General features: G+C 29.8%; 6 protein-coding genes across 10 annotated transcripts in view; 5 read left to right on the top strand and 1 right to left on the bottom strand.

The window, feature by feature from the left end:
- The window catches only part of LOC114396314 (rab3 GTPase-activating protein catalytic subunit-like), a 13,851-nt gene extending 4,473 nt beyond the window's left edge, over positions 1–9,378 (top strand). For 2 of the 3 annotated variants that reach the window (XM_028358222.1, XM_028358221.1), the window contains exons 11-22: positions 1–8; positions 1,905–2,033; positions 2,193–2,326; positions 3,563–3,652; positions 3,774–3,847; positions 5,011–5,140; positions 5,241–5,312; positions 6,418–6,457; positions 7,106–7,392; positions 8,262–8,439; positions 8,510–8,721; positions 8,825–9,121. The exon at positions 1–8 is cut by the window's left edge. In XM_028358222.1, coding sequence (XP_028214023.1) covers positions 1–8; positions 1,905–2,033; positions 2,193–2,326; positions 3,563–3,652; positions 3,774–3,847; positions 5,011–5,140; positions 5,241–5,312; positions 6,418–6,457; positions 7,106–7,392; positions 8,262–8,439; positions 8,510–8,721; positions 8,825–9,121 — 1,651 coding nt within the window. Of the gene's footprint in view, positions 9–1,904; positions 2,034–2,192; positions 2,327–3,562; positions 3,653–3,773; positions 3,848–5,010; positions 5,141–5,240; positions 5,313–6,417; positions 6,458–7,105; positions 7,393–8,261; positions 8,440–8,509; positions 8,722–8,824 lie in introns of all 3 variants that reach the window. The other variant, XM_028358219.1, reaches the window with a different exon arrangement.
- Positions 9,379–30,445: 21,067 nt separating this feature from the next.
- Positions 30,446–31,689, top strand: LOC114394779 (protein G1-like7). Its single transcript, XM_028356452.1, has one exon. The coding sequence runs from the start codon at positions 30,810–30,812 to the stop codon at positions 31,497–31,499; it is 690 nt and encodes a 229-aa protein (XP_028212253.1). The 5' UTR covers positions 30,446–30,809; the 3' UTR covers positions 31,500–31,689.
- Positions 31,690–52,659: 20,970 nt separating this feature from the next.
- On the bottom strand, positions 52,660–55,513 carry LOC114394952 (lipid phosphate phosphatase 2-like). The gene is made up of 7 exons (XM_028356629.1): positions 55,252–55,513; positions 55,127–55,216; positions 54,938–55,047; positions 54,486–54,579; positions 54,151–54,339; positions 53,981–54,040; positions 52,660–52,987 (listed from the first exon to the last, which is right to left on the bottom strand). The coding sequence occupies exons 1-7, from the start codon at positions 55,511–55,513 to the stop codon at positions 52,845–52,847; spliced, it is 948 nt and encodes a 315-aa protein (XP_028212430.1). The 3' UTR covers positions 52,660–52,844.
- Positions 55,514–58,525: 3,012 nt separating this feature from the next.
- Positions 58,526–62,094, top strand: LOC114395730 (glucan endo-1,3-beta-glucosidase 9-like). Its single transcript, XM_028357569.1, has 2 exons — positions 58,526–59,273; positions 60,853–62,094. Exons 1-2 carry the CDS (start codon positions 58,924–58,926, stop codon positions 61,955–61,957), a joined length of 1,455 nt encoding a protein of 484 aa, XP_028213370.1. The 5' UTR covers positions 58,526–58,923; the 3' UTR covers positions 61,958–62,094.
- A 1,257-nt stretch (positions 62,095–63,351) lies between these two features.
- Positions 63,352–68,084, top strand: LOC114395481 (transcription initiation factor TFIID subunit 15b-like). 3 transcript variants are annotated; one of them, XR_003663027.1, is made up of 8 exons: positions 63,352–63,784; positions 63,875–63,980; positions 64,111–64,834; positions 65,082–65,232; positions 65,323–65,404; positions 66,145–66,352; positions 66,467–66,523; positions 67,801–68,002. XR_003663027.1 is itself a non-coding variant. In XM_028357275.1 (6 exons), the coding sequence occupies exons 1-6, from the start codon at positions 63,433–63,435 to the stop codon at positions 66,257–66,259; spliced, it is 1,530 nt and encodes a 509-aa protein (XP_028213076.1). In that variant the 5' UTR covers positions 63,352–63,432; the 3' UTR covers positions 66,260–68,084. The 3 variants fall into 3 exon arrangements, 1 of the variants encoding a protein (XP_028213076.1); XR_003663026.1 differs by having other exon boundaries at positions 66,467–67,907; XM_028357275.1 differs by having other exon boundaries at positions 66,145–68,084.
- Positions 68,085–70,984: 2,900 nt separating this feature from the next.
- LOC114396289 overlaps positions 70,985–72,089 on the top strand; it is a 2,593-nt gene continuing 1,488 nt past the window's right edge. Inside the window, exons 1-3 of the mRNA XM_028358189.1 lie at positions 70,985–71,043; positions 71,112–71,319; positions 71,536–71,679. Of these exons, the coding sequence (XP_028213990.1) occupies positions 70,985–71,043; positions 71,112–71,319; positions 71,536–71,679 (411 nt within the window). The remainder of the gene's footprint in view (positions 71,044–71,111; positions 71,320–71,535; positions 71,680–72,089) is intronic.

The following is a 72,089-nucleotide window of genomic DNA, read 5'->3' as shown; positions in this document are numbered from 1 at the left end:
TATTGAGGGTATGTAGCTTTTCCTCCATTATTTGCCTTCCATTTTGGGTGAATACTCAGGTTCTTACACTGTTGTTATTTTATTAATTGTTAAGATGTCCCACATTGGTTAAAAGTATAAACGGCCTACTTCATATAAGACTTGGTCAATCTTCTCTCTTGAGCTAGCTTTTGGGGTTGACATAGGCATATTCTATTTCTAATATGGTTTCAAAGCTTATCTTGTCATGATGTTGGATCTCTCTCAGATGTCTAATTTGGCAAACTTCTCAATACAATTGTCCTATCTTCGGCATGAAGGGGTATATTAAGATGTCCCACATTATTAGGAAAATGATCAGAATCGTATTGTTAATCGCATATTATCACAGGGACATGGAGCGGAGCAGCAACCCCTGCTCTTGAAGACCTCGCTGCGTCGCGCCTCGGTGTAGCAGCTGTTGCGCCATGAGTAGTGGCTGAAATTGTGGACAAAGGCAAATTTCTCGTCCGATTTTTTTAGTTGAAAGGCAAAAATACTCCTGAAACAGCGGTGTCATTTTAGGGTTTTTAAGGGGCAAAAATGTAGAATTTAATGTGGGTCTTTAATCTGACACCTCAAACCCACGATTTTCACACTCTTCGTGAATCACTTCCGCTCTTTTTCCCCAAGAGCACTAAACCTTTCTTGGTGAATCCCTTGCTTCCTTTTCCAATTTCTACAACAAATTCTTATCTCTCTGCCTCTTTTCAGCCAACCTTATCTGTTCTTCAATTTCTGGCGAGGTCTGCAATTTCTGGCATGTTCTATTTTTGCATCTCTTTCTTTTTTTTTCCCTGTTCAGGGGGTGTTTTTCCCTTTTTCTATTTTGATTTGCTGAGCCTCAATTTGAGTCCAATTTAGCCTTTTTTTTTAATGCAAAACATAACATATAATAAATAAACTAAAGAGTAATAATAAAAAAGTATAAGAGTACATATATTGTTATTATATAATACAAACTATATATATGTAAAAATCTAGAAAAACAATACACACATACACAAAATAAAATAATTCAGAATATACGGAAAAAAATCAGAATAACGGTCATCCCACAATTGCTATCCTGATATGGCTCTTTTGGGGGGAGGCCACTCCTGGCCACTATCCACTGTTGAGTGTTGACTACTATGATCAGAGTACTCCTTACTATAACTGCTCAATCCTCCCCCCTCCTAAGCTAGTTGTTGGGATTAAGTTAGGCTTAGTCCATTAGATTGTGCATCTACGTCCAATCTATGGTCAATCTGCTAAAAGCAAGCTACTGGTGCCTTGGGACACCAGGTGAACAAAGAAATGGCCTCCAATGTAGTGTTATCTATATTTTCCAATTTGAAAAAACTTATTCTTGGATGGTGAAAAATTGCTTGAAGATCACTATCAAATGATAGAATATTTGATAGTTGCGATCCATTGAATGCTTGATTATTTCTTTAAAGTAAAAGGATGCCAAAGTAATTTAAGTGGTGGGTAGAACAATGATGAACAGTAGAAACAAGTTCTTGAAAAGAAAATTTGCCCTTGTCTCATGCAAATGATTATAAATTGGGGAACATTTCCATCCATTTAAAGACTTTTTCTTTTTCTTTTTTATTTATCACTTCTAAAACTTAAGGTTTATTTTATACTCCCTCCGGTCTCAAATATAAGAAAAAGAAACTGATTCACCTTAATTAAGAAAGTTAGTTAACCACATTTAATTGCATCAATCTCAATTAAAAACTAATTTTTTTCTCTTATATTTGAAACCGGAGGGAGTACCTTACTTAATAATCAAATTTCAAGTATCCTTGGGATTCCTAGCACAGCATGTTGGTTAGTTGCTTGTTAAAATTTGATGTTGATACTTCACATTATTTTGCTATAATATGTAATGTCTGCAGGCATACAATTCTCAGATTTTGCCAACAGTGGACATAAGATTTCTCGAGCTATAAAAGGCGCACCTCTTGGATCTCTCTTTGCACAATTTTGTTTACATTCTCTTTGGTTTGGCAACTGCAATATACGTGGTATTTACCAAAAGTAATTATGGTTTGTTTATTGTATAACCATAGCCTAAAGTAAGAGAGTAGGAACAAATTGTTCACCTATGAGGAGTTGAATTTCTGAGATATCTCATTTGTACTGTATAATTTTCATTTTTATTACTCAATTTTGGTCTCTTTCAGCTATTGCTGTGCTATGGATAGAGTTTGTTCGCGAGGTTAGGTGGTGTTGGGAAGAGTCACAACTATTGCCCAGGATGCCAGCTAATGGATCAATTGACCTATCCACTTGTTTGATTAACCAGAAACTTCAGATGGTAAATTATTTTTATCTTTAAAGGATCTTTGCTGAAATCTACTCATTGTGTCTTGTTTTCTTTGTATATTTTATATGAAATTTTATGTTAAACATTTTTTGGTTTTCTAGTACATTCTTAGCTCACTTTTTATTGAAAATAAAAAATTCTTGTCTCAATATTTCTTTCAATTTGGAATGACTTTTCACTTACATTTGTTAGTGAATTGGTTACAGAAATACACTTGATAATTTGAAATGTACTTTGTTACATAACAGAAACAAAAATTCAAAATAAAAGGCAATAAAAACAAGCCACTGGTATTAATTATCACAAAAACACCACTGCCACTGCAGGGCAGTGAAAATATAACTCCAGGATCTCTCAAAGAGATTGACCTCTCAATTCCTATTCACAGGATATGAAAATAAGTGCCTCCTCTCTTATACGTCTGCCATTTTTCTTAAAATACACATTCCACAAAACTTGCCCACGTAATAATGATAACTACTCGTCTACCCCCAAAATATGGATCACCCTTTTCTCCTCCTCCTCTCACACAAGCTCAACCCTTAGTCCTATTTGGACCTGCCTGGCTGCCACTACATCAGAAGATCAATCTAGTTAAGGCCCAACAACTGCCTCTAATTCTTTGGGCTAAGATACTTCCTCTAACTTAATCGCACACCAGGCTTGTGGCTGAATAAGTTATTCTTTTGGGCAAAAGATACCACCCCTGGATAAGTTATTGTTTGGCTAATCTATGGTAGTTAATGTTGGACTTTAAGGGGGCAACAAGAGAAAAAAATGGAAGTAGCAGAAATAAGAATGTTAAGATGGATGTGTGGCCGCACAACGGCACAAGATAGGATAGGATACGAAATAATTGTGTACGAGGAGATATTGGTGTGGCACTGTTTGAGGAAAATATGATAAAAAAGCCGGTTAAGGTGGTTTAGACACATGCAAAGAAGCCCACTGGAATAGCCAGTGAGGAGAGCAGATTGCATGATTTTTAGCCCCGTGAAAAGGAGGATAGGGAGACTGAGAAGAACATTGGAGGAAGTTGGTGTTGTGCAATTCATGTAACTGATCTTACTTGGTGGGATAAAACTTTTGTTGTTGTTATTGTTGTACCCTTAGACAAGTTATTATAAGGAGAACTATAAATATTTCAGTGAGCTTGGGTGTTTTGGTCTTTATATGTTATAAAGTACATAGTGATAAAATTGATGCATTTTCTGCTCTGTTATTCAGCTTGCCATATGCATTGAGAGAAAGTGTCAGCTGAGTGAAGACTATCAAGATTGTATTGGAAGCTTGGATCAAATAGATTCCATGAGTGAGGTCACAAACCATTTTTTCCCTCGTGGTTTTTGTTGTTAAGTTGATTGTTGTATTACTTTAGTTATTTTTTTATAATTATGTTTTTCATTGTGAGTGTTAATTGGTCTTGATTGAATTGCAGGAAGAAAGTGTAGTTGGGGATGACTCTTTCAGTCTACAGACACCCAGTGAGGAATTTTCTGGGAAAGTTGACAGGTGAACTTAGCAAGTGAGAGCCTGCTCGGTTGTTATCATTTGTATCTATCTTCTTACTGCTTATATAACAACTCACTCTCTTATGGAAATTTCTTCCATTTTTATGTCACCACTTATGGTCTTGGTTAAATTAAATTCTTAAAGTTTCTATATGTGCATATCCATATTTATTTCTGGTTAAATAAGGGGGATCCTTTGTTCCTTTTCTTGTTTTCTTTTAGTGGTTGATTTCCTGAGTTGTATTTTAATAGGGGGATAGAGAGGGGTTTAGTTTCGATTTATTTGGTATTAAAATGTTCTCCGATCTAGTCAGATGATAGGGAAACATGGCTAGCTGTAAATAATGTAGATCCTTGTGCATTCTCTATTTTGCCAGCATAGCTATAATAGTTGAAAAATCAGCAACCTTGATGTGGTTCACTGTCCAAAAAGGAGGGAGGATCTCTTTGCCTTAAAAGAAGCCAGTGATTTTACAAATATCTTTATTTTCTCAAGTAGTATGTGTATGTTCTGTAATCCGTGCTTGTTTAGGACTCCAATTGGTGTAGGGTGACTGATAGTAGACAAACAACTCAGCAATTTCCTTTTATTTTGATTTTTGTCATGGTAACAAAACTAATTTACTAATTTAGTTAGTTCAAATTTAATTTTGTCTGCCTAATGTGATATTTGGGCTTTGGAATTGTTCACTACTCCAAGATTACTGGTTCCGCCTTGACCTGGGGGGATCAGCTGGTCTTCTATCCTTAGTTCTTGTACAGAGCTATCTCTTTGCTGGGCTCTTCTCTTCGTGTGTGCATGCATGCACCTGCATGTGTGTTTATACTGCCACTGCCCCACTGCAGGGTAGTGAAAATACAACTCCAGGACTGCTTTTTATTCTCTTCTCTCTGTGTGTGTGTATATTGCCACCACTGCAGGGTAGTGAAAATACAACTCCAGGACTATTTTTGATGCCATATAGCTTTTGCATAACATATATCTGCTATTAAAAATAGTAATGGATTTGTACAATTGTGCCTCAAGTCACAATTTTGTACTAAATATCCTTGAAAATGTTTCAAGTATTTTCTAGCACAAATGGTGTTTAGTTCTATGTTAATGCTGCATGTTTTCAACTACTAATAATTTACACTGCTCTGGAATAAAATTAATGTTAACAGAAAGCCTGAAGATGTGGACCTGTTCAATGAAAAAAAATCTTCAGACTTGACCAGGAGAGGTTCTGCTGGTATTGTTGATTCTATGATGCTTCTCAAGTCACATCAAAGCATGCATGCCCCATATACACAGGTTGTTCCTGCATCCAGGCACCATTTGGCATTGTCATTATGCAGTATTACTTCAATTTTTGAAGAAAATAACCCCTTTAATCTTGTTCGCTATGCTACAGGAAGCACCACTTATGACAGAAGACATGCATGAGGAGCGGCTAAAGGCTGTTGAAGCCTTTGGTGATTCATTTGTAAGCTCAAACTCATGCAATGCATACAACAATAACAATCATTGACTATAAAAGCTTAGGACCTTGGACTGCATTAAACTCGTTTACATTTCACATAGGGGTAAATGACTGAAAACTAGATACATAGAACAATTAATTGAGGTTAGATGTAAGGATTTGAATGGTGTTGTAGCAGTGTAGGTTCAGGAATATAGCCTGAGTTGTCAACCAACTTGAGCCAGTCTAGTGCCACAGGCACTGGTATATAGAGGTATGAATTATCTTGCCTGTGATGCAGTAGCCTCTCCAGTGATTAGTTTATTGCTTTATAGTCTTGAGTAGTCTATCTAACATGACCATGAGACGTGAGTAAATATCTTGTAATTGGTAAAGCTATAATTATAAGTTTACAGCATTTTTGCTAAAAAAATAGTATTGTTTTTCTTGAAGAAAGTTGATATCTTTCACTCCCTATCTTGACCCTGATATGACCTTTTGATCATGGATTATAATTGTCCCATATACTATGTGTGACGTGAGAAGTGGATAAATTCTTTAGTAAAAAGTTGAATCCTCTATTCCTCTTACAGGTGGTTGACAAAGTAAAGTGAAGAGACTAAGCTGTTGAATTTCTTATGCACAGTTATAAATACTATTATTTTATTTTTTTGTATTAGGTCCCTTTATTTCTCTTTAATATTAAGCTATCAATGCTATGAGTAGAGTCAGCCCTGAAGTTGATGACAGCACAAGGTTTTTAGGAAACAAAGACGGATGAATATAAATTACAGAAATAATATTGTAAAATATGATGACTGATTGGGATTATTTATGGGGGCTTTTCTTTTTCTTTTTCTTTTTCTTTTCAAAGGTGATTCAGAAAGATGCACCAACATAAATAAATAAATAAAAATTCAAAGACACTAAATATTCACTCCTTCCTTGAACTGTGTGAAGCTTAATTGTCATTTGATTAATTCATGTATATTTCTGCTTGCAAATCTAGAACTCAAAAAATAAAAATAAAAATGAAAATGACACAGTAGGATTGATACGTGTTCTATTTCATATATTGCATGTTACTTAGCAATGCCTTTTATATACTTATTTTTGTTTCTTTTTATAGGATTTCTCTGCTCAGCTGGAAAGGGATATCTTAACTTCAGGTAAAAACATTTTTTTTTGGTAATTGATTGATAATAACATATATGCTTTTGTAATAACACTGGATAGTTATTAATAATGTCTCAAGTTCCTTTTTGTTTTCTAGTAAAATATCATCAATTCTGATTTCTGAAGCAGTCACTTGTGATGTTAAAAAATAATTTAAATGTATAATCACACATTTACTAATCATATTCATAATGCTTTCTAATTGGTGTAACATTTGATATACCTGCACCATTAATATGATGGAATGATGTTTTCATCTATCTAATTTTCAATCATGAGTGTTATGTTTACCATACCCACCAAATTAGAAAAAATAGACTTTTGATAATTGTTTCTATTTTCAACGGTACATTGTATATTAATTTTTTTAAGATAAACTGATGAACTTGTTTTAAATAAAATTTTATCAGCATGGTGTGCATAATCAAACTTAAAATCCGAAGTGATTTTTTTTAAGGAGTTCTATAAAAGCTTGTTGAATGGTGTGATATTAAATTTGTTTTATGCTAGTTTCAGTTATTCATCCAAATGAAATTATATATATAATGAACCTTTTTTCCTTTTCACTTTGTAGTTAATTGTGCATGCAAAGTTTCTTCAATATATAAAGACTAACAGACCTATAATGGCTTTGTTACTAGATATGTCAGCATTTAAGGCAGCAAATCCAGGTGCTATCTTTGAAGATTTTATTCGGTGGCATTCACCTGGGGATTGGGAAGAGGATGATGGCCCTGAGGGAAGTAAATCATCATCATCCAGTTCTCATGACATTAAGAAGTCAAAAGATAGTTGGCCTCCACAAGGGCGGCTTTCTAAGAGAATGTCTGAGCATGGAAATCTATGGAGAAAGCTTTGGAATAGTGCACCTGCTCTTCCTGCTTCTGAACAGAAGCCTCTTCTTGATCCAAATAGGGAAGGAGAAAAAGTAAGTATTTTTCTAGAAGTTTAAATTTACTTTGCTTTTGCTATTGTTAAACTGATTGTTGGCCCCCAGGAAATTTATACTAGAATAACATTATTTTTGTTACTTGGTTTCTCATGTTGACTGGACGGCAGAACCATTAAAACATGGCAGCCATTTCTTCACTTTCCGTTGTAGATGGATCCAAGAGGTGGATCTTAATGATAAATAGGAGGTCATTCCCCAAGGATCTTATAGATTTTATCTTGATTTACAAAATTTCTTGTTTTTGTTAGTTGAAAGACTGCCCAAGGAGTAAGTCTTACAGGTTACAGCAGTATCTGTAAAGATACCATAGTTAAAGACGAAAAATGTATATACTGCATGCACTTTATCTGATTTAGTGGGGCATTGCAATCAAAGTTGATGAGTTTCATCCTTATTTATACAAGAGGATTTGCTTTGGAATGCAGGTCCCACTGGGTTAACTGGTGGCCGTTGTGCATAGATAAGTGATTAGAAGTGTATCAAGAAATGCAAAGCAAATGGGTGCTTTTATGAGAAAAGTGCTCACGTAGGCTATGCCTTGAAGGCCATGCATGAAAGTTTAAATTGAGGGCCATGCATGAAAAGTGCTCACGTAAGCAAATGGGTTATTTGGTGAATTGAGGGCCATGCATGAAAGACAGATGAAAGTTTAAATTATTATGGTTCACGTGTAGCATGTTCTTGTGATCAAATCCTCAAATTAGTATTTATCAAATGAAATTGCTACTGCATATTTGTGTAAAGAGGAAAAAGATTACTACATAGTACATACATGGATTGCTTGAGATATGCTGTTCTTTCTGTGTATCTCATCTGCTATGATTTTTATATTCTCAATTTTCCAGGTTCTTCATTATCTTGAAACTCTACAACCACATGAATTGCTTGAGCAAATGGTGTGTGCTGCCTTCAGAGCTGCAGCCGACACACTTTGTCAGACTAGTTTTGGAGAACTAAAACAGGTGGAGACTGAGATGCAACAACTTTATCTTACCATGGCATCTGCTTTGAGAGCTTTGCAAGGTAGCTATTCGTTAGTTTTTCTTTTCTGTGGAAAATAATGATGTTTAACCTATTTCCATTTTTGTTGCAGTTAATCACTTGTCTGGAGACAGTGAGACTATTGAAGACTTGAGACGACTAACTGTTGCTTTTGAACAAGTCGAGAAGTTATTGACTCTTGCAGCATCCCTCCATCGCAAGCTTATACAAGCACCGCGCCTCTCCAGAGAAATTTTCAACGATTACCACAATTTTTATATTCAAACAAAGGGAAAGGGTTTGACAGAGGACATTGATGAAAAGGTGAAATGCTTATATTATATGCCTTGGAATACCTTCTTGTTCTTGAGTCTTTTTTAGCATTGAACTCATGTATTTCTACTATCTTTCTTGCGTTCTTGCGTAGGAGTTTAACAAGAAACAAGAAGTAAGGGACCATGAGAGGGAGGTGTTGTCAAATATGTTTGTTCCTCCTACTGCTAACCAATCTTGGAGAAAGGTTTTGAGCATGGGAAATCTTCTCAATGGCCATGAACCAATCCTGAGGGAGATTATTTTTTCGCTGCGTGATAGAGTGAGTGGTAATCACTATGCAGCTCGTAGTGGTAGTATTTCTCAACAAGAAATTGAAACTTACAGAATGTACATATGTGGGACGTCTAACGACCTACGTGTAGCACTTTCAGTTGTCTCGTGTGATTAATTTTTTGGTGTTTATTTATTAAAATTATGATTTTTAGGAATCAGTCACATATTGCATCTGCTCCTATAATTAAATTGTTAGCTAAACCTCCTCCCAAAAAAGTGAATCCGGCCCTATATTGGAAAGAGGATGGTTGAATTCTAAGAAAGAGGGATCGAAATGTAATTGAAAATTTATTCACACTTTGTAGTGATTTTTGTACCTAAACTGGAAGTTTTTTTCTTTTACTAAAGATTGCATAGGTTTTTACCGTACCATTATTTGTGCAAAAGATGTTTTAGGGACATTAAAGATATTTAGTTTTTTTTTTTCCTTTTGTTGTTTTAAGAGAATTGGTTAAATGGATTTAGAACTGCTTTTGAATGAATTAACTGAAAAAATTGAAGCATCTCAAGTGTCAATTTTAATTATGGCTTTGGTTTAAATAGTTTTTACGTAGTATTTTTGTTTTTTGTGCTTGTAATTTTTTAAGTCTTTTGTAAATTATGTTTATTTTATTTTTCATTCTTATAGTGTTTTAGATAATATTTTTATTATTAAAAATATTATCTAAAATGTTATAAGGATAAAAAAATAAAAAAAAATATAATTTGTTGATGACTCACGAAATTAATTAATTTGTGATTAATAAATAAAATTTGAAGTCCTGAAACAATGAAACATTTTTATTTTTAAAAAAATCTTGATGTCATGCAAACGACGAAAAAGACGGCACAACAATGGACGAACATCAATAGACTGTGATTGAAATTGAATAACAATTGTGTCACATTATCAGTAAGAGTGGGATTGACATTCAATGTATCTGTATCTGTATCTGAGAAAGTGAGAAACGCATAAAATAAACGCACAAATAATGATTGGTTTAATTCGGATTACGTAATATTTTAGCTCACTCAACAATCTTTACAATTGCTTAGGGTGTTGTATTAAATAAGATATTTTTTTAGTTAACTTAAAAATTTTATTTGATTAAAATAAAAAAAAGTAATAAAATAACATTCTGAGACATTGATAATTAATTTTGATAGGTCACAATTAAGGTGAACTAGAACTACCTAGGCACCTTTCCAACACTATGTTCTTATTATCCTGCTCTTTGTGGAAGAGTAAAATATGACTAAATTTTAATTTAGTTTTCAAAATATTTTTAGTTTTAGTTTTAGTCCTCATACAGTAATTTTTTCTTTAAAAAAAGATATAAGTTTCGTAATTATCATAAGAACTATTTTTAAAATTTATGAAAACAAAAAATATTACAAAAAAAAACTAAATTACTTTTATATTGATTAAAAAGATATTTAACCATTTATAAAATATATTACTATCTTTTTTCTTTCCCTTTTTGTTGCTTTTGAAATGTATCTTGGAAGAAAAACTTTTGCACTTGGTTGGTGTTGAGTCAAGATTTTCTTTTAAAGTATCCAGCAAATTAGTTACACAAAAACGAGATTAATTAGCCATGGATATGGATATTATCATGTTTAGCCTAGATAGCTAGAATATTTCTGGCTTTTCCCTCATTAGTCTATCTTAAGTTTTCCAAATCTCTTACTGGAATATATGATAACCAGATTGATTTTATTCTCAACAATGTTTGACGAGATGAGAATCAGAGACCCACTGCTAGAGATAAATATTAAAATATTTGTGCAATAGAACAAATTTGCCATTTAAATTAATTCTTGTCATTGATGCAAGCAGAAAAATTAGATTTGAAGAATAATATTAGTCAGGCATGGAGGCACCGTCAAAGTTCAACCAACAGAGTAAGTTTTTGTTTATTTTAAAGTTGGAAAATTAATTTTTATATTTTTTCAATAAAATATACATATTTCAATGTAAACATGTGATTCACACAAGTTTCAGTACACATTTTAACAGTTTAAAATCAATTTTATCAAATTTTAAATTAAGCGCGAATGAACCGTGTGCCTATTAATTAGGTTAATTAATATAGAATAGACTTAGTTACAAAATCTATCTCCTTTTATTTCATTAAATTAGTGCTCGTATCTTTTAAATTCATTCTATCTCACCAAAGTTGATCCTTAAAGAAGCACACTTCTTTATTATTATATTCAAGAGTTCATTTAAATATTTAGTATAAAATATAATATTAATATTATTATATTTTTATAATTTTATATATTATCTTTTAAAATATAATATATAAAATTAAATTTTATTTTCACATAAATTAGAATACGTATATATATATAAGTTTTATTTTTATTTTATATATTATATTTATTTTTTAAAATAATGTTTGTAATTTAGTGATAACATTTTTTTTATTTATATTAAGATATTTATGTTATTTATTGTAATATAGATAAAAAATAATGTCAGTAAATCACATATATAAATATTTTTAAAAAAATAAAAAAATACTGTCATTTTATTTAATTATGTATCTTTATTATATTATTTAATTTTTTTTAAAAAAAATTACATCTCTGATTAAATAAAGTTAAATATAAATATAAAAAATACTATTATAATAAATAACAAGAATATCTTAATATATAGTTAAAAAATACAGTCACTAAATCACATATATAAATATTTTAAAAAATAATAAAATATTGTCATTTTATGAAATTATAATTTATATAAAAATATATTAAAGATAAAATTTATATTATATATTTACAGTATAAAATAATTTTTGAATAATATGATAAAAAAACATAAAATTATAAAATATAATATATAAAATAAAAATAAAACTTATATAAGTATACATATTTTAATTTATGTGAAAATAGAATTTAATCTTATATATTATATTTTAAAAGACAATATATAAAATTATAAAAATAAAATAAATTAAAAAAAATAAAGATTAAATTTTGAACTATTTTCACATAAAATTTATATTAATACTATATTTTGCATAAAATATCTAAATAGTCTTGTGGGTATATAGTGATAAAGGAATATGACATTCATTTTAAGAGATTCAACAGTGAATTAAAAAAATAAGAAAATTTATTTAGTGAATCAGATAAAATAAAAAGACGAATTTTACCATTAAAGCTATAAAATATGATATGTTTTTTTAGTACAGATTTAGGATGTTATCTAATAAACCACAGAAACATATCTCCAAGGAATCGTTGAACGCCTAATTAAATAGAAGTTAAGTAATAATTCCCTCAAAAAAGAAGAAGTAACAAGCTCTGATTTAGATAATCTGATTTTACAGCGTACGAAACTAAGATAAAGTTTTTTATGCGTGTGTAATAAAGTTTTATAACAAAAAGATTATCACACATAATTTTTTTATATTTTAATTTTAGCAAGTTTGAAAATGAGGATGATTGGATTAAGAAAAATACACATATCTATACCCATACAAACAATCAAGAAGGGTTAGGTTTGTCGAAGAGACTAATATCCTCCTATAATATCATAAATCAAGATTCAAATCTTTGTTAAAAAGAAATATTTATATTTAATTAATGTCTAATAGTATCTTAATAGGATTAGATCCAAAGAAGAAGAAAAAATGTTTCAAACCATTAGTGTATGGACAAAAAAAAGAGAGAAAGATATGTATCGAAAGAAATATATGAGATGTGAATGAAAATTTAATGTAAAGATTAAAGAAAACCAACTGAGCCAACTATCAATAGTTGATTTACTTTCTAAAAATTTAAGTGTTTAATTTACATTTTGCCATTAATTAATATATGGAAGAGGAACTGTCAGCAACATATTCTTTTTGAAATATACTTTTTTATTAATTTGATTTATTAAAAAATACAAAATCAGTAAAGCTTACAAAATCATAAGTGAAGTTACAAAAATTACAAATTCATTAAATAAAAAATGAAAAACACAAAATTTTGTCAATAATGAGAGGGTGTTAAAAAATATATATTAAAAAAATTGTCATTAATTCTCTTCTTAAACTTAAATTTTATCTTTTTAAATCACATTCTCAATCACAGAGTTGAAGTTTCTTATGAAATTTGAGTATTTTTATTTTTTCAATTTACAACTGTACTGAGTTTGATTTAGTTAAATTACAATTTGATTTACATATATAAGAGGCTAAATCCAAAATCAATGCCTGGAATACAAGTAATCAAATTGCATCAAACAATTTGTTTGCATAATAAGATCGATCTTAATCAAAATATTGAATTAAGATTTCAATTCAACTGCATATTATTCGACTAAAAACTCATAAGTGATTTTTTTTATCTTAGGCCCCAAAATAAACATAATCATTTAGAATTAAATAGTGAAAAATTATCCAAAGAATCTGTGTTACATTCAATTTGGAACAAACATAAAAATTGAAACAAATTCTACCATTAACACTCCAAAATTCTAATGACTGATCAGTTGCTACAACTTTTTTGTATAAGATGATTTAATTTATAGTTTTCATGAGACTTAAAAGCTATATGCCTAATCTGTTATTAATAAGAACCAGAGTTCTTTAGTGGGACTTGCTTTAGTATACAATCTCATAGAATTCACTAAGGTGTATTTATTCATAGAATTCGTTTATTCCCTTTCAATTTATTTAAGTTTTTCTTTATATTTTTTTTTATAAACCATAAATTAACTTGAATTAGACTTAACTCATATATGTAGGAACGATTTATTTGGTGAAAGAATTTGTGTTCTATTCTTATCATATATAAAATTTTATTAGACCGATAATAGTCACACACCACAAAAGAAATTAGTCTCTAGCTCTATGTAAGAAGACCCATAATCTTTGATTCAAGAAAAAAAATTGACTTAGGTTGGAAGGAAGAAAATTTCCTTCAGCAGGTTGCTTTCCTAAAAATATATGGCATCATCTAAAATTTGATATAAATTAGTACACACCACAAAAAGATTTTTATGAAACATTTGATGATTAATTTAATTTATTTATTACGTTTAATTTTGTCCTCTAATTTATTTGAGATTTAATTTAGTTTTCTAATTTTTAAAATCAATTCAATTTGTTTTTATCATCTAAATTGAGTCAACAATATTAAAAAATCATATTATGTGACTGTTTAAAACTATTTAATGAAAATTTAAATCGTCACAAAACATATTTAAACGGTAAGATCACTCAAATTAATTTAGACAGTAAAATCAAATTGAATTAATTTTAAAAATTAAAAGATCAAATTGAACAAAATAAATCGAGCACTAAATTGAATAAATTTTAAAAATTAGAAGATGAAATTAAACTTAAAATAAATAAAGGATAAAATTAAACATAAAAAAGGACCAAATCAAATGTAAAAAATAAATTAAAAGAATAAAAAAATTAATTTAACTATATTTGATTAAGAGCATGCTTTTCAATACATATTGAACATACAAATGAAAAAGTAAGGGTGAAGATCCTTTTGGAAACTTATCTTTCAACTCTCGCAACGTTCACTCAAACATGCACTATAAGTGATTAGCTAATTACTTCTTAAACTTCAAGATAAATTCTCTTATATATGATTTATGTAATTAGTTCAATTTCATGGACAGTTAACAGTAAAGAATTTTGATAACTATAGTTCATACACCAAATTTCTATTATGTGGCCATAATATATATGTAATAAAAAAAGATATCATGATAATTTATTCAGATTCTTACAAAACTTAATCGGTTTATTTTTACCATTAATATATATCCTAACACCACAGTTTTCCCCCTGAAATATATAACACATTGTTAAAGATTCAAACCTCCATAGTTGTGAAATAAACCACTTAATTAATTTTACATAACTGATCATACTTTGAAATCAATTAATTTATTTATGAGATCAAGCACTTCTAGTAAAGTAAATTTGACTACTAACCATTTAAGAAGGTGCAGGGAACAATTCTCTTCATGATGCATGCTCTATATATGGCTATGTCTAGATCTGAAACAGTGTGAGCATGAGATATATATATGGTGGTCCAACCTAAAATTGAGTTGAAGGTTAGTGGACTACAGCCTGCTGCATCTCACTGAAATACAGCTATTATTTCTAAAGCATTATCTATAGGTCTTGTCTTGTTTCCAAGTATAGGTTTGTGATTTTTCGTAAGCTCCAAATGAAATTAAAAAATATCTTTGCTTTCACTGAATTGAATCCGACCTACTGATGGAGAAATAGCTTGTTTAAGTTTTATTTGTACAAGTTGCATAGAAAACAAAATTAATTAACAATGTATACATTATCTAATCCATCTAATAACATATACAAATTTATTAACCACTACCCGTAGTTATAAACCCTTCCACTATATGTCACGTGTCAATCTTTTGTCACACTTGTTTTTGTTCAACTCTACTTAAAGAGCATCTTCAATAATCTTTATATAATCAACTCATCTTATGTTATGTCAATTTTAAACTATTCATTCAATTGTTTCTATATTAATAATATCTATTAACAAGTGGCTTAATTCACAAATATTTCTTCTCTTTTCAATATTAATTTAATATAAATGTTAAACAACTCATGAAGAATTTAATTGCTTATATAAATAATTTTATTCAATTTTAAACAACTCAAAATCTTATATAACATACTAAAATAATATTTTTTTTTTATAAGGAATCCATTGAGAAACACTGTAGATGTTAGAAATTTTTCTAACAAGTATATGCACATTTTGCTTACTGGTAAGCAAATTTTTACTCGTGCATGCATCTACACGTATATTTACGTTAGTTTGATATAAATAGTATTTATTGTTGATTCAGTACTCCAGGTAATTCATCTGACAAACTTTATATACAATAAAGAAATATTTCAATGACTTCTGCAAAAAAAAATAAATTATATCCTCACAAATAAATAAAAATATGGTAAGACTTATACCGTTGATCTATTAGATTTTGGGCTGGTCTGTTGAAACTTAAAAAAAATTAAAATAAACATTTAAAAAAAAAATACCTTTTGATAAATAGATAGGATTTGTTTCTCAAAAATAAGGGAAAATAAATTTTTTAAACAGAAACAGTTTAGATAAACACACTAAAAAATAAAAAGTTGTTTATTTTATTAAAATAAATATTTTTTCTCAAAAAATAAATTTAACCAAACTCATCCTTTAACTTAAAGTTGTAAGTATAGATGAAATTATGAATATATGCTAAAATATGATATTAAAGGTTGTGGAAGCCATTTTTTTGGTATAGAGGCTATGGAAACCATTTAATCTATTGTTAAGAATTAAAAGTTGTTAATATGAGTGGAATTGAATTTGACCTCTCAATCTTAAATAAGGTCTTAAGTTTTAGTTTTCTAATAAATAAAATGTGATTAAAGAAGAGATTTAATTAAAAATAACTAATCAAATTATTTGATAAAAATTAATAAATAAAATGTGATTAAAGAAGAGATTTAATTAAAAATAACTAATCAAATTATTTGATAAAAATTAATTATAAATAAAATTGATGAATACTTTACATAATATAATATAATCAATATTATGTTAATAAAAAAAATTAATAAGAGCTCCCATCTCTCTTTCAATATACCAAAGATTCTTTTAGTATTAGACTCATGGCCCATGCAAATAGATCTTTTTAAGAGGTGTGCATTCGGCAGCATAACTCATATATATGGTGTCTTGCATTACATATAATCGTGGACTCTAACACCAAGCAATGACCATATAGCATACACTGTTCGTCCATGCTGCACCAATCCTAATAAAAAATTGTAGTGCAAGAACTTTAAATTTTACCATCATATTTATCACAGATTATATTTGCTCACTTAATTAACCAGAATAATCAATTTCGTCTTGAAAAATGTCGCCAGTGAAAAAGGTTCAGCAAGGTGAAGAATAATTTTGTGACATCGGTATTACCAAACATCTTTCCTCACATATTTGATATTTCATAATTAATCGTCACAATTTTCTTTTTAATTTGATCATCAATCCTCGCAATTTTTATGAGGAACATGCAGAAACTTTCTATAAATTAAGTAGCATTTTCCATTCAAAAAACTCTTCATTCATTCATTTCATTCATATTGGATAGTATTATATTCTGCCTTTCACTTACATGTTTTAGATAAATTAAGAAGGATATAAAATATAAATGATTTAAATTATCATTATTATTTCTACATATAAATGTGAAGGAATATCTTCTCCAATTTTTCTAATAGGAGAGATTGAAAAAGAGTCAAAGGTTAATTTTTGAGTCTTTTATCTTTTCTATTGAAAAATTCTAATACTTGAAAAGGAGTTTGAATTCAATAAAATGTATACATTTAAAACTAAAAATAACATTATTTGTGAAATATCAAACTATTTATACTTTATGCAATATACTTTCTCTTATCTATTTTATTACAACGCATTCTTTCTCTATCTCAATTATAAGAAGAAAAAAAATACTTTTTTTTTTATCTTAAATGTAAGAAAATTATAATTAATTTTATCTTATTTAATGTTATTATTTCTAAAATATCTTTTATTTAATTATGATATTAATTTTAATGACTCTTCTTTATTTATTATATTAAGTTCCAATGAAGGGTAAAATGAAAAAAAAAATATTTTTTTATTGAGATTGATACAATTAAATGTGGTTAACTAACATTTTTAGTTAGCATAAATCAATTTTGTTCCTTACATTTGAAAGCGAAGGGAGTAGTTTAGAAGAAATTGATGATTCTTTTTAGGATAAATATTCATTTTCGTTCTTAAATTTGTTAGGTGTTGATAGTTAGGTCCCTGAAAGATAAAAAATTAAAATTTTGTCTCCAAATTTATAAAAAGTGCGACAAATTGATTTTACTGTTAGTTTTCTCCATTAACGAAAACGATTGTGCTTGTGACACTCTTGATTGCATCATAGTTGATGGTTGTCACGTGTCATAGACATGATTATCATGTGTCATCTATATGACTGTCACGCATAAAAAAATGAGTTTTTATTTTGTCTCTCAACTTAACAACTTGTTGTCATCTTAGTCCCTAAATTTAATCATTTACTAATATTTTGGTCCCTCAACTTAACTATGTACTATCATTTTTGTCCCTAAAAGCCCTTCTGAATTTTTAATGAAGTGTCACACTACATATAATTCACTAGCATAGTGTTAATAAATGGTATTTGTTTATAATGATAATAATTATTTATGGTCATGAAAATTGAATAAAAATAACTATCAAGTATAGAAATAAGAAATTTTATATTTTATATTTAAAGTCACTATTAATTAATTTATTACATTATATTAAGTTAAAATTCTAACAAATAATATTATAACACTGACAAACAATAATATAACTAAATTGAAAATAAATAAACATGAAAATTAAATTAGTTTTTCATAAGAATCAAATTTAAAATGTGTATTATGTAAATATATAGATACTAACAAATAATTTATTTCTAAAAGTTAGTATATTTGTTTAATTAAGGAGGAAATTAAAAAGTAAAGAGATACAAAACAAATCATTTTATTCGACCAAAATTTAAAACAAAATTAAATATTTTTGCTTTCCACCTTTTATTATATTTTATTTTATTTTGTATATTCCAACATGACTAATATAATGGATAAACTATATTTTATAATCAAATTTGTATGTTGTATATTCATGTCCTTTGATACTCAATCATTGAATAATGATGTAAAAACTGCAAAAGACATAACAAGTTCCAACTTAAAAGCAACAAGCATATGTAAAAAAAAAATAGTTCTAATAGTTTTATTTTTCATGTCCTCTTATACTAAATTATTATAATGGGTCTAGTTTTTTTTAACTATCTTCACGCCATTAACATTATTTTATAAAATAGATTGATTAATTAATTAAATAATCTAACATTCAACATATATTAATAGCATATAAGATAATAGCTTAATTTGGGTAAAATATTTGGTTTGGAACCTTATAAAGTCTTGTTATTAATGTCCTACATTTAACACTTATAGATGTGATGTAATTACTCATAAGTTAGTTTCATATTTATAGTATAATTTAAATAAAAATTACAAAAGGAATAATAATAATAATTTTATGTAATATGAAACTTAGAAAATTTAAATGTGTTTTCAGGGATCAAAATGATGGTACATGTTAAGTTTAGGGATAAAAATATTAGTAAATAGTTAAGTTCAAAAATTAAAATGACAACAAGTTAATACGATCAAAGATCAAGATGAAAAATCAACTTTTAAAAAGTGGTTGTCTAGTAAATGACACGTGGTAAAATGTGAATAAAACATGAGTGTTACGTGACTTGAAGTACCACATAGACTCAACCATTTGAGTAAATAGAAATAATTATCCATGAAACTAATTTGTTGTATTTTTTGCAAATTCAATGTCAAAATTTTAAGTTTTCATCTTACAAAAATCTAACTGTTAGTGCATAACAAGTTTAATGATGAAAATGAGTATTTATTCTTTTTTTATAAGATATTTTAGAATTCCTATCAAACATTTAATCTTTTATCCATTAGTTGCTCTTATTAAATATTCTTAGTATTTATGTTTTTTTATTGATAGTGGTACATAATAATCTTGGGCTTTAATATTCTTACATCATCCAAAATAATTTAATGATTATTAATAAGGACATGATTAATACATTAATTATTGAAATTTTTATTTATACAAAAATAAGTTTTAGAATTAATTTAGTTTTATAGTATAATTAAGTAGGAAAGTAAAAAAAAACTATGAAGAAAAGAAAAGAGACGAATACTATAAATCTAATACCCTACGAATAAGAATCAGAGGGTAGTGGAAGTTGTAAATGAGACGGTAGTTGTAACGCAAATGTAACCTTTTGTCAATTATGCTCTATTAATTTTTAGTATTATTTTATTTTGGTATATTAAATCTTAAAAATTTTATTTTTATCTTTTATGTTTTTGAAAGTTTTATTTTTATTTTTTATGTTTTCAAAAATTTTATTTTGATATATTAAATTTTAAAAGTTTTATTTTGATCTTTTATATTTTTGAAAGTTTCATTTTAATCATTTCTTTTAATTTTTGTTAACAAACATTAATGAATCGTTAACTTTAAATTTTGAAATAATTAATTTAAAATAATAATAACTAAAAATTATCACTATCTTTTTAAAATATATTAAATCACCTATTTTTCAAACTTCCATCATCTTGCTGGGCAAATCTTATAACCACCAAAACATAAATAATGTAACCACTATTCACTCATAACTACAATTGTGTCAGCATTATAACTATCATCAAATCAGATATATAACATTCATATATCATCACACCGTGATCTGATATAGATCAGAAACATTAAATTTCAATGGTAATGAGAAACTTTAGATCTAACATCATGAGGGTGATTTTAGATCTTTCTTTAATTTTTAGCCTCATTATTTTAAATTAATCATTTAAAATTAACAAAACACATCTCACGTTTACAAATAGAAATTAAAAAAAATATCAAAATAAAATTTTTATAAACATAAAACACTAAAATAAAACTTTTTTAATTTAATATAAAAAATAAAAAAACATTACAATATAATAAAATAAAGTGACATTTAGCCTAATCATAATTCGCTCAATCTGTCAATCATCAATGAATAGCAAGCACGGCTTCCCTGATTTAGCATGGTACAGTAGACTTAAGTACAGATTATTTTTCAGGGCTGTTCTTTGCAATAACTTGCCGGTTCTTGCTGGTACTTGCATAATTAGGACCAAGAAACATTTCATGCAATGTGACAAATATTGGAGATTTTCTTTGGTTGAAAATATTCTTTAATTCATTTATTAATGGTTGAAAATGAAATACTTGCAATGCAAAAGATTGTATATTATATGCACATTAAAAAAAAACTCATATGTCTTTATTAAGTTTTAACAAGTCAATATAAGATTACACAAATATTTATAATATAAAAGTACATATTATATTTTTTTTCCTTAAACGTTTCACATTAAACATGAGACTAATCTCGCCTAATTAAAAAAAAAATAAGATCAGCATTGCTTATGAAATGACATATAACATTTTACTCCTTCCACAATTTTTTTTAGATAAAATTACTCCTTGCACAAATACTAAACATTTTCTTAAAACTGTATGTCAAGTTGCTTTTGTTCATTTACAAATTGCTTTCCATATCAATAAAAAAATTGTCAATAATAAAAAGTATGTGGCCAACACTACTTAAAAATATATATATAATTCTAATTAAAAATAAATATATTTTCATTTACATAAAAATATCTTTCACATGGAATTCTATAACAATTAGAAACTATATATACTACAGAATTGTTTGGCGGTTTCAATTATATGTAAGTTTCAAAAAAGTGCACTTCTATATTAAAAAAAATGGATGACTTAAGATCATCATTAAGCATGTGGATGAACTAGTACACAATTGTTTTATCTTAATTAATGGTCTCTAGTTAAAGTTCTAGATATGTAATAATGTTAAATGTCATCTAGTTTGGATAAAATTCTCTTGCATGTAGTCTCTATAAAAAAAATTGTCATTAAAAATATGTTGGTTTTTTCGATCCTTATTTAAATTTTTTTTAATTATAATTTTTACATTTACTAAAAGTAATATATTTTTAGTATACCATTAGAAACCAAAAACTAAAAAAGATGGTTTTTGTAATATTTAAGGATTAACGAAAACAAATACAATTTAAATATAACGAATTTCGCTTCAGGGACTCGTGCAATAAATGTTTCATGTCAACAACCTTATAAAAAAACGAGAGAGAGAGAGAGAGGCATTCAATACCCTAGCCCTACTAACACAACCAAAAGAAAAATTAGTAATCCATTCGCAATTTATATACTTCTTTTGACCATGTCACGGACCCAAAATACAAATATATTTATTCATAAACACAAAAGTAGTGCTCAATTTAATTTTATTAATTTGTGAGTCTTGAAGATGAATAAATACAATTTCCAAAAAATGACATGGTATCTTTATGAATACAACACTCGTACCCACAAGTCTTTTTTCAAGGCAGAATCGTTGGCAGCTTCCTTCTTAAGCTGGATATGTTTGAATGGAGAGAATAGAAGATTAAGAAAATGAAATATTAATATTTTAATTTTAAATTGAGAGAGGTATGAAATATTTTTTAAAATGGATAAAGAATAATTAAAAAGTTATATGATAATATACTACTTTTATTTTTAAGTATTTAAATACTGATTCAATTTTTTTAAAAATAATCACTCCCCTATTTTCCCGTCAAAAGGGGAAAAAAATTAAATTTTACTTCTTGATATAAAATATAATTTTAATTGACAAATAACACTAAATAAAATTAGTTAATTAAACCCTTTCAGGAAGAAAAGTGATTAACTTAATTATTAGAACAATTTCATATCAATTTATCTACAGTGCTCGATGGTATACTAGATGTGTTGAAGATACTATACTTAATTTTATCTATATTTATATAAAGTATTACTATCCAGTATTTTATAAAATAAAAGTAAAAAAAGTAATAGAAAATATTTATTGAAAATTATAGTTAGGATGCATTAAAAGTCAGTATATTGATAACATTTTTTCATTTTTCTTTTGATTCAATGACCAGCGTTTTGTTTTTTCCTTACAACGATGTTAATGAGATTAAAACTTAAAATCATTAGCAAACTATACTTAAAATCCTCACCAATAGACTAACTTTAATAGTTATTGACTACTTAAACACTTGTTAAAATTCTCCTTTTTATATTTCTGGTACAATAAATTCGTTTTTTTTTTACAGAATAATGTTCTATTTAATTTCTTCAACCGATGCACTAAATAGCATTTACTATTTTTTAATCTATATCAAATTTTTTTATTAATATTTAACACTACTTAATCTAGACATAAAAAATTGCTCATAATTAAGATTGTGAAGGTATTGATACAAATATAGGTAGTATAATATCTAATCCTATCCTATACTTGTACCATATATTATAATTAATTAGAATCGAAAGATTTTAATTTTGTAAGTAATTAAGCTTGTGGTACTTTTAATGACTATATATCTATTTATCAATTTTAAGTTTTTAACATTAAAGTAATAATTTTCTTTTATTAATTCATAAAAAAAAACACATTAAGAAAATAACATTTAATTAAAGTGTGAATAATAAATTCAGATATATCATATATACATGGACAAATGTGCATTACATACCAAGCAAGAACGTTAAAATTACTAACGACATGAGTACGTAAGAATACAAATATTTTAGTAATGTTGGCTCAGGAAATGACTCCTAAAATGATTATTCTGAGTTTCATTTCATTTTGTTCAAACTTTAAAATTCACTTTCAATTATCATAAATTCTAGATTGAGTTATGTAAGAAGGCAAATCAATCAAGTTACTCGCACTCTAAGTATGATAATTAAGTTACATGCTATCAACTAAATTTTTTTTTATCGTATTCCTCTATCATATCAGGAATGAAATGCACACTATTCTCCTTTACCTGAAAACAAAAAAAAAAGTAATGCTTTATCTATACTTGGCTATGATTCCTTCTCGATTCATTGGGGTTGAATTTGGGTCACGTTGAAAGAAAGAAAGAAAACCCGTGCTATAAAGAACGAATTTGATTCATAAATAGTCCAAGAAAACATAACCTAACCCAACTAAGGACTCTCCCAATTTGAAGTGCTTATTTGTCTCTGAAATTATTGATCATGTATGAAGTAATAGTATAATGAATAGAAAATATTTATAAAAAAAAATAAAAAAAGGACGAAAGTGAGGGTACAAGAGGTATCTATCTTGAAAGCTAACATGGCCATGAAATATTCTACCATGTTAAGACCCTCCATTTATTGCCCCATCAGATCCGCATAATAATAATAATAATATAATAAAATACTCCACGCTAGAATGCCCCCGTGCTGACCACATTTTGGAACAGGCCAATGAGAAGAGCGCGTGGTTGAAAGCACGTTTTGGTGAGAGTGGGTGAGGAGAAGAAGAGTGGAGAACCGCGAGTAGTGAATGGTAAACCTGTCACGTAGAGAATAGAGAGGGACCACCATGTGAAATTGCCAACACTGCAAAATCAAAATGGAAATTCTCTTCCTTTGCCAAAACTCACTCGCTCTTCACTCTCCAAAGAAAAGAAACCCTTCTCACTCCTATTCATTCATTCAGTTCGTTTTTTTACGTCCCATCAACAACAGTCCCTGTATAAAATAGACAAATGATAATGAATGCTATTAGTATATTACTAAAGAATTTAAAAGATGTTTTTTTTTATTAAAATATACAAAATTCTTATAAAAAAATATTTTTCTCTTTTAATTCTTTACTCAGTATCTTGATTATAAAATATTCCTACATTTTTCTATTTTAAATTGAGAAGAGGAGAAAAAAAAAACTTCAACACTTTAAACATAGCTGGAACTAAATAATAATTAATGTAAAGTAGAGTTTGATCTAATTTATTATTAACTTTTATTTCTCTGAGCCAATCATTCTGTATATAAAAGCTTTTAAAATATAAGTAACTTATTTTCAAGAAGAAACCGTAGAAATAAGCTTTTAAAATAGTTGATTGGAGGAACTTTACACAACTTGTGTGGAGTTTTTTTTTTTTAATTACAAGCCTCGATTAGGGGTGAGTACGAATTGGTTATGGTCTCCAAAATATTAAAAATTAAAATAAATCAAAAAACTAATATCATCTGATTTTATTGTCAGTTTAATCAAGTAACGATTTAATAAGTCATGATTAACTTGAGTCTGTACATGCATGTGGGGTAATTTCTGAAACTTCATTGTTGTAGAAACATGGTATGTGTTCTTTTTGAAATGAAACATGTAGATGAGACGCCCAATGAGTAATACACATGTTTACGAAAGGTTGTTGCATATTGAGTGTTTATGAAGCGTTGTTGCCCAACACCCAAGGTGAATGAATGTTTCGCTTGCTGCTATGCTTTGAGTCTCTTAGAATAGGGTACATAGTCACTAATTCTTTGATAAATACGTTTTTAAAAGATAAAAATATAAAATTTAGTTTCCAAAAGTATAAAAAATGTGACAAATATATCCGGCTGTTAACTTTCATTCATCATCGTTAATAAAATAGCCTACATGACACATAAGAATGAATTTGTCATTGAAATGATTATTAACGTAATCATCTCTAATTGTCAACATAGAGACATATTTGTCGCGAGCTCTTTTCGCAAACCCTTATTTTCATGGTTGTCTCCTCTTGTTATCCCTTCTCAAGGATCACCACCAACCCAGCCACCGGCCACCACTGGCGCCGTCTGTCGCACTACCACCACCATCTTCCTCCAACTCTCAAACTCTTAAACCCCACTTCTCTCTCTCTCTGAGACTTGGCCCTCAAACTCACTTGTGTGTTGTAGGTAAAGAGAAAGAAAGGATGAAAACAAAGAGGAGGGGACATATTTGTCATATAATATTTTATTAACTTTTTCATTTTCCCACTCTTTGAGAATATGAATAGGGTAAATAGTCACTTTTTTCCATGAATGTGTAATTCGTTGACAAATACATCCATGAAAGATAAAAATACGAAATTTAATCTCCGAAAATGTAAAAAGTGCGATAAATATATTCGACTGTTAACTTTTGTCCGTCATCGTTAATAAAATAACAAAGATTCGAAGAAGTGAAATATGAGATATATTTATCTTTTATTTATAGTAGATTGTGACTAATTATTATAATTTAAGCAAATTTGTAATAATTGATACACTATTACAATGCTTATTTTGGTAAACCGGTACAATGTTTATTTCGGATAATTTTTATTGTGACAGACAAATTATGGTTAATAATCAATATTATCATTATTATTATGTTTGTTTTAAATCATGTTTGTCAATATTTTTTTAAGTGATTATTGTAATGTTATGCTTGTAATGATAAAAAAATGGTAAAAATTTATCATAAAATTATATTTTATCCTTAAATGAAATGAAATTTTGGGTCTAACAAATTAGTCTAATAAAAACATACTAATATTTAGGTCCAATAAAAAATTATTGATATTTTCATCCAAAAATGGTAACTTATTGACATTTTGGTGCAATGGAATGTACTGACATTTAAGTCCAAAAAAATATAGACATTTTTCTCCAATAAAAAATTATTGACATTTACGTCTGTTGGATCGAGTGGCCTCAGAATAATTAAGAATGGGGGTTGAATTAATTATTCCTAAACCTTTACTAATTAAAAAATTACTCTTTTAAGACTTTTACTAAATTGTTAAGAGAATAAGGAGTAGAAGAGAAACTTAACAGAAAGTAAAAGCGGAAATTAAATGCACAGTGGAAAGTAAAAGAGTAGGGAAGAAGGAAACAAACACACAAGAGTTTTTATACTGGTTCGGCAACAACCCGTGCCTACATCCAGTCCCCAAGCGACCTACGATCCTTGAGATTTCTTTCAACCTTGTAAAAATCCTTTTACAAGCAAAGATCCACAAGGGATGTACCCTCCTTTGTTCTCTTTGAGCCTAGTGGATGTACCCTCTACTAGAACTGATCCACAAGAGATGTACCCTCTCTTGTTCTTAGTCAAACCCAAGTAGATGTACCCTCTACTTGTACCACAAAGGATATACCCTCCAATGTGTTGAGACAAAGATCTCAGGCTGTTAAACCTTTAATACTTTGTGAATGGGGATACAAAAGAATTCTCAGGCGGTTAGTCCTTTGAACACTTTTGTATTAGGAAAAGAGAAGAATCAAAAGAATTCTCAGACTGTGTCGTTTTGAATTCTTTGACAAGAGAGAAGGGAGACACAAAAGAATTCAGGCGGTTAGTCCTTTGTTCTTTTGGAAAAGGGAGAAGAGAGACACAAAAAGAATTCAGGCGGTTAGTCCTTAGCGAATTCTTTTTGGCAAAGGGAGACGAGAATGAAAAGATGAATGGCACAAGTTTTCAAGGTTTGGAAAACCAGAAAACTTCAGAAAGCTTTTGGTACAAAGAAGAAGAAGAAGTTCAAAGAGATTCAAGGATTGTAATGAAACGATTGGAAAAGTATTCAAGATGATTGAAATGCAAAACCAAGCCTTACTTTTATAGACTCTTCATGTCTGGTCAAGAAGACCATTTAGAAGAGTTATAACTTTTAGAAAAACTTAAAACCAATTTGAAAAAGTCAAAAACCTTTTTGAAGAGTTACATCTTTTGATTTATCAGAAACAGTCACTGGTAATCGATTACCAAATTAGTGTAATCGATTACACAAGGCTTTTAAGTGAAAGGATGTGACTCTTCACATTTGAATTTGAATTTCAACGTTCAAGGGCACTTGTAATCGATTACCAAAACATTGTAATCAATTACAACCTTTTGAAAATAATTGGAACGTTGTAAATTCAGTTTGAAAACTTTTTCAAACTCATTTTGCTACTGGTAATCGATTACAACAATATAGTAATCGATTACCAGAGAGTAAAAACTCTTTGGTAAAGGTTTTGTCAAAAACTCATGTGCTATTCAAAGTTTTGAAAAAACTTATTAATACTTATCTTGATTGCATCTTTTCTTCATTCTTGAATCTTGAGTCTTGAATCTCTGATCTTGATTCTTGAAATCTTGAACCTTGAATCTTAATTCTTGATTCTAGGCTTTCTTCTTGAGTCTTGATTCTAGGCTTTCTTCTTGAGTCTTGAATTCTTCTTGATTCTTGAACTCTTGAATTTTTCTTGATTCGCTTGAGTTGTTCTTTGATTGATCTTTGAGCTTTTTGTCATCACCTTTGTCATCATCATTGTTATCATCAAAATACCTTTGAATCACCTTTGATTCACCATGAAGCTTTGCTTCTACAACGTCTAAAAATAATATTTTATTGATATTTTCGTCCAATCTAGTTAGTCAACATGATCACGTTGACAATTATTTCAATGACAAATTTGTCCCTCTATGCCACGTAGGTTATTTTATTAACGGTGACGGACGAAAGTTAACGGTCGAATATATTTGTCGTACTTTTACACTTTCGGAGATTAAATTTTATATTTTCTTCTTTGAGGGACGTATTTGTCAGAGAATTACACATTCGGGGACAAAAGTAACTATTTACCCATTAGAATATCTTTAATGGTAGAACTTATTTGGCTTAATTGTAGAAAGTGATCTCTTATTTTTTTTTTATTTCACTAAATCAATTTTTTTTAATTTATTATCGGAGTCCCCTCATTTTCCAAAATTCATTATCTAAGTCCCCAGAGGAAAAATTGAACGTTGGTTATTAGTTTATAATGTTGGTTGTCACATGTTCTCATATAATTGGTCGTTTAAGAGGTATTGATGTGTTTAGAAAATATCATTATTTATAACTAAAGTGATTTATTGTCGTAAACTTCATTTTTTCTAATTTATCTTCATCAGTAATTATGTAACTAATAATTATCTCAGAAACAATTATCCCAACCATAAAATGTAAACTTCATCCACCCTAATTCCCAAAATCAGCCATACGAACCTAAATTGAACAACGAGAATATGAAATGCGTAAAATAAGTTAACGGTCAACATTCAATTTTTTGGCTGGAGACTTAAATAGTGAGTTTTGAAAAATAAAATGACTCCGCTAATGAATTAAAAAATAAGAAGAACAATTTAGTAAAATAAGAAAAATAGGAAGATTCTTTTTATAATTAAGTCAACTTATTTTCGATTCTTATCTCACTTTTTATGGAATTTCTATCTTCACAGATTTAAGAAAACACATTCTTTATTTATTCAAATAATAAAATTAAATATGAGTTCTTATTTTATTTTTTGTAGACTTTTGTTTTCACATGAAAAAGCACTCACTCCCTCACTTTTTCTTCTTCTCAATTCTTGTATGTTCCTATATAAGAGCCAGTTTTACAGGTGTGTACCATGTCCCTCTCCAATGCAGCATAAAAATAAAAATCAATTTTTATTATAACAACTCAAATAAGCAGCCTGCATTAGAGATCATTCTTAGATCATTCTCATTTCTTGTAAAATTTTGAGTCATTATAGTTTTATTCACAATGAATATTTGAAATTATATCTATTATTAAATCAACGGAGCAATTTGTTTGGTATGATATATGCGGCCTGTGGGCTCTTTTTTGTTTCAACCTACACCCTGCCCAAAAGTAATAAGATAAATTTTGTAGATTACTAATTTTTTTACATTTATAAATTTTAAATACCTAATTGATATTTTTACTTTTTTTTATCTCTTTTTCCCTATCGAATCCTATCACTTATTATAATATTTTTTTTCTCTTTATCTCTCAAAATGTCAACTAGCATTGTGTCTAAAAAAATTTGTTTTCAATTTTCTAATTCTACTAACTTGAAACCCAAATTCACCCTTGATAAACATGTTTCTACTTGATTTAGCCGGGTCAATGGGTTATGGACGGTTTGCATAATTTTGGTTTGCATAAATGTTTTTCCTTGCATCAAACATTCAATTTTAAAATGTACGCGTCAGTTTTTTCCCTTACGATTGACCAAATTTATTTTGTGGACCCAACATTCAACTTAAGTCAAAGTAGAAAAAATTGATTTAGGAGATTTATTTATTTGTTTTATATTACATATTAAATAATTTTACTTTATTTATAAATTTTATTTTTAACTTTAACTTAAAAATAGCTTTTAATGAAAAAAAGACTAAACATAATTTTAAGAAATTGATATATATTATCTTTTTTTATGTACTTTTCAATGAACAAGGATTCCCTCCAATAACTGTACTGTATATAATAAACATAATAATTCATAAACATTAAAAGCTGATATACAGCTAAAAATACAAAGAGAGAAAATCATAAATAAATTAAATAATTGGAAATAAGAAAAGGAGAGGGATAAAAAGATATCATTAAAATAATTATACAAATATTAATATAATAAAAATAATATTATCACTTTATTTTTTCTATAACCATTGTAATTAGAGTATTTAACTCTCAAAATATCTATGAAAGTTTTAATCCTTTGAGCTTGAGCTAACTAACTACATGTAAAACTTCTCAACCTTCTTCATGTAATAAAATATTTATTGTTTACTTTATGTTGGAAAGTCTTCTAGATGAATTTAACAGTGAGAGTTTGAGTAATATGTACAAGTTTAAAAACCTCTAACACAATGCAAATATTGACAAATAAAATCTAAAACTAAAAACTTTTCCTCTCACGGTATACCTGCATGCTACAGGGGATTCCCTTGAGAATACATTTATTATTATTATTTTTCACATTTTCTTTTTTCCTAAAAAGGTATATCCACTCTCTTCTACTAGTATTAGTATTATTTAATTTTGATTTTTTTTTCTACCGTTTTTCTCTGTGACTCTAAAGTGAAGTCCAAACCAAGCAATAAAACGCTCCCTTCCCCCTTTCCCCCCCTCTCTCTCCTTTTCTTTCCTTCTCACGAAAAAGAGAACAAAAACCAGAAACCCTTTCCCCGTGAAAACATCACCCTCAAACCCTCTTCATCACCCTCAAACCATACCCACCTAAACCAAACCCTAGTTCCTTTCACTTTCCTATATACCCCAAAACAAAACCAAAAATCACAGTCCCATAAACCTCACTTCCTCAACCTCAATCCAACAGAAACAAAAAAAAAACCTCACTTAGATCACATAGATCAAACAACAAAACACAGAGTTACCTAAATTGAACCTACCCCAGTAGGTTCTACAAGCTCTTGATCATGGCCTCAGCATCAGGGGAGGCACCACCACCCCAACCCACTTCAACAGAAGCAGCTCCAGCATCAGGCTCTTCAGCTCCAGCCATATCAGCAGCAGCACCACAACCCGGAGGATCATCGCCGGCGCCTCCGAGCCGCTACGAATCGCAAAAGCGTCGAGACTGGAACACGTTTCTGCAGTACCTACAGAACCACAAGCCCCCATTAACGCTGGCGCGGTGCAGTGGCGCACACGTCATTGAGTTCTTGAAGTACTTGGACCAATTCGGGAAAACCAAGGTTCACATCACGGGGTGCCCGTACTACGGGTACCCCAACCCTCCTGCGCCCTGCGCTTGCCCACTGAAACAAGCGTGGGGAAGCCTTGACGCCCTGATCGGGCGACTCAGGGCGGCTTACGAGGAAAACGGAGGCCGCCCTGAGTCTAACCCGTTCGGCGCCAGGGCCGTCAGAATTTACCTCAGGGAGGTAAGAGAAGGTCAGGCTAAAGCAAGAGGGATCCCTTATGAGAAGAAGAAGCGGAAGAGGACCACCGTGGTGACGGTGAGTAGTGGTGGTGGTGGTAGTAGCGGTGCAGTTGCCTCTCCGAGTGGCGGTGGTGATACCGCTATTGGTGGTGGAGCTGGTTCTAGTGCTAGTTTAACTTCTTCAGCAACTGCCACAGCTAATGATACTACAACCACAGTATAATTTTAATAGTTATTTAATTATTTATTTTTCCTTAATTTTTTTTGTTTTTACATTATTACTATCTATTTTTAGTTTTCTAAGGAAATTAATTGTGATTACAAGGCTTATATAATTATCAAGTTGCATATTTTATTATGGCGATTTTCCATCTACGAATTTTAGGTGTAAATATATATTGTTTAATTGTTTATGTCTCATGCGCAATCATTCTGATCTCTATCTGCTATATTGAGCTATAGCATTATTCGTAATGTCATTATTCTCTTGCTAGCTTGATGTAGTTCACATGGCACTTCATCACTAGGTTTCTTCTCGATCATTTGATATATTTTGCTATATATATATTTTTTTAATTTGGTATTGTTTTTGGGAGGTGGTGTTTGATATGCTTATGTTAAGATTTAAGGACTCAATCGTCCGCTATAGTGGAGTTATAGGAATGAACTCGTTGCTAGAATAGACAACTCCAAGAGCATTTCATTTTCATGAACTAAGACTCATAATTCTTTGTTTTCATTCCTGGTTCCTTTGTGGGGTTAACTGTTGGAGAGCGAAGGAGAGAGCTCAAACGCTGTTGTTACATTTTTTTTCTCACTAGGAAGTATATATTCCTATGATGCCATTAAGGAAACTAGCAAGCACATCGTTTCTCTTTGTTTGAAATGACATTTCGTTTTTGTCTTGACTGGTGAAACTCCAATCAGTGGTGTGTGCACACATAACAATTTGGCCAAATTTTGAACAATGGGAAAGAATAAATAAATAAATAATCACAATGATGTCTTAATCCATGATAGTCATCCTGCAAAGTTAGATATAGATGAGAGAGCTATATCATAGGAATTGACCATTTCATTATGATAATAATCATAATCATTTTAGGATTGAAGGGTAGATAATTATTAGAATTTTTTTTTCCCCCCTCGTCATTGTCTTATTTTAGTGGTGCTGGCTAGTAAGATGGTAAACAACACATAGAATAAGTCAATTAAAAGATCTAATCCTTCTTTATACTACTCCATGCAACACTGTTCGATGGTCCCCGGGTTCTATATACCTTGATATCTGTTGGTCTTCACCAGTGATACACACGTGTGCTTATCATTCTACAACATTTTTTTGAGCTTCTGTTTCAGGTGCCCCCTTTGCAACATGATCTAAGATTTTGTGTTGTAAGATTTTGTATTTCAGCTTTGCAATTTTGGCTTATTGTTTTTCTCTTGGCCTAGGTAAGTTAATTTTGAGATATTATTATCTCTTTTCACCACCTTCCCCTCTCCTATGTCTTACCTTTCTCTCTCTCCTACGATACCTATAATTGACATATCTTTCCGTGAAAACAACACCTACTAAAAGATATAGGATGCAAGCATCAACGAAAAAAAAGTAATGCCTTGTGATTGCTGCTCATATTTTATTTTGGTAACCACCACCTAAGTGTGAAAAGGACCATTAGCCAACCGTCCTTTGCATTCTATATTTATGTTGATTATACTATTACTCATTCATTTGTATTATCATAACTCAGCTATAATTTATTTGTTATGTTCCATTTGTTATTATAGCATAGACCCACCAGGCCCTCCCAAACAAATCCACGTTTTTTAATGTAAATTTGGAATTTTGGACCCATATATCCACTAAATCATGATCCATCTACTCATGATAATGGTACCGAAATTATTTCTTTGTATTACTTTTTTGTTTGGTTCTTCTTTTTCTGGCATTATTTTTTATCCTTCTCTCTCCATAAAGAAATATTCATATACTTTTGAATGTAACAAGAACTTTCGCTTTCTGGCCTTTTGTGGAACCACATAATTTCGTGTAGGGAACTTTATTTCTCACTCTCTTTTGTTTTTTCTTTATTATGTGCGGTGGCCACTTTAACCATTTCGATTTCTAAAAAGTCAAAAAGAAAAATTGGATATATCCCTTCTTTTTCTAAAAATAAAATAAAATATATAAAAATCCGTTTTCTTTCTTTCTTTCTACATTAATCCACTGATTACACTCTCTTTTCTTTTCCAGTTTTACCCTAAGAAATACGTACATCCAATATTAATACGATGAAATATGAATTGTCCTTTTTATTCAGGTTTATTTATTTATTTTATTTATTATACTACAGTACATGGGTCAGTGAGTTCTGAAGAGAAATAAGTGCAATGGACATATATCACAAGGTTCGTCAGGAGAAAGGCAATCCCACTTAGATTCTGAATTTTTTGCCTCTCTTGTCGCCATATAGAATGGTAGTATAGTATGGCAGAACCCTCTGCATTCGCCAAAACAAAAAACAGCATATGCTTCATTTATGAGAGAGGGGTGGGCGTTTTCTGTTGGGTGGGATTCGATTAGATTTAGGGGTTGTTTTTTCCTTATTCTTAAGGCACCTGCTTCTTGTGATTGTCTCACACAAAGACCATTTGAAAAGGGCCATTATTGACGTTATGGATTGGAAAAAACGAATATGTACTTCAAATTTGTTTATATTACTTTACCCATAGCCTACCCATCATCAGTGATTGATTGATTGATTGTTGTGCAAGTAGTAGACCCTTGACCCTAATTAAATAAATTAACTCCATTATTTGTAACTCATTATGGGAGCTAGGACTTTACTTTTTTACTCCTAATTGAAGGGTTTAGTCTCATAGTAGAAATGAATCTTCACGTGTTTAATTTATATAAATTTTTATCAAATCATCTTATAATTTTTAAAATAACTATTATAAAAATTAATATTTTTTTTATATGGCTCATATCCTATGAATGGACAAACTATTTGCATAATCAATAATAAAAAACAATTATTATGCTTTCAAAAACATAAATACACTTATTAGATCTCCTTAAATCTTATATTCTTGTGTGTTTTAGAATTGTGGTTATTTTTACTAACACTTATCATACATAACTATACATCTATGATATTAAACAAAAGTGTAAAAATTATTTACCTTAAGTACTATATATACTATAGTTTAGAATGCCCATCAAAGAAAATTGAAAACAAGGGCTTGAGCTATATTAGCCAATAAGGAGGTGATGCCCACATGGCATTGTTGATAGTCGCAGAAAATGAACAGAGTACACAGTAACACGTGGGGTATAGTGTCCCCAGCATGCAGCAACTAGAGCCATATATTTACGTGCACATTTTGCAAACAGATGGGGTGCATTTGTTGACAATTAATACTAGTACCGAAAATGGATGGTGATGGGTCTTTGTTTTGTTGGGCAAAAATTTCGATCCAGCTGAGGGGGTGGAGGGGGCCCTGGGGCAGTGCAGTGGTACGGTGGAGCTGTCCCTTGTTGTTGCCTTTTGCATTGTAATCCTGTGATGGTTTTCAAAACTTGGGTAGGATCATCAATCATTACGCTATTTTTTTGCAACCGCGTGGTGGTGGCCTCTTGGTTTTGCTCTTTTTCACATTGTGTGTGTGTGAGACAGTAAGTTTCAGCTTTCAGGTATCTTTTGCGTGCAAACCACTATCAGCATATACACTCATAACTCTGGTCCTTGCTGCCTTTGTGTGTGCTCGTGCGTCCATTGTTTAATGTGCATGGTGCTGCAGAGATCCATCCACTTGGTTTGCCGTGTCACTAGTTAATTTAAAGTGCAAAAACTGAACTTCAATATGTCATAAAAATTGAAATACACAATTTGGAAAATCATAAGTAATAAGTTCATGACATGTTTGGATTGGCGGTCCCTTGATATAAAAGCAATTAATTTTTCATGGTAAAAAAAATAAATTACTTAACACAGAATTGCTTAGGATTTATCTTGTTTTTTATGTGATTTTTGGCTCCAACTAGGGTTCTATATTGTGTATTCAGAGTTCAAACGTACCATGATATACTTCCACTCTCCCTACTCTCCATTAGGGACTCTTTCGGGCATTTTCAATTTTCTTCTCTCATTTGGAAGTGTCTTCACGAGAGAAATTAATACATGACCTAAGACCTCGAAGTGTATGTTGGGTTCGAAACCCGCGCTATTCATGTTTTGTGCAAAATGGCATCACGCAAAAGCAACTGTTAGTTGTTTGGACATTAACATCAAATAATGCCTCTAACATGTTTCCAAACACATTATGTGTCTTAATTAGTTTGGCCGATCTTTATGTAGCATAAATTTAAATTTTTAACTTATAACAAAAAATTGTTAAGACTTAATTATGTGTTGCATATGGATTAGTCAAGGTCATGTGGTCTTCAATCATGTAATAATTTTTCACACTTCACCCTCTATAGATTATCACAACCGGACAAAAAGAAAATCATCTCAATTATTTCAAACTACCTTTTCTTTTATCTTAATATCTAAATTAAATTTCAATTATTTTTTTATAAATTATCAATAATTAAAAATAAACTAATATTATAATTTAAATTATTTATTATAAATTTAAAATAAAATTCTATAACCAAAGATATTTGCTTATTACAATCTTTTATTTAACCCAATTTGCATATGATTTTTTTTGTACTAGTATATAATTATACTAGAATAAGCATTTATCCTATATACTTCCTTGGTTTCAAAATATATGACATTTAAGATTTTTACACAAGTATTAATGAATATAATTAATTTATTGAACTTTAAAGAAAAAATTAAATAAATTTTTAATATATCATTTATCTCTCTAATTAATTACTCATTTATTTTTAATAAGTATTTCTTAAGGGTAGTCTTAGAAAAAAAATATTCAATACCATTGATTTTGTAAAATGTCATGTATTCTAAAATAGAGGGAGTATTTCTTAAGTGATGAAGTTCTTCAAGAACTCTTGAGTAAAAAGATTTCTGACAAGCTTTCTGGTATCTGAAGAAACAAATACGTGTAAATATATGAAAGCAAGTCCATTCATAAATATGTGTATGTGCAAATGATGAAGGTAAAGTCCATTCATAAAAATGTGCGTGAAAGGAAATTGGGGAATTCAATTATTAAAAAACAAGTGGTGAGAAATAAAAAAATCTTAATAAGGGAATTGCTTTGTAATTTCATTATTTGCTTATTTTATATATAGTTTATTTTTTTTTTTATTGAAAGATATCCTATTAGGACTAGCCAATTAATGGACCAAACTACTTAAATGGCTCTAACAATCGTTAAACATAATTTCATGTTTTTCTTTTCTTTACTTAACACTGTTGGCCAGCTATAATGTTCCGGACTAGTTTTGGGGCATGGCTATTTGGAAGCCAAGCCATGAGTAATACACTAATAATCTAATCAAAACAAAATAGACAACATGCAAGGGAAAAAATGTATAGCGATATAGGTTTGCAACAGTTACGACAAAATATACAACATAAATTTAATGAGAACTTATAATGACATTCTTCTTAAAGAGATCATTCCTTTTGTAGGAATTTCTCCCAAGAGAATTTGACATGCAAATGCCAACATTTTTTAGACGATTTGAACGTTTCCAAAATTTTCCAAAGATGACAACAATTTGATTATTTGAATAGCGGATGATTGAAATTTGTTGAGTTTGCATATATGAATATGCTCATGATCGATCTCCTCGATTAATATATCACGAAATCCTATCTTCCTAACTCAGATTTCAAATTGAATGATTCTATGAATTATTTCATCCAATTTAAATTAAAATGTTCAATTTTATGTTAAAAAAACATGGATATAATTTATAAAATAATGGTATAGAAAATTAGAAATGATTGGGTAGGATGTCTGGCTTGAATGGATAATATAACAGAGAACGCAAGAAAGAAACTTACAATAGCATACATTGTTAATCATTTGTTGGAGATGCTTGTTAATTTTTATGTAATTTGAAGAAATTAATTCAAATCTTTAATCAGCTTAATTAGCTGTCATCACAATCATTGATGACGTATATACTCTTCTCTCCTACCCTAGAAGCGACACATAAAGAACTATATTTGATTTGTTGTATTACTACGTAGTGTGAGTGCTTCAATTTCATTCTTCTTTAGATTAAATACGCATTTTTTACTATTTACTCTATTTTAAATGAGAATGTCTCTATTTCTTATTTCTAATATGTAATTAATGCTAATGCTAATGGGTTAATGGTCCTCATTGACGCTGCCAAAACGGCTAGCGACAGCACCGTTTACTTTCAAGATCGGAGCGAAGAAAATTTCGTCTCATTATTTTACGAAATTTATAAGGAACATTGACAATAAATTCATTTTATTATTAATGTGATTGATAGATGTAATAACTTATTATTGAACCAACTAATTTTTAAACTAAAAAAGTGTACTATAAAATAATTAAATAAGTTTTTAAAAATTAAGTTATAAAATCAAATTTAAATATTTTTCTTATAAATTAAAAATCAGTGCAAAAGAATAAAAAAGTTTATTTAATATTCCTATACTCTTTAAATTAGAAATATTTATGAGTTGTTGTTGTACGTCAAAAGTCTTACATGAGTCAATACTCATAATAGTTTATAAATACTTTTTTTATTCTCAATCATGATGAATCACTAAATATTAAAGTGGCGTGGATAATACTTCCACTGCGATGATCTTAATAATAATATTAGGAGAATTGAGCTTAAAACATAAATAAACTAAAATATATTCATTTTATCCTTAGATGATGCGAATTTTTAAATATGTCTTAAAATATTGCTTTGGATTCATGATAAATTGTGAATTTTATTTGAAATTCCTAATAAAGAAATGACGACGAGTTTCTAATAAAATAAATTTTTGTTTTTGATTGTTATTTTGATTTAGTCTTTTTAATATATTATTTTTCATTTTGAGTCCTTATAATTTTTTTTTCATTTTGTATTAGTTTTTTTGAAAAATATTTATACGGACTTATGATAAATGATCTGTGTATTTTAAAGATAAAAACAAAAAATATTAAAAGGACTAAAATAATATAACAAAAATAAATAACAAATTTTTTATTTATTAAAAATTTGATATATTTTTTTATTAGAAACCTAAAATAAAACTGATTAATTTATCATAAGCTGAAAACACATTTAAGCTGCTCTCAATTTAATAAAGATAGGTTAATGTAACGCACCATGAACATTTCTGCTCTAAATAATTAAGATGGTGGTGGCGTAGAATCAGATGAGAAGCGAATATATTTATTATTCACCCATAACGTATGTGACGGGTCGTTATTATTGTTGGATTTTAATTAATTGGGGATAAGATGCTGATATGGGATCCAATGGTGTATGCTAACCGGGGAATTGAGAAATGTCAGCAATTAATGATTTAATTCTTTTTTTATTATTAATTACTTCATTGTTCCTTTTGATAATAGGATTATTATGCAAAAATCAATAAATATAATATTTTTTCTCGATCTTAATAAAATAATTGAGATTTTTTATTTCATTTTTTTATGTATATATATATTAATTAAATATTAGGTGGAAAGCAAGAACACAATTAATATAAAAATAATTAATATTATCTTAAACTTTAAAAATGACAAATAAATAAAAATAAAAATCTTTAAAAAATTTGATGTTTAAAAAGAAATAGAGAAAGTAAAATTTATGTAAATCTTATATCTTGTGTGATAAATTTTACTTATAGTTTTTTAAAAATTTAACTAATAAAAAATATGTTTAAAATGTTGAAAGAATCTTATAATAAATAACTTTGTCTAAAAAAAAGCTGAATTTATGTATAATGTATTTAGATGATCATATTGTAGTTAGTCAAAGAAATGAAATTATTTTAATAAGAAAAAAATACTAATAACATAAGCTTTATATTATTATTTAACTACACCACATTATCATCATCATGTATAATAAATTTATTAATTTTTATGATAATTATTTAAAAAATTATACAAATAATAAATTATAATTAATCAATAATATAAAGTATTTTACATAATGCATCACGTTAAACTCTTTCTTTAATTTCTATTTTTAGTAAAGATGCCCTTCAATTATGGAATATGATGTATTAGTATGTGACGAATAATAACAAGTATGGTGCATTTCTCTGAATGACTAATGCCTCTTCTAAACATTTCCAAGAGGTTTATAGTATGTTCTAATGCGTCAGTCTTCTTATTATTGTCGTTTTCTTGTTAGTTTCGCGTAATTAATTTTTTTTAATCTATTTTTACCGTGTCTTCTACTATAAGTACCCAAATTTATGTCTATCGAATTTAGTGTGTGACGCATTAGTAGTTAATAATGCAAACAATTTGCATTCATCTTTAAAGGGAAAAGAGTGCTCAATATTCCTAAATTCTACTTGTTTTATAAATAAATATCCTAAATTTTTATTTTATTAGAATTAATCTTTAATTTTTTTATTTCTTTTACAATTAATGTGCTAGTTACACTTTTATATAAAAACAAAAAAAAAAGTGCTAGTTTCAGAGTATTGTACATATGGTGCATCTAGGGGTTCTCAACACCTGTTATGTACTCTCAAAACCTGTTGCAGGCCGAAGCTACCTTTGACAAATTAATATTTAAGAAATTATATTTTATATATTTTGAGAATATATAAATTTGGATTATACTTTGGATCATCTCAATCTAATTAATTGACATATAAACTCTTTTAAAAAAACAATATAACTTTTTTGAATGATTATGTATTAATAATATAACTTCTTTACTCATGGATTTGTTTAGTATAATATTACATTAATTAGTATACTACTAATTTTTGAAAGTATTTATCTTAAAATATATATTATAAAATATTATATACCTCAAATGTATATTATTTAATTTTTTATTTAGTTATATGCCATTAATATTGATATATTATATCAACAAATCAAATCAAGTTGACTTAATGGGTCACATATATTTCAAATTTAATTAGATCAAAATTGGGTTTGAATTCAGATAAATATATAATAACTCTTTCAAAATTTTGAATCAACAGAAATATAAATAGACTCCTCTCAAGCCCTCTCACAAACACTTCCATGTATTAGTTGTGCAAGATTTTTTTTATCTAGAGCACATTTTTTTTTTTACAAAAAAGATCATATATTTTTTTAAAGATAATCATATTCAAGTTGAATATAATTATAATAAATAAAGTTTTAAAAAATTCTAAATATTTAACATAACTATATATTTAAAACTTAAACTTAAAATCTATAATAAAATTATAATAATTTAATGTGAATTAATCCACTTTGATGCATGCGGTTGATAGTTGTTGGATGTGGTTAATAATATTACTTGTATAATTGATAAATATGCATGTCATTACTTCCCTATTTTTTAACTGAAGTAACAATGTTCTATGGAACGAAACCTTATACTATCTCATATCTAAAAAATTCTTGGAATTCGGAGGAAAGCAATTTAACAAAAACTAGGGTAGGGCTTTAGTGTCTTTAACGCCAACAGTAGTGGTCGGTCCTTTTTTCAAGCAACAAGCAATGTTAATTGGGCATTTATGGACTGAACAAAATGCTAAAGTATTTATTATTTATATGTACCCCTAAAGGAATTAATTGAAGCCATTGCAATTGTAAATTGCAACCAGAGATAGTTTCATAATAATATTTGTATAAACGATGTGCTAGTGACTGATATCATTTGACAAACTGTTGTTTGATCACCGACAGCCATATCCGGCCCCTAAATTTCTTTGCTGACACACTGTCTTCTTTGATACAACACAATTTTATATTTTTTGATTTAATTTCCACTTCTATAAATTCCTTCAAGTTAATTTCAGCCTTCCATGTCATGATTCAAATTACCATTTTCATACACATAAAAAAAAAAAAACAAAACCCACCGTCTTCGTCTTATTTTTAAACTCCATGTCATGTTGTAAGAAACCAGAGAAACGAGGTCAAGTTCATCAAATGGGTGGTAGGGCAAGGTATTGATTTCGTTGGGACTTTTTGGCTAGATTTTCAAACCACATTCAATCCAATACTTCTTGTCGCAGGAAAAAACAAGAAAAGAAAATAGGAATGCGTTCTTTCAGAGATAGAATTAGATTCTTGTCGTTCTAAAGTTATATATATTACCTAAAATATTGTCCACGATGAACAATGTTAGATAAATTAAACATTTATAATTACCTAATATTGTAATAAATATTTATTAATATTTTTTAAAAAATATTTTATATGTTGCATTGAATTTATTTAATGAAGTATCAAATAGTTTTAAAGTTTTATAAAAAAATTATACACACTAATTTTTTTAATTTAACAGTTCAATTAAGAAAATTAGTATAATCAAATAGTTATTAAAGAGAATAACTTTATCAATAGTTATCTCTAAAATAATTTGATTTATATGTAAGTTCTATATTGATGCATGTTTACAAGCAAATAAATTTAAGTTACATAAGTGAAATGATAATAAGAGAAAAGTGTTAAATATTTTAAATAAACAGATTACCCAAAATTAAAATCTACTAAACTCACTGCCTTAGATTCTTAGATATGACTATTGAAGTTAGCTTATATAAAGGAAAGATCTAATCCCAAATTAAAATATGGACTTGAAAAAAATAGAAAATAAAAGTACTAAATGAAGACAATAATATGACTTTTTAACTAAAACTCAAGAAAGGAAATGATATTTTATATTATCCTTTTTTAAAATTTCTCTACAATCTTTTTTTAACTGTTGTTTCAAAATTATATACCTTTGTTTAACCTTGGAAGTGATTTACATGCAAATCACTTGTTAATTAAAATTTGATTTTAGAAAAATATTTATCAATACATTTCAGAAGAATACTTAAAATTCCTTTTGAAATTTTAATTTCAAAATATATTAAACATTTTTCAATTAATTTTGAAAATTTTAATTCCAAATGTGATCAGTTTTTTTAAAGGCCAATGTTAGTTGTTAATTTGTTAGTGATAAGTAAATGAGTTTCAAAAGTGATTAAATCAATTTTATAATTAAATTTTCACAAGAGTGTTTTATACATTTCAAAATTGAAATTTCAAAGAAAGAGATGGCTACTGATATAGTCATCTTGTTTAGACAACAAAGGTAATCCCATAGAATAATAATTGAAAAGAAAATGAAAGTTCAATTAGCAAAAAATAACTAAACTAAAAACAAGCGCATAAGTGAATACAATAAATATTGAAAGTAAGACATAACATATCTAAAGTCGAAACTTGAAGTACAAATTTAGGCTAACAAAAGTTATAATTAGGTCTAGCCTTTTTTACTTGAAAACCATTGAAGAGAAACTATCACAAGAATATGTTTTTTTTTTTACACTATCACATGAATATGGTAGGAACAAAATAAAAAAGACATGTAATTAAAAAGCTGAAAGTTCACTAACTCTATCACCCTCTTGGATGCAAGTTATATGCAGCTTAGTTTTTTTGAATAAAGTTTTGAATACAGTACGTGAGTTAAAAGAAATATATTGTAGAAAAATTATACTTGTTTTTATTAAGTTTATTAGTCAAATAGTCTGATATTTTATGTCGTCAAGTATTAGTATGATCACCGATTTCATTCTCTAGCATGTGATGAGAATACTACAAAGGAACTTTGACTATTAAGTCAGTTAAACCCAATATATTTATGTATATAAAAATGAGTAAAATATCCATTTATCTTTTGTCTAACTAAGTATCTATGAATTATGGAAAGATGTTATCTCCTAATAACTATCTGTGGACAGTTTAGCAAGTATCTCCTAATGGAGATCGTGTCTGAATACATACCAAGATATGACGTGTATGGTACATTCCTTAAATATGCTCATCCAGGTTAATAAAAATGAAAAATATATTTTTGCAATTTTTGTAGGGTTCCTTATATAAATGCAATATTTATTTATATAAATTATGTAAAAAAATTAATTATTGAGTTATATACATTTAAAACTTATTCCATTTTCGTTATCTCTTCTCTTGTGTTATTAGGTTTCCTTTGATCCCTTTCTTTTTAAGACTTCTCTAGCTCTTTAACAAGGCAGCAATACTCTTAATTGATCTAACTCTGTAATTCTTCCAGCTCAAGATATTTAATTCTTTGTGCCATTTTAAACTTTAAAGGAGGTTTGCAAAGAATCAATGTTGCCCTTAGTGTAAGATGTGTTCGAAATTGTATTGAAAAGTTCATATTTTTCTTTTGTAAGAATCAAAGATAGTTGTAAGAGAATTTATAACATTTAACATATTTTATTCAACTGAGCTACCTAGATTGTTTTGGTAAAAGTTCATACAATTGACGTGTATTTTTGCATCAATCATTTTTGGAAGTCGGTGTGTAAAAACCCAAATTAAAACTACGAGATCCTCTCACAGCCACAATAAGAGACTGTTGTCTTGGTCCTGCTACGATTATAAAATATAAATTCATTAACTAAGATTTCCAACAACGACTATATATGATCAGTGTTTAAAGATGGAAGATGAGATGGACACTACTTTGCAAGGTGGCGCGGGGAAGAAGAAAGTTGAACTCACAGAAGATGTTGACAATAAACAGAAAATCATTTTTAGAATATATAAACACAATGTATAAGTTTTGTGATATGTTTGAATAAAATAATTAAAAAAATATGACATTAAAAAATAATACATGCATGTATTACATTCTACGCAAGATTATAGAATTAATTAAGAACGACATTGAGTATAGTGCCAAACACTGTGTTAATATTTAAACCTAAAAAAAACACTATATTGATATTTATGTATATAAAAAAATGCTATATTAATATTTAACGAGTCATCTTCTTCATAAAACATTAAGTAGTGTTCTGTATATGTGTCCTTTTCTTTTCGTGTTATTGGTACATTTTAAAAAGTGATTTAATTTCTTATATGATAATGACTATAATCAAAACTTAAATTGCTAGAACCATTGGTTGTAGCAAATTTTTTAAAATTTTCTTTTAGGTAATACTTTCTGTAATTATATCTACCGTACCAATAAAAATGGATTAATAACAAATACTCAACCAACAGAAACAATCTTAATGTCCAATATTTTTTTCCGGCATATGACATTTTTTTAGTAGTAGATCTAATGTTCTACTACCAATATAAATGTGGTATAGTTGTCAAATAATATTATTCTTTAAATATATTATTAGAGGATTGATTTAGATCTATGTTATGAAAAATATCTGGTGTAAAAAATTAATCTTTTAAATAAATCTTAATATCTCAAGAAATTAGCTATTAACTCTCAACTGAAAAATATATTGATTCATCCAAAAAAAAAAATTCTGTAAGTGTTTATACTTTTCATACTGTAGCATCATATATTTTATTTCCCTTAAACAATTTTCAAAGTTAGATCTTGTTTATTAAGTATTTATTAAGTATCACAATATATTTAGTTTGACCCTTTGGAATGAGTTGATGCAGCCTCAACTCTCAACCATAGCAATACAAAGATAATGGTAAGGACTCTATGACTTTGATTAAGGAACATATTTTTTCTCATTGTTGATTGGGAACTTGGAATTCACTACTAGAGCTATGAAAGAGATCATTAAGAATGTGTTTGGTTTAGAGGATACAAATATAATAATTTTTTTAAAAATTAAAATAGAGTGTAAAAGAAGTGGGTATCACACAAAAAATTACAAAATTTCTCTATAATATTACCTCAATCTTCAAAAACAAACACAAGCTAAAATCATTAATAATGTGATTCGTATCTATTTGAATCTTGGGTGAACATGTAAGCTGGACAAGGGGATTGAAATCGTAATCATTTGGGCTTTAATGCATAATCTATATTAAAAAGTTCAAATAACCCATTATTATACCTGGGTGTTGGGCCAAACAAAAAAGAATATAAGGCATTGATATTAGTCTCTACCACATTTGTTATTGGCCCCTACACACCTGAAAAAAGACCCCCTTACCCTCCATCCCATGTGTAATGTACAGAGGAAGAACGTCGACAGCAGGATTCGAAACTGCGCAGGCATAGCCCAACAAATTTCAAGTTTGTCTCCTTAATCATTCGGACATATCGACGTTCATGTTTACGTTGTAGCTTGTTTTTATATCTAAATATGAATATATGCAAACAAATACATCTACTATACGTTAGTAAATAAAGTAATAATAATTGTTTATAATTTTGATTTTGGTATCAAGTTCTGTAAAAAAAATAAATTGATATCAATTCTTTGCAACTTAAGATGCACACCAGTAAAAGAAGTAAATCTATCATAAGAGCCACCCTTGCATAAATATATAAAGTTTGTTAATTATACGTTTTTCTTTAGCATATGCAATTTGATTGGTGAGAATAGGTTATGGTTAAAAAAAATCAGAAACTACCATTTATTATAAGTTTATCTTCATCATAAAAATCATATTAACAATTGTGATTAAATAATAATATAAATATGTTAAAAATTTTCAAATTAATCTCTGAATTTTTTTTGTTTATTCGCTCATCTGTTTATATTCTTAATTTTTTTTATAATTTCTGTATTAAGATTTAATTTGAATGAAATTTTTAATAAAAAATTATAGAACAAAAATAAGGTGAAATTATTGACACTCCAATATACTTAGACTTAATTACACATTTTACTATCCAACTTTTTTTATTTTGCATTTCCTACTTTTTTACTTTTGTTTTCAAATTTATCCTTATTCAAGTTTTTATTTTAAATAAAATTTTAAATCATTTATGTTAACTTCCTTTATATATCATGCACAAAATTAAAAATATTAAAAACAAATTAAATGAAAATAAATATATGTTATTTTTATTTATATATAATAAAAATATTTATAATTATGATAATATAATAATTTAGTTGAATGGAAAAAATAATAATAACATGTTGGGTGAATGATTTGTTATTATTATTATTATTATTATTATTATTATTAAAAGTCATAAGATAATAATTAACTAAAACTTTTATTTATTTTTGTGTTATATTAATAAAACAAAAAATTAAGCATCTAATCATTTTTCCTTGCCAATTTTAGTCTATTTTTTTTAAAATAATAAACTAACTTTTTTTTTATCTTATTGCAAAGTTACATTTAATATTTGGGCAAATACTCAATTTCATCATTTAAAGTGTCAAACACGGACAATCTTTTTCCTAAAAGATCATAAATTATTTTTTAATTCTTGAATGTATAAAACTGGCAATAAATTATCATTCTATTAACCCATCATCGTTAACATTCAGTTTTATGCCTACGTAGCACATATGCTAGCAATGTGACAATATTAGGACGAATTTGTCAATGGAAGCTTTGTGTTGAGTCACATTGGGATTAATCTGTCAAAAGAATATATCATTTTCTTACTCTCCAATAAGATACAAAGGTTATATTTTTTCACCCACCCTTATTAGAGTGAGAGAAAGCTTGTGCTTTTTCTTCTTCCCACCATTGTTAGAGTGAGCGAGATGACTCTGACAATCTCCATAATCGTCGGAACAGAGCTTTTATGTTGCATCGTTTGAAAACGACCAACCTAAACAATACCTCTATAATATAATTTACTGACAAATAAGTCCTTCAACAATAATACTTAATACCAATTTCGTCCCTGAACAATACCTCTAACTGTCAATGTAGTCCAAGAAATTAATTCAACCAAAACCCACAATATGGAACCAATTATAATATCCATCAACTAACAACTTACATTACAATTTGGTTCACTTACAACACCCCTAAACCAACCACAACAAGTAACAAACCACCACCAACATATATAATAGAGAAAAAACTGAGTATTTTATAATTTTCAACTTTTTTATAAGTCATCAATCTTCACTCTCATCTATTCTATCCACCTCTCTTCAATAGGATTCACCCAAACAAAAAAATCACAGCTTCTAGCATATTGCACATCAACAATGGCAGACTTATCCAATGCATAAATCTTTCATGACAAAAAATAGAGCTACAACAAACAAAGCTTATGACATGAATGGAACCGACCTTTGGCAATGGGCAAGTGTAGAACATCTTCCTTATTTTTTTATTTTTTATTTTTGATGTTTGAATAACAGCCTTCTAATGTGTAAAATATGTTAGGCTTGTACAATGACAAGTGTATTTTACATAATAGTAATCGTGGACTCGAAAGTTAGGATATCGAACTCAAATGACTAGTTGTATCCCCAATTAGTCAAGTTTATTAAACTAACAGTAGAAATGATTAAAATGAGAATTTAAATATTTTTATGATTTTTTTATAAGAAAACCAAAAAATAAATATAAAGAGAGATTTTGAATTGTAATAAAAGTGATCAGAGGTTATGACTCACTAGTACCAATTTTTCTCCAATCTTAATCCTAATGAAATTCATTCCCTAGTTAATTATCGATTCCCAAAATCAACTAAAGTCTATGACCAAGATCAGAAGATGTTCTTTGACTTAAACCAATACCTTAATGATCATGGATATATCAATTTATGTCAAAGGATAAAATCAATTTTGGAGATGATTAATTAAATATTAACTAATCTACCGGAGATTATCCAAACAATTTGATCATGTAATTTGGTGCAAAATATTCTCTACCTAAAGCTACCAATTACATGCAAACGATTACTACTATGTAATCAATTGAGTATTAGAATGATTTGTTTCAAATAAACACTAAGAAAAAAAATTAATTAACATTAAACAATATGGAATTCCATTAAGAACAAGGAGAAAAGTACATTTGGATAGTTACATCATAATCATTCAACTAGGTGGAACTAGCCATTCATGATCAGAGCAAAACTAGTAATCCTAAAAAAAGTAAACATAGACATACCAATAGGTATGAATGATGATCACGATCCGTCCAAGCCGTATTGTCCATGCTTTTAGCCCTCAATAGCCCTCAAGGTTCCCTCAAATTCATAAAAGAAAAAATAAAAATAAAGATTGTTGTTACAAAGACAAAGATCTCATGTATAATTTCCTAATGATAACTACACGAAAAGGCATACTACAGTTGTGGTGAATCCACCACGATCGTGGTCAAAAGTAACACTGAAGCCATGGGCCATTATGGATTGATTATGATCCTCTTGGTTGACCACGACCCTCATGAATTGACCATGACCATTGTGAGTTTACCACAATCATTATGGGATCCTTGATGTTGTTCTGGGAGGGTTGTTATCATTTGACTATGACTATGTTGATAACCATAGCCATGGTAAATGTACCACGTATGTGATTAAGTGTAGAGTCTTCAAATCTTCATAAAATTATGTAATTTCTAACTCTTTCACTCAACTGAGCGACTGTGCTTTTGCAATACAGAACTAGTATCCAAACATGAATTCTACCAAGAAAATATATGCAAAATGAAACAAAATACCACTCAGAAAGTGATTTATCACCTTCCTCCCACAGTTACATTCCACATAACACCCATTGCATTCACTATTGTTGGAAGACTCAAAATCACCATGACTGCTACAACCGTGCACTTTCATTTTGTTTCCACTAAACCCTACGCTTACTCTCCACCCATTTGATATCAACCAAATTTTTTTGATGCAAGTCACTGATCAATAGAAAAGAAAAGAAAAAAATAGTAAGAAAGGAGGAAGAAGATTATATAAAGGAAGAGAGGGAGGAAGTAGTCATTATCATTCAACCATTACAAACCTTGGTTAAAGTAAAGAAAAAAAAACAAATCTTTCAATTTGACAAAATAGTCCATCAAGAATTTAGTGACAAATTAATACATCTTATTCATCAACTAACATTGTTAACATTTGTACACATGGGTTGACAAGTAACTAGCTCAAATATCATGTGTATGCTCATGTTAAGGTTAACGGTGATGGATTAACGGAAGGATCAATTTATCACCGGAAACTAAAAAATAATTTTAGATTTTTTAAGGACGAAATTGTCAGCACTTAACACTTTCAAGAATGAAATTGAGTATTTACTCTTAATATTTTAGTAAATAAAAACATTTCTTCTATATGACAAGAATATAAGAAAAAAGTAGAATTTTACTTAATTACAACCACTGCAACGAATGTTATACACAAACACACGTACACAACATGATTTTATTCGAAAGTACTATGTGCATCAGAAGTTCTATTACTTTTCGAGGGATCAACACGACTATACAAGATAGCACAAACAAACTGCTTCAACATGCAGCATTGGCAAATCTAAACTGCACCACCAAGGTTCATCTAGTGCATCCATGATGCAATGATTGAGCTCACTTTTTCCCGTGTTGGCATCCCATGCACTGTCCTTGTAGCAAACTGAATGCTTAGGCTTTGCATTCACTTCCCTTAGGTATGATGCTTGGGTGCAACTTTGGGGTGTAGCAGTGCCTTTATAAGCCTTACAAAGATAGCTCAAGAAGTTCTCATAATCCTGCAGAAAAGAAATTTGCAAGTTCTTTTTGAATTTCCTGTACACTTCTAATTTCATTCATCATATAATGCAACTTACATATATGTAAAGGACAAATTTCAGTGTCATAAATTATCTGTTGATTAGAGGTATGTTTTAGTGAAAAATTCAAACACCAGGAATGGGGTGTGTGGTTCAGCCGGTATAAAATTGCAAAACTGACCTCATAGAGTGGTTCTCCATTCACAACTACCCAAGGAACATACTTGTGAGGAGGCTCCAGAGCACTTGTTTCATCTGGCATATTGTAGCTCTAGCTGCATAAAGATGGCAAATGTTACTTGACACAAAAATTTCAGCCAAACAATGATTTACAAACTCAAAGCACGTCTGTCATATCTTTTTTTTTTTTTTTCCATCAAGAGATAGTCTTCACATTCAGCAAGATTGGCAAAATATTGAAAATGGATTTTGAGAAACCATCTTGTAGAAAGATAAAAGTTCAGAAGCTACAAATTGTCAGTTCCATTATATCTTGTGGCAGTAGCTGCAGCAACGAGCAATTAATCACATATGACAATAAAGTAATTTTTAGATCATATTACACTGCTTTAGAGTTTTGTAAAAATCAAGAACATGACCAAATTTTGAAGTAATTGTTAGAATAAGTTAAAGTTACTTCTCATTAGCTATTTCATTTTGTTGTCTTGAAGAATGAAAGCAAAGTAGTAGACCAGCACATAACAAATACCAGATCTTACTATCCAAATTGAACATAACAGAACCAGTTACGGCTAGTTGACATGGATTATCTCACCTCGAAGTGAGACTCAATTATCTATGCACTTGTCAAAATCATGTAATTTACAAAAAGTAAAAATAAAATAATTCTTGCTTTCCTTAAAATAAACAATTTCCTTGTATATATAATTTTTTAAAAACCACGATATCACCATAGTCACAAATTAGAATAACTATTTGTCTATTTTGAAAAAGGTATTTTTAGGACCTATTTTTGTACGAGAATAATTTTAGGAGTTTTTCCATAACAAAAATGATTAGGAATTTTTTTAACATTTTGTATTTTTCAATATATTTTTTTAAATTATGTTATTGATATGAAGTATCTAGTATTATTTGAACCAATGACTTATTGATAATTCAACGTATCTTTTACATTTTTATTACTAAATTTAAATCCAATATTATTTTTAAAATAAAAAATTTAAAAAATAGTGTATCATAGTATAAATCGTTTATCATAAATCAAATATGTTTTTACCAGAGGATTCTTAATGCTTCGTACACTAACTATACACTAACTAATGTCGCTTTGCTTGTTATACTTAACATTTGATTGGTATCATGTTATGTGTCAATTGAATTGTACTTGCTTCTGGGCGTAGGCATCTAGGAATCAATTGAGGACATGCCCACAATTTGTTGTCTTTGCTCTTTCTTAGGTTTACATCACTCACACATCACACAACACAGCTAAAATTAGAATATTATTATTTTATTATTAATATTATATGTATATTGAATTGGATTGAACTCATTAGGTTGGAATTTATTAACTGACACCTAATTCAACTATAATTAGATCATCCGCAATAAATCTAACTAATTTAATGATCGAACCTCAACCCATGATAGGTTACAACCTAAATTTTAGGATCGAAAAAATCAAGCTAATTCGACTTGACTCAATGAGTTATATCAGACTTGTAAAATATTGGCCCAAAAAACATCAAACTAATTTGGCTCGATATTATTTATTATTTTATTTAGTTTATTTTTATAAAATTTATATAAAATTAACCTAAAAAAATTAAATCAATTTGGCCCAACCTTATGGACTACACTAGGCTAATAAATCTACAACTCATAAGAAATTCGGCTTAGCTCATCTCATTTTCATAACTTAGTCATGATAACCTAATTTGTCACCTCTGTATATTTATATTTAAAAATAATTTATTAATCAATAATTATAAATTTCACATTTTGTAAAACGTGAAATTCATTATGTATGGATGATGAATTTCCATTAACATAAACACACTTTTCTTTATAGCTGACTAGAACTTTATATGAGTTCGAATCTACTAAAAGATCTATTAGAGATAAGGAATTATTGAAAAAAAAAAGCAAAAGAAACATTTAGTTATTTTCATACGATAAAAAATGGAGAACTTATTCAAGATATACATGGAAAAAAGAACTATACACTAATAGTGTAAAAAGTTTTACATCTTCCTCAAATCACAATCCATCATGTATGATAATTTTGTTGACTTTATGATAATTACTTTAAAAGTCATATTAATGATAATTTATAATTGTACGTAGTATAAAAAGGGTTTTACACTATTTGTGCATAATCATTAAATTATAAGTATATACTTAAAAAAAATTTCTTATTTCGTCCTATTTCATTATATTCAGAAATGATTTCAAGATATATATGGAAAAAGAACCTATACACTAATACTGTAAAAAGTTTTACATCGTCATCAAATCACAACCCATCATATATAATAAGTTTGTTGATTTTATAATAATTATTTAAAAGTCATATTAATAATAATTTATACGATAATATAAAAAGGGTTTACACTCCTTGTGCATAATCATTAAATTATAAGTATATATTTACAAAAAAAATTCTTATTTCATCCTATTTCATTATATTCAGAAATGATTCAAAGAAAGAATGAACTGGACAATTCTAATTTCATTCTTAAATAAAAATCTGTTAGACTTATATTAGAGAAAGAGTCCCATTAATTGGTGTGATTCTAGTAAGAATTGAAACTTTGAATTCGCCATGCTATTAATTATAAATTTCACTACTTTGGAGAATATTAATTCTTAGTTCGACCTAAGGAAACTGCAATCTTGCATGGTACCTATTAGAGATGTATACATGGACACAACACTGCCAAATGTTTCTAAACTGCCTATAATCCATTTCGTCAAAGAAGCATATAGCATAACAGAAATCAGCAATCACACATTCACATATATCTTGTCCCACTTTCCATTTCCGCCATTTGCAGGGGAAACTCATCTAGTCTTGTTGTATCTGGAGTTTGGCTTCCTCGTTGGGAAGGAGAATCACTCTCTCTCATCATAAGAAAAAAAGCATGAGGAGCCCAACCTACAGATTTGGAACAAAAATACAAGTCAAGAAACCAAAGATTGATGCCCAATTTAGATTAGCTTCTAGTTTGTATGATTTTTTTCAATTGTAAAGCATTGTTTTTAAGACTTTTCTAAGGCAAAAATGTTAAATTCTAAAAAATCTTATGGGTATTTACGGAAAAGTTATATGAATAAGTTGAAAGTTCAAGTATATAAACTAATATAAATTATCTAAAAAGTTTTTTTTTTTTTTGTCTACAATGACGATAAGAAAATTTAATTTTGCAACCTTGTGAAATTATCTAAACCTCTCATCACTTGGCCGACTGGGTTAAGTTTGATTTATTTTGAGTCACATATTCACTTAACTTTTTCTTTATAGTTGTTAAGAAGATAATCCAAACTCATTGTAAGAGTTATATTTCACTAGTTACCGAAGGAGTTTTTCTCCACTCATTTGAGCACCATCCAACAGACAACTTAAGGAAATATGAGCACAAGGTAATGACACTACTATAATTATAAATGTGGTCATATTGCTTTGGTTGAACTAGCAGATTACTCATTTGCCAGCGCCCACTTTCTAGTTTCTCTCCATAGAGAAAAAGAAGAAACATAGAAAATAAGACGCAATACTACAATAAGAAGATTAAAGATCTAAATGACACTAATTGGGTATCTAATACTCTGCACAACTTTTGTCCAACCAATTTCTTCGTTGTTCCTAATTCCTATCATTCTTCATTGACATGATGAGGTCCAAACATTAACATTCAGGGGTTCAATATGTGACTTCCATGAATTCATGCAGTGACACTACTTTTTCAGGAATAAACAATACCCGAGAATAAATATGAAAATATTACATTCCAAAGTTCACATTCTCAGAAATAAACTTTTAATTCGCGAAATACACACACTCATAATTGTCCAGGAAAACAATTATGCAATACAAATGGTGGGCTAAATTGAAATTCGGAAGAAATAATCAAAGAACAAGAATTCGTACCATGTGGATGAGTAGGCAAAGGAAAGAGTAGCAAATAGCAGATTGAAGACACGGTAAGTCCTGAAGCAACAAATCAAAGGTAGTTACATAGGCATTATTTGCAAAACAATAATATTCAAATGAAGCAACAATGTATTGCATTATGATAACAAGTGTAACTAGCAAGAAACCTATAAGGCCTCCAGCAAACACATCAGTCCAATGATGCCAGTAATCATCAACTCGAGTAATTCCCACAAGAGCAGCAATAAGTAAAGGAAGCAAGACTAGGCATAGTTTCCCAATATGCCCCCTGCGATCAAACACTCTAACTTTCCCTGATAAGTACCATGAAAGGAAACCAAGACCAGCAAAGGACCCTGCATTTATTAATTACCAAATTAAAAAAGCCAAACACATTCCACAATTGATAATTTTCATAGTTAATGGTTAGACAACCTTCTAGACTAGGTTCATGTCATCAACACCTAACCATTATTTTTGAAACAGATATTCTACTACTTACATGAAGTATGCCCACTTGGAAAGCTTTTGTATCCTTCCTTTATAACTGCCTTAATCCCAGTACAAAGAACATCACCATTGTCTTTATCAAACACCTGCATGAACCAATTCACATAGCATAATTAAGCAATCAGTACTAGACAGAAAGGGCCAGAGACAAGAGAATCAGAAGGATTGAATGAGAAGTTAAGGATCTATTTGGTTTGAGAGGAAATTTCTTGGTTTTCATTTCCTGCTTTCACAAATAATTAAAAATGTACACAAAATGTTTTTTCTTTGTTTATAGGAAATGTTGAAAACAACAGAAATCTTCTTGTCACTATTACATTATACAAATCTTTTTAAAGTCAAAACAATGTGACCTTACTTTATAATATGAAATGAAAACAAACAAAATTCTCTGGAAACGACCTTAAAGGTTACAGAATACTGAGAATAAGAAGGAAAACACACAGGTATATTGTCAGGGAAACACCGGTGGAAGAAGTTTGGTCGCGGTCTACCAACAGCATCTTTAATGGAATCAGTGATGACTCCAGTGATTAAGCTTGAAAACATGAGACCTAAGTTCCAAATTAAGGAAGCAATTCCAATGAGATGATGATAAAACAAGTAACATACTGAGAGAGCACAAGAGAATACCCAATGTTGCATGGTGTAAATCATAGACATCCCTTCTGGCAAAGTAAAACGCAATAAAGATAAGAATGGGGATGAAAATAGAGAGGATCTGTTACAGGAATGATCAAGAAGTTAAGTTTTTGTATCCTTAATGGTATAAGGTATAATTTTGAGGTATCTCCATGGATTATTAGCATGATGGAAGCAGGTACCTACAGGGACACCCCACATGGGTATGGTATCTTCTTTGAATGGGAACATAAGGTCTCTCATCATGTCTTTCCCAATGTAGCGATGGAATGGTTCTATCATGTTCAAGGCTCCATCCATAGCAGCAAGAAGCAGAAGAATCAGCCAATCATGCATATGACTTAGTGCCAACTTGCTTCCTGTAGATTGAAAAACCATTTTTTTTTCCTCCCAAGTAAGGCTACAAAAGAAAAAGCTCAGTCACCTTTGTATTCATTTATTTTGGCTTAAGAACACTTGTGGTTGATCTGTAATGTTTAATATGTTCAAAGTGGCCATGCCTATGTAACGAATGGCTTGACACATTGCAGGGTAATAAACTGGAAATTGAAGGCTTTACAGGAATATAAAATAGGACAAAACTTAAATACAATTTCTTAAGTGATTTTAGTGTTGTTCTCCGTTTACAAATGGAGGTTCACTTTATCTAATAAAGTTTTGTATAAAAGATCAGGGTAGGCTACTGAGATAAAACTCCAATCCTAATTAGAGAACTATACTGAAAGAACTAATGGAACTGCATCTAAGTTGTCCTATAAAATACACTTACGATTATAAGTTTCAATGTTAGGAACCAAACGTGATCTGAGTATGACTAGCCTGATATGTTCCCATAGGATCTTGAACTCATGCTGAACGTTATTCATGGAAGATCATTACCATTAGCAACCTTTATTTTATAATCATGCAAAATATTTTATCAATTTTTAATTTGATCATTTTGTGTTAAGTTGATGCCTGCTACACTTGAATACTTCCCATGAAAGCAGTGTGTGAATAGTATTGCATCACGAAACATATTTTAATGTTCATTGGTAAGTAAAAATATATTTTTTTCTCTGCTCTCTATCTAATTACAATTTTAACAATCTAACTGTCTAGTGTATAAATGCAGTTTATACAACAAGCCTGTTGCATTTTTGCTCAAAGTTAAATGGAGAGTAACAGGACTAATAAAATTAATAAGAAAGGAGAGCAAAGAAGAAACTGGCTAAACATAATTTGTACAATATACTTTCAAAATGTAATAATCTATATGATGAAGAAAATAAGCAGAAAAGGAATAATAGTGTTTTTTAGAAGTCTGGCTGATTTTAACTTTTTTCACATGAACATATGGAAAAACAGATATTAACCCCATAAAATGCCTAAAGGAATTACAATGCAATATATATACTAACTACTGACGTGCAGATGAACATAAATAATATAGACACATAAGGAACTGATTGTGAGATTAACGTTTTAAAGTGAATAAATGTTAAGAATTAAAATCCATTAAGGGGCATAACGAGGATATCCATTCCTCCTTTGGCAAAATCAACTAAATATCTATGGTATATTGAGACAAAAACAGATAATGTCATTCACGAAATTATATGCCACACATATATGATCAAAGAAGACGATAGCCACAATGAAACTGGAACCTGAAAATTGTTATATAGATACAAAAAACTCAGACAGACCCTGAAGAGAAAAAAATTAAGGGAATCTAATTTGAAATAAGAAAATTAAAAATGAACCTTTAGCTTTAAACAAATGTTTGGAGAAAGAGATAGAGAAAGGCAGGGACGTGCATTTTTTAGACTGCACGCCCGGTGTCTAACGTAAAAGCTATGATCGAGAGAAACTTCAGATACATATCGGAGTTTGATGAATGATTTGAGGAAGAATTGCATCTTATGATCTAAATTAAAGTGTTTTTTTATTAATTATTAGTAATCTCAATTATGTAGTTATAGCATTAAGAATATTTTCTACTAACTAGTAAATCAACTATTTATAAAATGATAGTGGACTTTACTGGTTATGCATTTATATTTTCTACTAATTATTTGATTAATTCTCCATAACACTACTTCTAATTAGATTTTATATACAGTTTCAAGTTTTAAATATAGAAAATTACAATTGTACTTTAGCTAAAGTGAATATAAAATTACAATTGCAAATAGTTAACGACTAACATAAATAAATAATTATCAGCGATCGATGTAAACTCCCTCCTCAAATATGTGTTTATTTTTGGTAGTGATTTTTGAGTAATTTAATTATTTAAACAATAAAATAAAATGTTTTTTTTTATAAATATACATATAAAGATGCTGCAAAAAAATTACGAGTTTTGCATCTAGAATTAATTTTGTTTATTAATGTTTTTAAAGAAATTTAATTTCTATCAAAATTAATTCTTATATCTCTAATTTGACTTTAAAAGAAAAATTTTATTTACCCACAGTCCTTTCGGTAGAGTAGAAAAAATTGAAAATAAAAATAAATTGAAATGAAAATTTTAAATTAAAGTAAAATAGAAAAGTGTGACTCTCACTTCATTTTATTATTTATTTTCCTTTTTTTTCACCCTCTTCTCTATGCAAACGAACGGATCTTGCATGACCATCTAGTGCGCTAATTCATGCATGTATAGCAAAGGGGAAAGTTAACATAAACAAACAACCATTGTCAATTTGTAATATAGTTCAATCTTAACATTAAACCCAAGATAATTGAACTACAAGCTCATAGCTATTCAATTTTACATATTAAGTAAAAGATTCTAATTTTTTTTGAAGTTAAATAATTTGGTTGTTAATATCAAAAGAATCTAATTCAGTTGATTAATTAAGATGTGTGATTTTTTTTTTTAAAAATTTATTGACACTTTCTTCTATTGATATAAAACAATCATTTAACTGATAGTTATTCAATTTATTTTTTCCTTTCCTTTTTTTGCAATTGGTGAACCAAAAGTTAGAATATAAAAGGAAATAAATAAGTAACATGAGAGAGCATAAGTTTTATTTATTTATTTTGGTCAATAGTTTACAAATTAAAAAGTCAAAATCCCAAAGTCATGTATATTGGGCCTCAATTAGGATAGGTTTGATTTAGAAAAAAAAAAGATAAGTTTTTAAATTAAAGTAAAATATAAAAAATTATAAATCACCTAAAAATATAAAAAATTTCTTCAGTATTATTTCTTTTCTCTTTATCAAATACCCCATCGTATTTCCATCCATGGGCAAGCAATTTGCCCGAACACAGAGGATTAAAGACACAAAACCAGACAACATAGTAATAAACTAATAAAAACAACAAAAGCATGAGCATATATGTTCCACTGCCAGTATACTTCAATAGCCATGGGCCTCAGACCAGTTCACTACACCACTGACACCACACATTAAATGCTATGCAGCCTTCACCACTTTCACTTAGCACCTATCACCATTGACACCTACTTACAAACCTCCAAAAAAATTTCAAACTATATAAAAAAAAAACCTTGCTAGGAGTATCCTTAGAACATAACAACAAATATTTTAAGAAATTGGTTAAAAAACTAAAAAAAATATATATTTATCATAAAAATCATAAAAAAAGAAGAAGAAAAGGAGCACTTGTCAGCATTTGAAAAAAAATAAAAAATACACAGACATTGAATTGAACCCCAAAGCTTGAAACTTGAAACCTCCAACAAAAGTTGCCACTTACACAGTAGCCAAGATTGCATTTTTCCCTCCTTCCTTGTCCAGAATCATCAAACATCACAACACAAACCTGAAATGCCTACTACCACTTTTTCTTGCTTCCTCTTCACCTTCCTCATCATCACTTCCAGCATTGCCTGTGTGGCTGGAGCTGTGGGGGTGAATTGGGGCACCATGGCTTCTCACCCCCTTCCACCCCACAAGGTGGTGAAGCTCTTGAAGTCCAACAGCATCACCAAAGTCAAGCTCTTTGATGCCAACTCTGATGTTCTTCAGGCCCTTTCTGGCTCCAACATTGATGTTAGTGTGGGTGTTCCCAACACTATGCTCAGGAGCTTGAACTCTTCTAAGAAGGCTGCTGATAGCTGGGTCCATGATAATGTTACCCGCTACATGCCTAATGTGGGCAGTGTGACACGAATCGAGTGAGTCAGATTATAATATCTTGGCTCTTTTTGTTGCCCCTTTGCTTTGTTTCACTTGTGCTTTGTAGTTGCTTTGTTGTGTTATTGTCAATCATCTTCTTATTATTCTTTTATTTTCCCATTTTTTTTTATAAGTGTTTTAATTCTCAATACATGGTTGTTTTGCTTTGGATTTTTTGTTTACCTTTTTTAATTTACTGATGATCATGGGCATTGTAAAGGGGGGTTTTCAATTCCGTGTTTGTTATTCACCCTTTGATGAGTTATCCTGAAGAGTAAAACAAGCATTAGTGTCTGCATACGATAGGTTTTTATATTATAGAACAATCCCATAGGTGTCAAGCGGCACGGTTTTCATATAACCATATGAGGATTGCCATAGCTCAAAGGGACCGAAGATAATTAACTACAGAATGCTAGAATCTGTACTTGAACCATTGAGACTATATACCAAGAAGAAATCAGGATGATGTCCAATTTGTTGAACTTGATTCTTTTTGTTAAGTCTGTGTTTCTTTTCTTTATTAATCAGCTTCCTTGGTTCACTGCACATTTGCCCTTCACTTCCAGATATATTGCCCCTTCTAGTAGAGTTGGGTATTGGCCTCAATAGCAATACCGGCTTGCTAGTCCGTGTAAGAAAATAATAACAGGTGAAGAACTTATGATTTATGATATGTTGCAAGCTACTGTTTTGTGTGTGTGTGTGCAGAAGACAGTACTGCAGTTAGTGACATACATAAAATGCATCTTGTTTGATCTCGGATGGACAAGCTTTAAGTTTGCTCTTTTAACTTTAAGAGTTGGTTTTGGAAAAAAAACATTACTATTTTCTCAGTATTGCATGCTAGGAGAATGAAAAGCTAGTCTGCAAACTTGTCTAAATGTTGGTTCTGTACCCTGAAAATGCTGATGCTGTAGATATCTAGTTCCATTTATGCCTTAATAATTTACAAATATGAGCGAGTTTTAATAAACTCCTCAACAAGTACTTGTAAGACAAACAAAAATAATATGAAAAGTTCTCGCATAAGTTAAAACTAATTTATGCACCTCAACTTTTTCATAAGTTCCCCCGCAGAAGTTGACCAAGAGTCATTCAATTCATGATCATATTCTATTATCTATGTTCTTCCACTGTAGTTGTAGAACAAGCATATCTTCCCTTCCTCTGTTACCAATAATATCAGGGGAATGTTTAAGAAGGTGGACTAGAATCACATAATAAAATGCTCACTACTTGATAATGGAACCACTGCAATGGTTCGAAAACAAGCCCCATTCTTGTTCCAGGGAACCATGTTTATTAGGAAAATCATTTTTGGGGAAGATGGAATGACAGTCTTGTCTCATCTTATCTTGCTTAGGACTTTATCAGCTAACAGGATTTGGAACAAGATATTAAAGAAATTCATCTAGCAGCTATGATCTGGCAGTATGGCTAGAGCCACTGAGCTGCACTGTTGAATCCAGTTTTTTTTCCAATTGAACTCAAATTTGAAATAAAATGGATTTTGTATCTCTTATCAGTCTTATGGATGGTTCCCTCTACATATAGTTCTAAACATAACTTTTGCAGATATGTTGCAGTTGGTGATGAGCCATTTCTTAAAATCTACAATGAACAATTTCATCCCTTCCTAATTGGAGCTGCTATGAACATTCAAGCAGCTTTAAAGAAAGCAAAATTGGACAGCAAAGTGAAAGTTGTGGTTCCATGTAGCTTTGACAGTTTCGAGTCAGGATTTAACCTGTCCTCGGGAGTGCATTTGAGGCCTGACATTAACAAAACCATGATTGAGCTCCTCACATTTCTTGATAAGCATGGATCACCTTTCTTTGTGACCATTTCCCCATTCGTAACCCACCTTCAAACCAAAAACATTTCGCTGGATTTCTCCCTCTTCAAAGAAACTGCACGCCCTCATAATTTTAGCCATAAAACATACAAAAACAGCTTTGACTTAAGCTATGATACAGTGGTTACTGTATTATCAACAGCGGGATATCCTAATATGGACATTGTCGTGGCGAAGATTGGTTGGCCAACAGATGGTGCTGTCAATGGAAGTTCATACCTTGCAGAAACCTTCATTAAAGGCCTTATAAACCACCTTCATAGTAACTTGGGGACCCCACTTAGGCCACACAAGCCACCACTTGAAACATACATTATGAGCCTTCTTGATGAGGACCAAAGGAGCATTGCTTCTGGAAACTTTGAAAGGCATTGGGGTTTGTTCACTTTTGACGGCCAAGCAAAGTACCATGTGGATCTTGGCCAAGGTTCAAAGAGCCTCGTGAATGCTCAAAATGTTGAGTATCTCTCTTCTAAGTGGTGTGTTGTGAACAACAATAAAGACTTGTCAAATGCAACTGCCAGTGCTTTAGAGGCTTGTGCAAGTGCTGATTGTACTGCACTGTCTCCTGGTGGATCTTGCTTTAACATCAGCTGGCCTAGTAACATATCATATGCTTTTAATAGTTACTATCAGCAGCATGATCAGAGAGCTGAAAGCTGTGACTTTGGAGGTCTAGGTTTGATCACTACTGTTGATCCATCCATGGATCATTGCAGATTTCCCATTGAGATTCGCGTCTCTCACTCAGAATTTCACAGGATGTGTAATTTCCTGCAGGTGATTTTACTTGTAACAACCCTCTTCGTGTCTTTGGCACTTTGACATTAGGGAGGATCATATTTTGGCCTGCCGTAATTTTTTTGTAGATGTATATTGATGAATTGAAATGGTTAGCACCTTTTATTTTAATTTACTTATGCAGGTTAAATACGAATAATGTCACTTTTCATTTTTACTCATTTGCATACATTTCTGAATTCTCATTAATCAATTGCATGTGGTTGATGAAATTACTATTTCCAGAAGTTGAGTGAAAATATCATCATAAATATTCATGATATATGCAATAAGGTACTATTATAGAGCTTAGAAGCAGCATGGATGCTTTTTTATTGACAAAAGTTTATTCAAAATAATGCTTAATTTTCTGTCTGTTTCAGTGTTCCGGAAGACTATAGTTACCTTTCTTGGTGCTTTTGATATGGAGTTGTTTGATTAGGAAATGAAAATGTCCTTGTTCTTTTCTTTGAAATTCTATTTTTACTACACTATGTTAAGAAATCACTAGAAGGAAACTAGGATCAGACTGTTCTAGCTTTAACAATATGGTGTAACAGACTGTTCTAAGTTAGCTAGAGCCTTACGATACTAATGGAGAAAATATTAAGAATTTTATTTATTGCATTCAAAATATAATAAATACTTTCTTCTAATAAAACCTTCCTAGTTTTAAATCCGTTTTGAAGGTGGATATCAACATTTTTTTTGCTTTACAATTACGGTTTTATTATGTATTATTCTGAGTACAATTAAGAAATCTATAAATAAAATAAAGTTATTAAAGATTACGACAATGATATATTGATAACATTAAATATCACAATAAAAGCTTTCCATTTTTGTACAATTTTAATTTTTCCTATAAAATCACATTATTATTTTCTATTATGAAGATTTTTTTTAAAAATAGTACTTAATCATGGATGGTATAAAGATTTTTACAATGATATTTAATTTTGAATTATCATAAAATTAAAATTTGACACTTTTATAATAATCACTTTTAAAGTTAGAGTAATTTTTAATTGGTTGAATTTTTTTATATTAATAGTATATCAAAATTAAACTCTTTTTCTTTTTAAAACATTAAATACATTTATTTTTTATTTAATACAATCTTCTATTTGTAAAAAAAAGTTATTCGAGGATATGTAACACCCAATGTTACAACTTGTAAAGTATGTTGAATTTTATTGATGTTTAAATGTTAAATGTATAAGTTTATAGATTACAAAATTATTTATATTTTTTTTAATATAGATGGCATCATCATTAATTACAATGGTGGATTTATTGTGTAAATCTTGGTTACAAGATATTAGAACCTACACGAAGCTTGACTTGTGTGAAGAACGACTCAACAAACTGACTAAATAAGATAACGTGGGCCGTTAGAAAGGGGCTTTAAGGTCTTCACATTTAGGCCCATTTCGCAGTGCTTTCTTTACTCTACTTCACAAACTCAGCGTGCTAAAAGAATCTCGTTCTCGCGGTCTCAAGGAACCCTAGATCGGATCATGTCTGGAGCGTACGGTCAAGACGGCGGCGGTTCCGCGCCACCGTCTTATGGAGCCAGCGGCGGATACGGTTCCACCGGCGGTGGTGCCGGTGGAGGTGGTAGTTATGGTGGCGGAGGCTATGGAGGTGGAGGAGGAGGTGGTGGCGGATATGGTGGTAGTGATGGCGGGGGAGGTGGAGGTTACGGAGCCAAAGGCAGCGGAAACGGCGGCGGATATGGTGGTAACGATGGTGGAGGTTATGGCGGAAGAGGCGGCTACAGTGGAAACGATGGCGGAGGCTATGGAGGAAGAGGCGGCGGGGGAGGTGGTGGTCAAGGTGGCCGGGGAGGTGGAGGTTATGGTGGTCGAGGTGTTATTTTTTACTTTATTTTATCGTTTTATCTGTTAATTTATTTATTCTTATTTATATAATGTTCTTATTTGATGTGAATTTCTGCAGGAGGTGGTGGTGGATTTCAAGGCGGAGATCGCGGTGGTCGAGGTGGCGGTCGCGGCGGCGGCCGTGGCGGCGGTAGAGATGGAGACTGGCGTTGTCCTAACCAAAGGTTCTTTTTTTAAAAAAAAAAAATTCTGCTCTTGAGAATATTTCCTGTTTTTCATTAGCTGAAGCTGTGAGAATTTTACTGCTGTTGATTTCGGTGTTTCTCTATTTGATTTTGAAATTGCCTTGTATAGTTGTGGGAATTTGAACTTTGCAAAAAGGGTTGAATGCAACAAATGCGGTGCTCCAAGTCCTAATCCCAATAGTTCTAATGACCGTGGTGGTGGTTATAATAGAGGAGGAGGAGGAGGTGGGGGCTATGGTAACAATCGAGGAGGAAGAGGTAATGACTATAACAGTGGAGGGGGTAGATCTGGGAGTTATGATGGAGGGAGAGGCAATGACTATAACAGTGGAAGGGGTGGTAGTAGTGATGGTAGAGGTGGTTCATATAGAGGTAATCAAGGTAGAGAAGATGGTGGTTATGGTCAAGTTCCTGCTCCTACTGCCCAATCTTATGGTGGTGGTGCTGGTGGAAACTACCCACCCACTTACAGTTCTTATGGTGGTGGGAATGCAAGTTATGGAACAGAAGCAGTTCCTCCACCTGCAAGTTATACTGGTGGACCCAATTCCTATCCTCCATCATATGGGGGTAATGTGGGTGGTTATGGGGGAGATAATCAAGGGGATGGACGGAGTGGCGGTAGATCCGGGCCTCCTACTGGATATGACAGCACTTATGGTGCTGGTAATCGAGGTGGATTTGGTGGATCTTCTGCTGAGCCCCCTGCTGCAGTGAGACAGTGTGATGAGAATTGTGATGATACATGTGACAACTCTAGAATCTACATCTCAAACCTACCACCAGATGTGACTATTGAAGAATTGAGGGAACTTTTTGGAGGCATTGGACAAGTAATATCCTGATCTTTTTACATTAGAGTTTTGCATATTGATAATATTTTATATATGAATGCAATGCTGAGTAAATTCACATGTTTTTTTTTTAATTTGTAAGTACATTTTTTATGGGTTATATCTCTGATCGTGCTTATATAAGAAATACTTTACTTGTGCTAGGGAAATATGATTATTTTTCTCTTCTCTTACTTGAAATAGGCACAACATGCCATGATTTTGTTGCATATTTTTAACCATTTAGGTTGGAAGAATAAAGCAGAAGAGGGGCTATAAAGATCAGTGGCCTTGGAACATAAAGATTTACACTGATGATAATGGAAACAATAAGGGTGATGCTTGCCTTGCTTATGAAGACCCTTCTGCAGCACATTCTGCTGGCGGTTTTTACAATAGTACTTCATCGAACAATTTCCTCATTTCTATCTGTCTATATATTTAGTGTCTCTCGTAAAGGGATGTTAATATAGAATATTGCATTTCAGATTATGATTTGAGGGGTTACAAAATCAGTGTTGCAATGGCAGAAAAATCTGCACCAAGAGCTCCACCTGCATATAACCAAGGGTATCTATTACACACTCAATTAATATTGACTGTTTTCATTATTTCATCACAAATTTGAAGATCAATGCTATTGAAATATTTAGTTGTAGCTGTGTTATTATGCTAATCCTGTGTAATGGGATATAAAATTATGCTCCACCTCCACCTGCATATAACCAAGGGTATCTATTACACACTCAATTAATATTGACTGTTTTCATTATTTCATCACAAGTTTGAAGATCAATGCCATTGAAATATTTAGTTGTAGCTGTGTTATTATGCTAATCCTGAGTAATGGGATATAAAATTATGCTCCACCTGCATATAACCAAGGGTATCTATTACACACTCAATTAATATTGACTGTTTTCATTATTTCATCACAAGTTCAAAGATCAATGCCATTGAAATATTTAGTTGTAGCTGTGTTATTGTGCTAATCCTGTGTATTGGGATATAAAATTCATGTTATGTTTTATAGTAGTTAAAAAATTATGTCCACTAAGTTTCTATGCATGTCTGTTATATTTCTCACTTCATAAGAATATATGCCAAAGATGAAAGTATTGAACTTATTACCTACGGTCAATAATGAAAGGCACTGAAATGCTGGTTATGAAATTTAGTTGTTTGGTTAATCAATTAGATTGGGATTCATTCTGTACTTTTATCAATGAAAGGATTTATCACACAAGTACACAACTGGTCATTGTGTATGAATGTTTCCTTGTCTAAATTTTATTTTTCTTGTTTTATAGGGGCAATAGGGGTGGCTATGGTGGAGATAGACGCAGAGACAATTATAGAGATGGAGGTGGTGGTTCTGGGCCTGATAGGCGTGATCATTATGGAAATCGTTCTCGTCCATACTGAGAGCTTGGACATTGAACGTTTTATGTACTATGAATTGTGGGCTGAGGGTTTAATTATTTCAGTTGGCTGGTTTCTTAAACTGGAAGCAAAGAGGTAGGTTGTTCACTCACTTTGAGCAATACCTCTTCCGCGCTCCTTTTTGTTTCTAGCTGGTGGGTTTTGAATTTAAACCAGGGATTAATTTAATCATGTGAATGTTTTTTCTAGAGGAAAGTGGATAGTCTCCCAATTGCTTGCTGCTAAGGTAGGTGTTGAATATTTCAGGTGAGTGCTGCTTTCACGATAATGTGCCTAATACTTGCTTGGAAATGAAACCATGTGTCATTATGTGGATAAATGCTTGCATTCCTAGCTCATCCCATGTGGCATCTGGTACAAGCAGATGATGGCATTAATTAATAGAATGCTTTATGTCAGTCATGGTTCCATAGATCAATAAATCTTAGTTACAATGTTTTAAGGGAAATCTGTTTTTGTCAGGAAAGTAGTAATGCTGGCTGCTCTTTGCTTTAAATTAAAGCCTTTACAATCAATCAATTATGAGTGATACTATCGTTGTCTGTTTGAAAGTGAGGCTCCATGATGTCTTGTATTTTTCTTCATTTACTTGATAGTTTGGGAAGTTTTAATTTAACTGCTTGAAATTGTTATCTAAGCAGCTCAAGGTAGAGCCAAGCTTGTGAGCTAATTTTACACTGAAAAGAATGCAATTTACTTTATCATTGAAGTTTTGAAAACCACTTCATTTTGAGTCAGAACCTAGGATTATAGCATATAGCAACAAGATTGCTATAATGTTAGCTTCGTAATTGAAGTTTCATACTTTGATGGGATTTTTTTGTTTCATGACTGAGTAGCAAAGCTAATGCTTTTTTAGGGACAGAGCTGAACAAAATATTCTACTATTTTGGAGATTAATCAGATAAAGTAGTTCCAAATATTATTGTAGTTCAAGTTGTACATAATGTCCACCAAGCTTCAATCAAGTTTCATTTAAAGTAGATGAAAACTTATATCAACAAGCTTCTAGATGTGAAAAGTACTGTTGCATATCTGATGCAATGTAATGCAGAAGCAATTCTTGTATAGTCTTAACACTGTTTTTAGCTTTCCTATTGGTTTGTTTTCTTATTTTACATCAGCTAATAGGGATGTCAAGTAACTTTTTAACTGTGTTATACACATGTTTTTAGCAAGCTAGCTATTGGAGTTCGCACTTCACAGTAGCATTCCTGTGCTTATTGTCTGCAATGCTAGTTTGTTTACATGATAAAATGAGAATAGTTGCATTGCTAGTTTGTTTTATGGTTCACACATCCAGTCCCATGTGGCTTTTGCATATTCAGTATCACTTGCGAGCAGAACTTTCTTCCTTTGGCTATTTATGGTGTGAAAAATATGGTAGCTTCTTACCGGGCTTGTCCCCAAATGGGTTTTGGAGGGCATATAATTCAACAAATGTACTTTGACACTTAGTGGTCTAATTGTGTTATATATAGCCTGTTAATAAAGGATTTCCTTTTTTGTTATCGTCCTTACAGGTTAGTGTCCGGTATTTGTTGGTTGTGAATGCCCTCTTGTCTAATATTGGACAATCTTTGAGACGGTTTCATAGAGGATGAACTTAAACTTCCATCAGTTATTTAAATCCCCTGATGTCTTTCTGACCATTTTTTCGTAATTCTTGTTTTCTATTTTGTTGAAACTTTCACCGGCGTTGTAATAATTTGATTATTTCATCAACGTTGATGTTTTGCAAAATGTATTGGGTCTTTGTCAAATCCTGGGATCAAAACGTATTGATCAATAATATAGCAAATTCAACGAGATTGAGCGTGTGGTGATCAATTATTGGATCAGCGTGAGTGAACGGGAGCACTAAGTTTTTTTTTTTTCTTAATTTCAGTCGAGAGCTATGAAGACAAAATTTTACAATTGAACATAATTTTATTATTTGCACCAAAATTTATTACATCGCCAAAAGGGAAGTTTGTGAAATTCTAATAACCAATTGATATGTTATGGTTAGTCGCACGTTTTGGAATGATGGGTTAGTTTATACGTAAAATATTTTTTTAGTCCAGTTTCATATATCTCCTTGAAGTCGTTCTTAAAGACTGAGTACAAGCCTAATACACTAATCTAGGTAATGATACAAGAACCTCGTTAGTATTTTCAGCTTAAATAGATTATGTTATTTTCTTAAGAGATAACATTCTTCGAGTTTATGTGAAATTAAAAGTCATTTAAGAACACATTTCTTTAAAACTTTTTAAAGTCAAATAATTAAAAGAAATTTGAAACCTTTTTTCTCATTGTTGCTTCTTTTTTTTATCTTGTTTTATAAAAAATTAAACTTAAATATAATTTTGGTTTTCATATTTTTCTTATTCTATAGCTTTAGTCATTCTATTTTAAAATAAAAATATTTTGTCTTTCTATTTTAAAAATTCCACAAGTTTAATCCTCATATTTCAAAATAGAAACATTTATTCCTTAATGTTAGAAAATTTATAATTTTGATCCTCATCTTTTAAAAGGAAAATTGTAATTTTAGTCAAATCTTTAATTTTATATATATATATATATATATATATATATATATATATATATATATATTTTATTTCTATTGTTTCTTACATTATAATTAATTAAATTATTTTTTGAAAACACCTTAAATAAATATGTTATGTTTAGGGTTTAACTAGATCAAAATAAAAGAAATAAAGCTTAGGCGAAATTAAAAATTTGATTAAAATTGTAAATTTTATAAAATAGGAGGATTTAATCTCTCTATTTTGAAATAAAGAATTAAAATTACATATTTTTTAAAATAAAGGGATCGATGTCTTTATTTTAAAATGGAGGGATTAAAATTGAGGATTAAGCAAAATATAGGGACCAAAATTGTATTTAAGAAAATAAAAAAATTATACAATTTCTCATTTTGCCTCCTATAATGTATTGAAGTGAAGCACGATTGTAATTTGATCATTCGTTCGTTTTATGGTTGAAAAATAACCTCTATTCGCAAATGTCTAATTCCTTTTGCTATGCTGTGCGCCACATTTATAAAAATTTCTAAATTAATAGTCATAGTTGAATTTTAAGATTAATATTCTATTGATATAATATACAAGCAAGGAATGTATTGTTATATGTGTTTTGGTTACGGGTTATAGTTGGTTTTTAAGATGGTAATTATGCTATTGAATATAAAATGAAAAGAGAGGTCCCCCCGTTTCTAAAAAAATATATAAACGATGGAATCCACTCATTTTTTTTATATATGTCCTATTTCGTTTATTTTTTTTACAATGGTGTCACTGAGGTTTGAATTAAAGAATTTATGTATATTATTCCAAGTTTCCCACTACTAGGCCAACCCTAGTGGTTTTCTTATTTCATTTACTATTGCTATGTTTTTCCATAATTAGTATTAATATGATTTTTTATTTACTATGAGAGAGTAGATCAATCGGCACAAAGTTGTTTCAGTTTAAATAGAGGTCTTAACTTCAAATACTGAATATGTAACTACAAGACTCAAAGAGAATTGTCTTCCATGAAAAAGATACATGTTATTTATAATTTATTATTATTATTTTGAAATTCAATATTTAGAAAAAAAAAATATAAAAAAATTGTGATTAGGGAGGTTATAGTAGCAAGAGCCATTGGAAATTTTTATACATAAGAAGAATTCATTTTTGTTATTACTAGAGTAGGAAGAAGAAAAAATAATTGAAAAATCTCTAACCATATAGCTTTTTTTTTTCACCTATATTTTGTATTTAGCAATTTATCAGAATCTCCCCCTCCAATTTTACATAAGCTATAAAGCTCTTAAACTTCACGAACTCTCAATGCCATTATATATAATTTTTTTCGCCATCATCTATTAAAAATGTACTTCATAAACTTAAATATTAAATTGGAAAAAACTGTGAAGTAATTAAAATTTAGTCTTGTAATTTTATATGTCAAACGAGATATAAGGTGGGTTGAGATAATTAAATAAATAAGAGAAAAGAAAAAAAAATCATGTGTTCAATCTTCTTTATTAACAAAAACTAGGATTACTAATAAATTAATATTTATCGATTAAAAAAAAACACTTTATATCTCAAGTTGATGACTTTATCTGTGTACCGCATATTCAAATGGATTGCTCATAGTAATAGTAAGACTATTACTGTACAGGGCACTGACAATCCTTAAACTCATCCAAACCAATAACATTAAAGGAGCTAAATATATATAAAGAAATATTAGTAATGTTTTTATTTTATTTTACTGCTAACAGTTTAAAAAAAGTGTGAGTCCTACTTATTAAGTAAATCTCATTGATGACTTTATAATTTTAATAAATTTTAATTAATAAAAAAATATGTTAAAGAATATTGCAACTCCTTGTACATTAATACATTAATGTACATCTCTACGTGTTAAAAAAAGTAAGTTAAAAAGTATTGTAGCTCCTTTTTAATTTTGCATTCACTAGTGGCTTATTTTTTAAAAAAAGAAAATCAGATTTTGTCTATTACAAAATTAAGTTTAATAACTGATAATAAATGTAAAATAATTTTACTTGATAAAAAAAAAGTTTTACACTATTGTTCTTTTTTTCTTCATATTTAAACCCGACCTTCTTAAAATTTCAAAGTTGGAGTTCTCAAAGACGTTCCTTAACCGCCATTGCCAATTTCCTCTCCCTCCCGCGCAATGTCACACTCTGTGGACGAACAACTCTCCTTTCTTCGCTCCCTAATCCAAGCCAGAAGGTCTTCTCTCTCTCTCTCTCTCTCTCTCTGTGTATCCATCTATAACATTTCGATTTCATTACATGCAGTTTCTGCGACTCTACCCTCCGATTTCTCGAATCGCTCTTGGTCTCCAAGGACGTGAAATCGTTGATCGAAGTTCGATCCAGCTTGACGCACCTCCTCAGATCTGAATCCCTGTCCGTTATTCGCTCCATCGCCGCAAAAACCGTCCACGACAAGCTTCTCGTTCTCGATTTTTTCGTCCGCGCTTTCTCTCTCGTCGGAGATCAACAGGTACTCTTACGGCTTCTCAGCTTCACAATCTTCTCTTCAGAAAACGTTGTCTTGTTCCATTTCTCGTGCATTTTATTACCTCAACTTTCCTAATTGAAATATCAAACTATATATATATATAGCAGCGACGTGTATGTGCTGATTTAATTAGTTGCTATGAAAATGCGTCGTGCTAATGTTTATTCTCTTTTGCGTTTTCGAATTCCTTTTTGCAAGAGTTGTTTGGCGTTGAGATACGAGGCTTTAGTTATGAGAGAACACAAATCTGCTAGTTGTCAATGGCTACAAGTTTCGCCTGCGGAATGGTTAAGTTTTGTGGAGAACGCGGTGCACAACGGTTTTCACGCCGTTGCCGAAAAGGTACGAGATATGGTGCAAATTATAATCTGCGATGTGAGACATAGCAATTTATTTTAGGAGAACAGACTTAGAAGAGTTTTGAATCCATGATATAAAACTGTCTCTGTATTTGTTATTGAACCATACATGAGGGTTTGTTGTGTAAATAGTTGAGATTTCATGAAGATGCTTTAGGCAATTTAAGTTCTATTTGCATAGACTTCTATATAAGGACTTTAAGTTATAAAGAGAAGAGGATAAAAAGGTAAAATAATTAATTAAACTTCTATTGTAAGTTAAAATTCACTTATTCAATCACTGAATTGGATGGTTAAGGGAGAAGAGAAGGAGAGGAAGGTTGAAAGTTTCATCCCTCCTGCTAACAAAAACTAACATTTTAACAATTAACATTTGTTGATAAAATAAAAACT

This window comes from Glycine soja, chromosome 18 (genome assembly GCF_004193775.1).
Source record: "Glycine soja cultivar W05 chromosome 18, ASM419377v2, whole genome shotgun sequence".
Taxonomy (NCBI): domain Eukaryota; kingdom Viridiplantae; phylum Streptophyta; class Magnoliopsida; order Fabales; family Fabaceae; genus Glycine; species Glycine soja.
Note: the sequence above shows the minus strand (reverse complement) of the source record. Positions and strands in the feature narration are given on the sequence as shown.

What these genes read in the sequence shown, in the direction of transcription:
- LOC114394779 (XM_028356452.1), top strand. Translation starts at nt 30,810, where the DNA reads ATGGCCTCAGCATCAGGGGAGGCACCACCACCCCAACCCACTTCAACA.
- LOC114394952 (XM_028356629.1), bottom strand. Translation starts at nt 55,513, where the DNA reads ATGGTTTTTCAATCTACAGGAAGCAAGTTGGCACTAAGTCATATGCAT. An exon ending in TATACCTTATACCATTAAGG is followed by an intron (nt 55,217 to 55,251) that starts ATACAAAAACTT and finishes CATTCCTGTAAC; the next exon opens with AGATCCTCTCTATTTTCATC. An exon ending in TCCAAGTGGGCATACTTCAT is followed by an intron (nt 54,340 to 54,485) that starts GTAAGTAGTAGA and finishes TAATAAATGCAG; the next exon opens with GGTCCTTTGCTGGTCTTGGT.
- LOC114395730 (XM_028357569.1), top strand. Translation starts at nt 58,924, where the DNA reads ATGCCTACTACCACTTTTTCTTGCTTCCTCTTCACCTTCCTCATCATC. An exon ending in GGCAGTGTGACACGAATCGA is followed by an intron (nt 59,274 to 60,852) that starts GTGAGTCAGATT and finishes TAACTTTTGCAG; the next exon opens with ATATGTTGCAGTTGGTGATG.
- LOC114395481 (XM_028357275.1), top strand. Translation starts at nt 63,433, where the DNA reads ATGTCTGGAGCGTACGGTCAAGACGGCGGCGGTTCCGCGCCACCGTCT. An exon ending in TGGCGTTGTCCTAACCAAAG is followed by an intron (nt 63,981 to 64,110) that starts GTTCTTTTTTTA and finishes TGCCTTGTATAG; the next exon opens with TTGTGGGAATTTGAACTTTG. An exon ending in TGCTGGCGGTTTTTACAATA is followed by an intron (nt 65,233 to 65,322) that starts GTACTTCATCGA and finishes ATTGCATTTCAG; the next exon opens with ATTATGATTTGAGGGGTTAC.